Source organism: Lethenteron reissneri, chromosome 66 (genome assembly GCF_015708825.2).
Source record: "Lethenteron reissneri isolate LAM-NWPU_2019-01 chromosome 66, ASM1570882v1, whole genome shotgun sequence".
NCBI lineage: Eukaryota > Metazoa > Chordata > Hyperoartia > Petromyzontiformes > Petromyzontidae > Lethenteron > Lethenteron reissneri.
This window is the reverse complement of record NC_083844.1, coordinates 1,795,564-1,862,973: the sequence shown is the minus strand read 5'-3', so window position 1 is coordinate 1,862,973 and position 67,410 is coordinate 1,795,564. Positions and strand designations below refer to the sequence as shown.

The 67,410-nt window shown below is 50.4% G+C and overlaps 2 protein-coding genes across 2 annotated transcripts in view; one reads left to right on the top strand and one right to left on the bottom strand.

The window, feature by feature from the left end:
- Positions 1 to 15,885: 15,885 nt before the first annotated feature.
- On the top strand, positions 15,886 to 49,770 carry LOC133359911 (glutamate--cysteine ligase catalytic subunit-like). Its single transcript, XM_061578470.1, has 14 exons — positions 15,886 to 16,552; positions 22,404 to 22,516; positions 30,786 to 30,968; positions 34,223 to 34,333; positions 34,996 to 35,054; positions 35,186 to 35,322; positions 42,716 to 42,854; positions 43,951 to 44,066; positions 44,666 to 44,758; positions 45,237 to 45,341; positions 47,099 to 47,180; positions 47,766 to 47,851; positions 48,964 to 49,084; positions 49,574 to 49,770. Exons 1-14 carry the CDS (start codon positions 16,406 to 16,408, stop codon positions 49,768 to 49,770), a joined length of 1,689 nt encoding a protein of 562 aa, XP_061434454.1. The 5' UTR covers positions 15,886 to 16,405.
- Positions 49,771 to 63,718: 13,948 nt separating this feature from the next.
- Positions 63,719 to 67,410, bottom strand: part of LOC133360008 (NACHT, LRR and PYD domains-containing protein 12-like) — a 23,503-nt gene continuing 19,811 nt past the window's right edge. Inside the window, exons 6-7 of the mRNA XM_061578574.1 lie at positions 64,631 to 64,714; positions 63,719 to 63,815 (exon numbers count right to left, since the gene is read on the bottom strand). Coding sequence (XP_061434558.1) covers positions 63,719 to 63,815; positions 64,631 to 64,714 — 181 coding nt within the window. The remainder of the gene's footprint in view (positions 63,816 to 64,630; positions 64,715 to 67,410) is intronic.

Below are 67,410 nucleotides of genomic sequence, written 5' to 3'. Positions count from 1 at the left end.
AAACACAGACATATAGATTCCAAGAACACAGGATGAGATGTTACCATCCTTTGTGCAAGCACTTCCAAGAGTTCATGAACAGTGAGCCTGGTGAAATTTGGGGAGCGCATCGTCAGTAGTGTACCTTTGGTTCCTAGAGTGTTTCGGCCTTTCACACTATACACCCTCCCCAAAGGCGGCCAGCGACAGGGTGATCAATCCTACGCTTGCTTCCCATTTTCAATTAGTCATAGGAGTTGTCTTGTTGTTGATAGCCAACATCCCATGGGACTATGCATGGCAGGGGCGTCCTCATTGAGTCAAGCATTGTTGACCGCATACCTCCTGGCCCTCTCACTTCGGGGCCCAGCTGGGGTCTTTCCTCTTCATCCAGAGCCACTGACTGCTGCCTTCTGCCGCCTCCGATACAGCTCTGATTGCCAAACACTGGCTCTGGCCCTTAATTCCCAGCTCTCTAAGTAGTCTGGTTGTAGATGTTGCCACAAAACCTCTGCAGCCCACCTCCACTGGTCGGACTTCTGTGTTCCAGCCATGATGCCGTGCTTCGGCAGCTAGATCGGCATAGCGCAGATGTTTTCGCTCATAAGCCTCATCTACTGAGTCCTACCAGGGTACTGTGAGCTCAATGATGAAGATCTTCTTGAGCGAACAGGACCAGAGCACCATGTCAGGTCTTAGGGTGGTGGTTGCGATCTCCGGAGGAAACAAGTTGCCGGCCAATGTCAGCTAGCATTTTCCAGTCGTAGGCCAAGCGCAGCTGGTCTCGCTCTGATGGTGAGAAGATGGGTACAAATTTAGCGATCATTGGAAGGACTTTATTAACCAGGTAAAGCCTTAACTGGTTGTTGATGTTTCCATCCTACCTGCCATTGTCAGTAGTTATTTTCGACTCTGAGTTACATTACCAAGTTAAATGTCTTTACATTAACGGGCAAAATGTCTCACTAACAATGCCAACGGTGCCCCCTTTCCCTCGATGTGGCAGTGGCTCTCGTATTTTAGCAGACGACAACTGGCTGTGATGTTGTTGTGTGTGTGTCTCTCTCTGTCTATTTTGTGTGTCCCTCGATTTGTGTGTGTCTCTCTCTTTCTGTCTCCGTCTCCGTGTATGTCTCTCTCTGTGTGTGGGTGTGTCTTTCCGTGTGTCTCTCTCTCTCGGTGTGTCCCTCTGTGTGTGTCTCTGCGTCTGTCTCTGTGTGTCTCTCTAGGTGTCTCTCTCTCTGTGTCTCTTTGTGTGTGTGTCTCTCTGTCTTTGTGTTTTTTATCTATATGTATCTCTGTGGTTGTCTCTCTGTGTGTGTATCTTTCTGTGTGTGGGTGTGCCTCTCGGCTTGTGTCTCTCTTCTTCCCTCGAGGTGGGGCTGTCCCTCGTTTATTTCCCTCGTTTTCTAACGAGCTGGATGTCGCACTAAAACAGCCCCCGTTGCGTTGGTTCGTTTACATTGACATGCTAATCTCTCACAATACAATGGCCACCTCCTCACCTCTGCGTCGTCGTCGTGCTTTAACCCCCCCCTCCCATCTCGGTTCCCATCTTTGGATTTCCCACTCGCTTAGGCACAGTCTCTAGCACCCGCCCTCTTGCCCGATGCTGCACCCCCACCCCCCTCGGCTCTGCAGTGAGGGAAACAAGTAAACCCGTAAAAACAAAGTTTTTCACTATAAATCCTTTATATGCGTGGCGGCTAGAGTCTTCTCGTCCTCTGGCTTGAGATGGCTGCCACCTATGGGTCAGATGATTGTCTGCCACCATTAAGCAATTGGTAATTAAATATTTAATTTGTTTTCCCTAAACAGTGCAGTCTATTCTTAGTCTTAAGCCTCACCTTACCATATTAATAAAAGTATGCGGCCCTTGGCCCACCACCTTCTCCAACCATTATATAAACGGAGTGGTAGCTTCTGCAATCTCTCATTTACTTGATACAGCTGTCGTGGCTGTGACGGTACCACCTGAAGACGGAAGCTTGTGTTGCCTCCGAAACGTCGTGATTTTTATTTTATTTTACTTTTTAAAGTTTTTTACCTACGTGACTTTACCGAAAAAACCTAAGAATATATAAGGACTTGTTTCTGCTGCCAGTTTCTCTCTCCCACCTGAAGACAATTTCTTGTGGCGATCGAAACGTCGTGATCTATTATTGTTTTCTACCTACGTGACTTTACCGAAAGAACCAAAGAAGTATGAATTCCTTTAGTGACAAAAGCTTCAAATCAAGATTATTAATAATTATTAGCGGACGACGTCACTCCACATGGAACTCTCCCCTCATCAATAATCATGAGCTGATGACGTCACTCATGTGGACCCCGCCCCCCACCCCCGCATTAATAATCATGAGCAGTAATACAAATTAAGTTAATAAAACATAATTAAAATAAAATAAACTGCCAGTACGTTCACCGAGGTTAAGAACCATTCTACAGTCTACATTAGACTGCCAGCACAGTCACCACACTTAATAACCAGGCTACAGTCTACATTATAGACTGCCAGTTCACTCACTCAGATTAAGAACCAGGAGGCTACAGTCTACATTAGTGGTGCGGGTGGGGTGTGTGTATGACTCCTCGAGGCGCCTCACCTGGCTAACGCTGCCAATAAAAGCAAGAGAGAGAGAGCGATAGACGCAGGGAGGGGGTTATGAGGAGGCAGCGGCGGTGGTGACGGCTCTGGATGTTGGCCAGGTGAGAGACGGGCGAGGCGGCATCCGGGGTAAGATACTTTCACCGCGGGTGCGTGGCACCACAGGGTGACCACCCCCGTGAGAGCGCAAGAGACCTCTCTGGCTCTCGCGCAACGTGTAAACAACGCACGCATATGCACTGCACATCAACATTTGCGCATCAACACGTACACATGATCATGCACATGTGTTTTCGCGTGTAAACAACGCACGCGAACACAATGCACATCAACACCAGTGCATTAACACCTCCATATGCGTGTTGCATATGCACGTGAACGCATGCGCGCGAAAATAAACACAAACGTATACACATAAATACATTAACACGCTCACACACACGTGCACATGAACACATCAACACGATCACATATCACACCAATGCACACATGTGAACACACACAGATGTGTATGTTAACACACACAATAGAAGGCGACGCGTGAACACTGTGGCGAACTTGTGGGTCATACGTTTAGTTTTGCCCACTTGGCAACCAGCTAATTATTTGGTTAGGCTCTATGTCTTCGAGTTCATTCCTGCCTTTTTATCTTCCAGAGTTTTTGAGAAGTAGTGTGGTGCCATAGCCTCGGAGCAACTCCGCAAGTGCCGCGACTCCCCCCTGGCCCCCACCCTGAGCACACACACACACGCAGCGCACACACGTAGTGTCCCAGCGCGGGATTGCCTGGCACAACGGGTTTTAATCTAAAGGGTCCTTAGAGGGAAAGTCCCACGGTTTCCTGATGCCAGGAGATTTGCCGACCCTCACAGGTCACATTGCGGTGCCCCTGAATTGGCTTAAAATAGTTTTGGCGCACAAAGGTACACCGGGCCAGCAGCAATGAGTCATACACGACATCGGTGAGGGGGCTGGGGTGTAATATTAATACTCTTAGTTAATTATTTCGGTAAAGTCACGTAGGTAAAAAAAATGAAATTAAAATTAATAAAAATAAAATAAAAAATAAAAATCACGACGTTTCGGAGGCAACACAAGTCTCCGTCATCAGGTGGGACCGTCACAGCCAGATTTGCTGCATCAAGTGAATCTGGCTGTGTTGCCTCCGAAACGTCGTGATTTTTTTTATTTTACCTAAGTGACTTTACTGAAAGAACTAAGAGTATGAATCCTTGCAGTCACGAAAGCTTCAAATTTAGAAGTGTAATATAAAGTTAACAGAGCAGACAAAGAGGTCAGGGGATCCCAGCTGCACAGACCGAATGTACACTGTCAGGGTGTTTATTCACCAGCCGGACGTGCTTCCAGATTAAACAGGTATAGCCCTGTGAGCCATGCGGCTCTTAAGTCGCGTGCAACCGCAACAAACAAAATATGAACACAGAACATCCCAAAGCGACGACGCGCCACAGGAACATCCTGGAATGAACCAGCAAATAAACAAAAAAAAACGTATTAAAACGCTGTGTGCAAAAATCACAATGTGGTGCAAGCCAACAAGAACAACCATAAGACAATTTAGATTAACAATATGTTTTCGAATCATCAAAATAAAGCTATAAAAACAATGTAACAACAGTAATCATAGGAACTGTGATTTAAATTTAACAATAAACGATATACATAACACGTACGACCAAACCTGCAGCCATAGCTGGCAGCACGACACTCCCAGTGTATGATGTGTGAGTGAGTCAACGGCAGCGTGAGTGAGTGTATGATGTGCGAGTCCCGCGGTCCCACCGGCCCCCTCACAAACGGCCCCACGAGCCGCTGCTGTGAGCGCAGCCCGGGAGCGCGCGCCTCAAGTGGTCATCTTGCTCCAATAGGTAGCAAAAGAAACTGTCGCAACGCTGCATGTAAGGGAAGGAAAATGAGCGAAAATCACGGGAGATCTCATCTTCAGCAGCATGGTCGCCAAGACCCCCCCTGTTGCCCTGACTCCTCGAGCCGCTCGCAGCATCCGTGTGATGCCAGCGAGTGCTGCTACGAGGCAGTGATAGCCAAGGTTTGTATCGTCATCCTCATTCCGATTCTCACAGCGTCTGTACGACGCCGTGAGTACAGCTGCGAGGTACGTGATAGGGCGTGTGAGTGTTTGGGGACTTGGATAGCAGTAGGCTAGGTACTGGTCACAGAATAATCCCTCCATGCAGTGCAGGGTTTGCGCCATGAAAAAACGTTCGCACAGAGCATCGGTGCAGTGTCTGTGATTTGTTTTGTGCAGCGGCTGCGCGTGCACACACGCGACGAGAGTGAGGGCAGAGCCGCAGCACGAGTGCTGGTTTATATAATCGCCTGCAGGTGCGCGCGCGCGTTCACGCCAACGCTCGAGATTTAGCGGTGTGGTGTACGCGTGTTAGGATATAATCGCCTGCAGGGTCGCGTGCGTTCGCGCCGCGGCTGTAGCATTAGTGGTGGTATACGCGGGCGTGTGTGGAATAACCCGGTGCAGCGGTGAGCCAGCAATTTAGCTAAGTCCTTCAGAGAGGGCGCTCGTGTGGGGGGGCGGGCCGGCGGGGGCCCGGCGGGAGCCGATCTACGCAGTGAAGGAGGGAGTGGAGGGGGCGGACGTCGCTCCCCAACTGCATGGCGAGGGTGGTGGAGTGGACGCCGGCCCCCACAGTAGCTTCTAATGTCGCTGTGATTAACCTCAGTTCCTCTTGTTCGAATGTGTTCACGTGTATGTTCTGATACTTGTTTTATATGTAACTCTCGCGTAGTTTATCCAAAATCACCTCGTTACCTCAAAACATTATCTGCTTTCACCTCGTCACCTATTCACACTTCCTTACCCTCACCTCATTACACTCCATTAACATCACCTCACCACACTCCCTTATCCTCACCTTGTCACACTCCCTCACGTCGTATCAATTCCGCAAGTCGTCTTTAACCTCATCAATGTCTCTCTGAACCTCATCGCCTCCCCTCACCTGCACTCTCACCTGCTCGTCATTTACCTCATCTCGCCATCGCCCCCCTCATTCCCTCCACCAAACCTTGTTGCTCACCTCATCGTCTCTCCATAGCTCCGTAGTCTGCCTGATGATGGTGCTGGTTAAATGTATGTTGAACTTCTGTCACGCCCGGGGGAAGGTGCGGGGAGAAGGCCAATTGAACATGAAATTAGAATCAACAAAACACAATCACGCAACAAAAAAACTTGTCGCTTTACTTCTAGCGCCACAGTATTACTGACGAATGTGTTTGTTGATATTTTCAGTCTGAAAGGGGCATCGGCTTGGCCGTGATGACCCGGCAGTGCCGCTGTTACCTCCCTCCACCTCTCCATCTCCCCATCCTCTCTCCGTCCTCCCCTCCTCTCTGCATCTGTCCCCGTGTGAGCGCGCACGTCCAGTACATGCTCGTCTCCTTCGATCACACGGCGCGCAGGGCCCGCGTCTTGTTCAACGCAGAGGAGCTGATCAACTACTTGAGAGCCATGGACGAGGAGGCCAACCCGGGGTGAGACCTCATCATCCTCCTCCTGCCACGTGCTCACAGGAGAGCGGCCGTGGCCCAACGGCTCCAAGCCGTTTTTCGAATCCAACACTTTGCGTAAATTATGCGAATTCCCACTGCTTCCCCCATTCGGGAAGGAGCAGGAGGAATGCACGCAGACTGGAGACAGGAATAATGACACGCAGAGGTGGTGAGGGCGGTTGGGGATGGGGAGCCGATCCTAGAGGAAGAGATTTTCCGATTACATTTTCGCAATGTTTCGGAATTGACTAGATTTTTTAGTACAAAATGTCCAGCCTCAGCCATGCATTCACTAATATAATGAGCCAAGAATGTCTGTGTGTAACGCGCGTGACGTCACTCCACGTCGACCAGCCCCCCTCATTAATAATCATTAACAGGTGGGGTCCTCCACGTAGACCCCCTCCCCGTCATAAATAATCATGAGCGGGTAACGTCACTCCACATGGAGCTCCCCCCCTCATCAATAATCATGAGCTGATGACTTCACTCATGTGGACCCCACCCCCTAATTAATAATCACGAGCGGAAATAAAAAAAAGTAAAGAAAAATGTCAAATAAATAAAAACTGCCAGTACGCTCACCGAGGTAAAGAACCAGGCTTCAGTCTACATTATAGACTGCCAGTACACTCACTAAGATTAATAAACAGGCTACAGTCTACATTGTGTTTTTTGTTTTATATTATTTTATTTTTATTAACTTTATTTTTATTTTTCTATCTACGTGACTTTACCGAAAGCACCAAAGAATATTCATTCCTGCAGTCATGAAAGTTTTAAGTCAAAATGAAATCATGGGTGCGTCATTATTTTCTATTGAATATTTAAGATGAACTACAATCCACCGGTCTTTGGACGGGCTATAGGCCATTGTAATAATGATGGTTGTGGTTAAAATCCTTTTCCTGCACACAACCAACTAGAAAAGAAACTCAGCACGGTTGATGTTTCGTACGCCTGCAGATGATCAGGGCACGTCTTCGTGATTGTTTTCTGTTGGCATGCCTGTGGGGTGTGTTTGTGACTCCCCGAGGCGCCTCACCTGGCTAACGCTGGCAATAAAAGCTAGAGAGAGAGGAGATCGACGCAGAATAGGGGTTAGGAAGAGGAGGAGGCGGCGGCGGTCGTGACAGCTCTTGATGTTGGCCAGGTGAGAGACGGGCGAGGCAGCTGTGGGGGTCGCTAGCCCCCGAAATCCCTCCCTCGATAATGCTAACGGCCGGGCTAGCATCATCAATCGCCCCCCTGCTGCTAAGCGAACCGCTGCTGAGTTCCTCACCCATGGTGTGGGAGCCGTCGCCCGAGGATTCCCCTCCACCGCGGGTCCGCGTAGCAGGCATGGTTAATTACGTACGCGCACACCCACACACACAGCTCTGCACGGCACTCACTCAACACTGACCACTCGCGTTACGATCGCGCACCTGTATCATACACGTAGTGAACGTGCGCGCACACACGCATACAGCTCCACACGCGATACCCCTCTTGCGCCGCTCTGCGCAGCGCTCGCCGTCTGCTGGCCGCTTACGTTATGATCGCGCACCTGGGGTACGCCTATTACGCACGCCGCGAGCTTACGCACACACAGTACCACACGCGTTCCCACACGCTCACACTGCACGACAAGATCACGCGAGACCACGCTTCGCTATTAATGATTTATTACCTGGTAACTAATGTTCAATCAGTGAGTCGACGAGGCTGGCCTATTCCACTAAACCGGCACCTATTCCCTATTTATCGGCTATGATTCTAATTCACCTTCTTACTCACTGTTAAGTGTCCACGGCGGTCCGCTGATCCCGGTGTTAACCGCGTGCCTCGGTGCGTCGCACGGACGTCCGGGTCGCTGGCTCGAGCTGCGTCTGGTCGCCTGGCGCTGGAGTAAGAGAGCGATTTCCCCTCTGCGCTCCTCTATTTATCCTCCCTACCTCCAAAGGGGATGCTGCGCTGAACAATGGGCTCGTGCACCCCAAGCCCGCGCACGGCAGTCCCCAGGCGCTGTTGATATGCTAATCAGTGAGCGACGTTGGCGGCGTACATCCTAATTACTCCCTTACCCTTCCTAACAATGGGGCCTGCGCGCTCAAGCGCAATTATCCCAACCCCCCATGACTATGCGCAACAGCCCCTGTGACCCCGCTATTCATGCTGTCTCGTGCCTCCCCTGCTTGCCCCGTCGACTCGTGGGGGTGTGTGTGGGGGGAAATGCGCCTCAACCGCGGTGGCCGAATGCCCCACGCCGCGACCACACCAAATTAAGGCCGGCAGCAGCGCCGCGGTACCACGTAGCACGGGGGAGGTCATCCAATTCCCTGATCGCCGGAAACCGTGAGAATTAATCCCGATAAGGGTCTCTCGGATAAAAACCGGTCGATCAGGTAACCTTCCCTTCCAGCTCTATGGGGGGGGGGGGGGGGGATGCGTGCGGGTGTGTGCTTATGTGGGGCGGGTGATGGGGGGCAGTGCGGTGGGGGAAGCCAGGGCGGCTCCCTGGCTCGGCAGAGCGGCCCCGTCGCTGTGGCACCACATAGCCCCCCGGGGTGCCAGTCCCCGTCCCGGGTTGACTTGAGCACCTCGCCTGGGTTGCCCCCACGAGGTATCGCCGCGGGGTCCGCGGGATTCGCCCGGCCCTTGTGGCTGGCCTCGGGGGTGGCGGCTCCGTCTCCTGGGGCTCCGGCGGTGGTCTCCTCCTCCATTCCAACGGCTCCCCTCGGCCTCTGGCACCTGCGGGCTGGGGAACAAACTCAGAAGCGGTGGGGTTTAAGGGTCGCCGTCCTCGTCGCCCCCGGCCCCGCCCGGGGCCCCTCGGAGCCCTGGGCTCCGTGGGGCCCATATACTGCGCGAGGCCCCCGGGCACGGGGGATGCGGGTACTCCGGGATTTTGGGGCCTTCGGGTGACGGGGTTCTCTCTCGCCGGGGCCGCTTTCCACGGTTTTAAGCGGCGGACATTGACCACCGTCTCTCGACCCCTCTCCCCGCCATCAATTAGTACCGTCCAGGGGGAGATCTGTCGCACCACGGTCCAGGGTCCCCGCCAGTAGGTCGTCAGTTTCCCCACCTGCCCGGCCCCGACGCGAGGGGTGTGTAGCCACACCTTAGCACCTGTCAGGAACAAGGGGGGTTCCATGCGGGGTCGGGTGCCCTGTTCCTGCCGCCGATGCGCGGCTTCCCCTTGCGGGTATGCTCGGCCTCGGGCTTCTCGTAGGGTCTCCAACAGGTGTTCCACGGGGCGGCTTCCCTCCTCCGGCTGGGGGGAAGGGACGCCGAATAGCAGATCTGCGGGTAAACGAGACTCACGGCCGAACATCATTAAAAACGGGGTTTGTCCCGTCGACGTGTGTACGGTGGTGGCGTAGGCGAAAAGGGCGTAGGGGAGGTGTTCATCCCAATCCCGTTGATTTGCGGCCGCCATACGTTTGAGTTTCCCCGATAAAGTCTGATTCATGCGCTCCACCATCCCGTTCGCCTGGGGGTGGTACGCTGTGGTTCGGTCCTTCTGGATTCCGAACTCTCGGCACAGTGCCTGGAACAACTCGGCCTCGAACTCGCTACCCTGGTCGGTGAGGACTCGTTCTGGGATCCCGTGCTTAAGTACGTAGTGTTCCACAAATGCCCGGGCCACCACCAAGGCCGTTTTATCAGGGATGGCCACTGCCACGGGGTAGCGGGTGAAATACTCTACTGCGACTAGGATATATCGGTTGCCTCGATGGGATCGCGGGAATGGCCCCTGTAGGTCGATCCCGACCAGCTGATTCGTGCGGCTGACGCGGAACGGCCTTAGGGGTACCTGGTATCGTGCCGGTTTCGGCCCGCACTGCTGACAGGCGCGGCAGCCCTGTACCCAGGCCGCCACGTCTTGTGCCAATTTGGGCCAGAGATACTGGCGACGCAGGGTCTCTCGAGTACGTCGTTCCCCATCGTGGCCCCCGAGTGGGTGGTCATGCACCAGCCGTAGCAGCTGGGGTCGCACCTGGGCAGGAACACAGATGCACCCCGGCTGGCCGGCCTCGGTTAACTCCCGTACCACTCCGTTCCGCACACACAACCGGGCATACAAACCGCTCCAGGGTCCTGGTAGGGCGCTCTTTTCCTCCCGCAGTGCCGCCTCCACTGCCGCCAGATCCGGATCTCGCTGCTGGGTCTGTCTCAGCTGCTCGTCGTTTAGGCCCGGGAAGGCGCAGCCGACGTCCTCCTGGATCCGTCCAATCGGGTCCCGAGCCGCGGGTCCCGCGCTTGCCGGGCGGTCGACGGGATCCTCAGTGTCACCTGTGAGGGTTTCCGTGGCGCACACTGCACTCTCTCTCGCTGGGGGGGGGGGTCAGTGGCCGCGGCCTCTCGGGGGTCCGTTGCCTGCCGGCAGCGTCCCCCCGTGAAACACGGGCAGGCCTCCTCCGCCCTCGTCTCGGCGTACACCGTGGGTCGCCTCGACAAGGCGTCCGCGTTTGCATGCGTCCGGCCAGCCCGATACTCGATTTGCAGGTTGTACTCCTGCAACTGCGCCAACCACCGGGCCATCTGCCCCCGCGGCTCCTTGAATGTAAGAAGAAACTGCAGAGCATAATGGTCAGTGCGTACGCGACATCTCCTGCCGTACAAATACGGCCGGAACTGTTTGCATGCGAAAATCACGGCGTACAACTCTTGGCGGGTCACGCAATAGTTCAGCTCGGCCCCACTCAAGGTCCGGCTGGCGTACGCGATGACTCGTTCCGTCCCATCCTGTACCTGTGACAACACCGCGCCCAGCCCGCTGCTGCAGGCGTCGGTGTCCAAAATAAAATCGGTGGTAAAATCGGGGAAAGCGAGGGTGGGGGCGTGGGTGAGGTGGTCTTTGAGAGTGGTGAAGGCCGTCTGGCAGGCCCCCGTCCACTGATAGGGGTGCTTAGGGGAGGTGAGTTGGGTGAGGGGGCGTGCAATCTCGCTGAATCCCTTTACAAATCGACGATAATAGGTGGCGAGCCCCAAAAATGATCTGATCTCCGTCAGATTCCTTGGCCGTGGCCACTCCACTACGGCGCGTACCTTCTCCGGATCGGTGCGCACGCCTGCCTCGCTGACGCGATGCCCGAGGTACCCCACCTCGCGTTGTGCGATGTAACACTTACGTGGCTTGAGCTTGAGATGAGCCGCTCGCAGTCGCTGGAACACCTCTCGAAGCCTGGACCAATGCTCAGACAAAGATCTACTGAACACTATCACATCGTCCAAGTAAATCAGGCACTGTTCCCATTGCAAACCCCGCATCACCAACTCCATCAACCGCTGGAACGTCGCGGGCGCGTTAGTGAGTCCGAACGGCAACACTCGAAACTCAAACAGGCCCATCGGGGTGGTAAATGCTGTTTTTGGCCGATCCTCCTCCGTCATCTCCACCTGCCAGTAACCGGACGCCAGATCGAGGGTGGAAAAATACCGCGCTCCTGCGAGACTGTCGAAGGTGTCGTCGATGCGGGGTATGGGGAAGGCATCGCCGAGCGTGACTGCATTTAGTTTACGGTAATCGACGCAGAACCGGGTTGACCCATCCTTTTTCGTTACTAGTACCACTGGGGCTGACCAGGGGCTCGCCGAGGGCTGAATTATGTTATCGCGAAGCATGTCCCCAACCGCCTCCTTGATCTGGGTGCGTTCGGGTGCGCCCACTCGGTACGCAGGGAGTTTGATGGGTCGGGCTGCACCGGTGTCAATTTGGTGCTTAACAAGGTCGGTCCGACCCACGTCCGAGTCGTGTTCGCTGAACACGTCGGCATACTCCCGCAGTAACTCGCGCAGCCGATCGGCCTCTCCCTTAGGTAAGTCCGCCCATGGTACATGTAACGCGTCGAGCAGGGGAACGACCTCGGCTCGGGGAGTCGGGCCGACTCGCCAGGCCAGGTCCTGCTCACCCTCAGGACGACCGGGGTCCTCAGCCCAGAGTGCGAACACCGAGTCGTTAGAGTGGCGTGCGTGCAGGGGGTGTACTGTGGCTATCGGGGTGCGCCGTCGCAGTATCGCTGGGGTATTGTGGGGGTTAAACATCCGCATAAACAATCGGTCCCCATCTGCGTTTACCAACGTGGCGGATCCCACAACCCCATACCGTTTTGCCAACTCCGGGTGAGGAGTTAGCATTACCTCCCCTGATGGTCGGAGCGCGGGGTCGGTGGGGGATGTTGCCACCGGCACCAGCATCTCGGTGAGCGGGCCGATGGTGACTGCCGTCGCCAGGATAGCGGCCACAGGTGCAAAGCGGCGGCGAGTTGGTTCTCGTCCCAGGAACGGTATCCGCTCGCCGTTGCTCTCCATGGTGGCGCATCGCTGGCGGGGTTGCACGTTGAGTCCCAACCGTTCTAGGAGGTCGGTGCCTGCGATACACTCGTGACACAACGCACTCGACACGTAGAACTCCTGCGTGCACACCTGGCTGCCTATGTGGACCTCTAGGGTGGCTCTCCCCAGCAGCCCCATTCCGGCTCCGCTCGCAGTGTGCAGCGCGCGGTCCGGGGCCTGCAGGTGACGCACGTCGACCCCGATCGCGCTGCAGTGCGCTGCGCTCACGAGCGAGGCCACCGCCCCCGTGTCCAGCAGGATTCGGGTACGCACTCCGTTAACCTCCCCTTCCACCAGCGACGTGGCCCCCGTGATCCCTGCCACCAGCTCCCGTAGCCAGTCGCCGGGAGTCACCGTTTCCGTGGGCGTTGTTGCTGGAACCTGTGTGGAGATCACTCGCTCGCCATTATTCTCATTATCGTCTATTTGTATCGGGACCGCGTCGATTGCACCCCTAGTTGGTCCGCTTTCTAGGGGGCGTTGGAGTTTAACCCCCGCATCTGCCTAGCTCGGGTGATTTCAGGACAGTCTCTCACTAAATGCCCTCGGCGATCGCACATATAACATGCCCGAGGAGGGGGTCGGCTCCGTAGTGGGCCCCCTGCCCACTCCCTCTCCCTCCCCCAGTACGCAGTTGTCCCAAATCGGACTCTAATTGGGACACCCTCCCGGCTAGCCCCCCTACCGTGGAACGTAGTTCACCCATCTCAGACTGGAGGGTCTTCATATTTTTATTTGCTTCCTCGCGTACCTGGGTTACCCTCTCACCTACTTGGTTTATCATATCTCCCATACCGGCCTGTAACCCAGCTACCCACCCCGGGGTTTTCTCGCTGGGTCTCTGGGGCTCCCTTGCCCGTCCCCTTCCTGCGATGGCGAGCTCCTCCTCCTCGTCCGAGAGTAGGCTCGCTACGGCGCACTCTCGTCCCCTCCCTCGAGGCTGCGCGCGCTCACCCGAGAGCTTCTCGCATTTGCGCGCGCGCTCGACAAGTGTGTTAAAGGAGAGGCGTGCACCGTCTATATTTGGCTGCCACCACGGGGTGCGTGCCAAATATCGCTGGACCTTCCCGGCAGCGAGGCTCTCAATTACTTTCGCCTCGTGCTCCGGGTACGCGAGCTGGGTCAACATGCGTACGTCCTCGGCGTAATCTCGCAGATCCTCGCCGGGCTGACGGCGGCGTGCCTCTAAGGCCGCCTGCGCCTCCTCCTCGTCATAGGTGCCGAAGCGCCGTTCGAGTTCGCACATTAATTTTTCCCACTGAGTTTGTGTGCTTGCGGGCAAAGCTTCCACAAAGTCAGCTGCTCGCCCATCTAAATGTATCTCTAACTGCTGCAACGCCTCCTCATCCGACCACCCATTAACCTTTTTAGCCCCCCTGATGCTGCGGGCAAACGATTTCCATGATGGAATTCCTTTGCCCGTAAATGTGCATTTGATTTTAACCTGGGTTGGGGGGCCTCTTTCCCTTGGGGCCGCGGGGGATCGTCCCGTTTCTGACACCAATATGTGGGGGTCGCTAGCCCCCGAAATCCCTCCCTCGATAATGCTAACGGCCGGGCTAGCATCATCAATCGCCCCCCTGCTGCTAAGCGAACCGCTGCTGAGTTCCTCACCCATGGTGTGGGAGCCGTCGCCCGAGGATTCCCCTCCACCGCGGGTCCGCGTAGCAGGCATGGTTAATTACGTACGCGCACACCCACACACACAGCTCTGCACGGCACTCACTCAACACTGACCACTCGCGTTACGATCGCGCACCTGTATCATACACGTAGTGAACGTGCGCGCACACACGCATACAGCTCCACACGCGATACCCCTCTTGCGCCGCTCTGCGCAGCGCTCGCCGTCTGCTGGCCGCTTACGTTATGATCGCGCACCTGGGGTACGCCTATTACGCACGCCGCGAGCTTACGCACACACAGTACCACACGCGTTCCCACACGCTCACACTGCACGACAAGATCACGCGAGACCACGCTTCGCTATTAATGATTTATTACCTGGTAACTAATGTTCAATCAGTGAGTCGACGAGGCTGGCCTATTCCACTAAACCGGCACCTATTCCCTATTTATCGGCTATGATTCTAATTCACCTTCTTACTCACTGTTAAGTGTCCACGGCGGTCCGCTGATCCCGGTGTTAACCGCGTGCCTCGGTGCGTCGCACGGACGTCCGGGTCGCTGGCTCGAGCTGCGTCTGGTCGCCTGGCGCTGGAGTAAGAGAGCGATTTCCCCTCTGCGCTCCTCTATTTATCCTCCCTACCTCCAAAGGGGATGCTGCGCTGAACAATGGGCTCGTGCACCCCAAGCCCGCGCACGGCAGTCCCCAGGCGCTGTTGATATGCTAATCAGTGAGCGACGTTGGCGGCGTACATCCTAATTACTCCCTTACCCTTCCTAACAATGGGGCCTGCGCGCTCAAGCGCAATTATCCCAACCCCCCATGACTATGCGCAACAGCCCCTGTGACCCCGCTATTCATGCTGTCTCGTGCCTCCCCTGCTTGCCCCGTCGACTCGTGGGGGTGTGTGTGGGGGGAAATGCGCCTCAACCGCGGTGGCCGAATGCCCCACGCCGCGACCACACCATATTAAGGCCGGCAGCAGCGCCGCGGTACCACGTAGCACGGGGGAGGTCATCCAATTCCCTGATCGCCGGAAACCGTGAGAATTAATCCCGATAAGGGTCTCTCGGATAAAAACCGGTCGATCAGGTAACCTTCCCTTCCAGCTCTATGGGGGGGGGGGGGATGCGTGCGGGTGTGTGCTTATGTGGGGCGGGTGATGGGGGGCAGTGCGGTGGGGGAAGCCGGGCGGCTCCCTGGCTCGGCAGAGCGGCCCCGTCGCTGTGGCACCACACAGCACGCGGGGTAAGACACGATCACCGAGGGTGCGTGGCACCACAGGGTGACCCCTCTAGTGAGAGCGCAAGGGACCTCTCTGGCGCTCGCGCAACGTGTAAACAACGCACGCGAACGCACTGCACATCAACACTTGGGCATCAACACGTACACATGACCATGGACATGCGTGTTCACGTGTAAACAACAAACGTGAACGCCCTGCATATCAAGACCTCCATATACGTGTTCCATATGCACGTGAACGCATACGCGCGAAAATACACACATACACACAAACGTATGCACGTAAACACATTAACACACACACGTGCACACGAACACATCAACACGACCACATATCACACCAACGCACACACAGACGTGTATGCTAACACGCACAATAGAGGGTGACGCGTGATCACTGTGGTGAACTTGTGGTTCATACGTTTAGTTTTGCTCACTTGGCAACCAGCTTCTTCAAAGGTTCTGTTTTCGAGCTCAATCACGCTTTTTTATCTTCCAATACGAGTGTCTGAGAAGTAGCTTCTAATGACGCTGTGATTAACCTCAGTGTGTGGCTGTTCCACACTCACCTCGTGACCTCAAACACTCTCAACCCTCACCTAGTCACCTCATCACACGTCCTTACCCTCACCTCATCACACTCCCTCACGTCGTCTCAATTCCGCAAGTCGTCTTTAACCTCATCAACATCTCTCTGAACCTCATCGCCTCCCATCACCTGCCATCACACCCGCTCATCACGCACCTCATCTCGCCATCGCCCCCCTCACTTCCTCCAACAAACCTCGTCGCTCACCTCATCGTCTCTATCTAGCTCCCGTCATCTCCCTCATTTCGTCACTCTCCTCATCCCCCCTCCACCTCATCAACTCGTCACTCACCTCGTCATTCACCTCATCGTCTCTCTGTAGCCCCGTCATCTTTCTCATCTCGCCGCCTCGTCACTCCCCTCACTCCGTCCACCTCGTCTCTCCCTCGCCCCCGTCATCTCCCTCATCTCCTCCCCTCGTCAGCCGCCCCCCCTCACTCCCTCAACCTCGTCCACACCCCAACCTCGTCGCTTCACCTCGTCACCGAGGATGGCGCCGCAACTGAGAGGAACGACGCTGCGCTGGAGCGACACGAAGCTGCGCGCGGGGTTCGTGCGCGCACGCGGCCTCCAGCAGCTCGTGCGGGGCCTCACGCAGCGGGGCTACGGGGACCACCCGCTCCTCTGGGGTGATGAGGTGAGATCGACGAGGTGATAAGTGAGGCGACGAGGTGATGAGTGAGGGGACGAGTGATGAGTGAGGCGACAAGGTGAGAGAGACAACGCGAGAACGACGAGGTGAAGAGTGAGGGAACGAGGTGATGAGTGAGGCAACGAGGTGATGAGTGAGTGGACGAGTTGAGAAACCAGGTGATGAGTGAGGCGACGAGGTGATGAGTGAGGCGACGAGGTGATGAGGCGACAAGGTAATGAGTGAGGGAACGAGGTGATGAGTGAGGCGACCAGGTGTTGTATATATTCGGTCTTGAAAAATCAATAAAAACAATAAAAATTAAATGAAAATAAAAAAGGTGTAATTATCCAAAATTATGCTAATTTGTGTAATTTTGCAAATAAATGTATGCTAATATAGAATTGTGTAATTGTTTAAAGTTATGCAAGTGTGATGTAAGTATGCTGATTAAGCTTGGCTTCGTTGTTTAGGGTTGTATTATCAATCGGGATAATACAGTTAAGAAGGTGTCATTGTATGAAGTTATGCAAGTGTGATGTAAGTATGCTGATTACGCTTGGCTTCGTTGCCTAGGGTTGTATTATCAATCGTGATAATACAGTGAAGAAAGTGTCATTGTATGAAGTTATGCAAGTGTATGTACTTGTGCTCATTAGGCTCGGCTACGTTGTCTAGGGTTGTCTTATCAATAAGGATAATACAATGATTCTCGCTTTAACTTTTACTGGTTATGTTTTAGTGTTTATGTCAAGTCTCATAATTCAGATCTCACTGCAGGATACAGGTATTATAATTAAGATTATTAATACGCATTAACTTAGGAAGGCACCACTCAGACTCTTCTGTGTTGAGCAACTTTATTCTCGAAACAAAAATATAACACTCTAATATGTGAACTCTTATACTAGGAATGTCAACACAGTACTCCTGGAGATGTCCTCCTCATTGATACGTAAATTTAACCCTCAATTATTACGTTTGTTAAACTGGGTAACAGAACAATCAGTTAATTCCTCAGAGTAAAGCAAGCATTCACGGCGATGAGAAAAAGTCCTTTAAAATTAGCATTATTATGCAATTAACGAAATGTATTGGAACCATGGTGTACGGCAGTGTGCCTGCTTGTCTAGTAAATGCTTATCAATTGGCTAAGGCTTAAATAAATTCGTGGGCAAGATTCCTGTGATCAAAAGAAAGATTTTTTAACACAATAGACTCCCTGCGAGTGTGTAGATTCGTAACATAGATGTTTCTAAATAGTTAGTTTCGTCAATGAATTCATTGGTACAGTTATGCTATTAACAACAAGAATGACAAAAATACTTCTAAACGACCGTATCTACGTAACTCGATGGGCAGCAATGCTTTTCATGATCAGTTAACGCACCACCTTAGGATGGCCACGCTTTTTCAAACACAAAGAGATCTTTGGAGTAATCTTATTAGTCCTGTTATGTGCGTGTGTGTGTGGGAATGTCATACACATGGCGATTTCGCTCTCTCTCCTGGCGGCAGCAGCAGGCCTGTCTGCTGCTGGATGAGTCAGCACGACGCTTGTCTTTGATGGTGCCTGATTGCGCTCGCAGCTCGTCCGCAGGTCGCCGGGGCCTGCACTCTTGCTCGGCTGTGCTGGTTGCGTGCTCTCTTTCCCTCTCCGTGCTCTCTGGCGATGCACAATTGCGCTCACAGCTCGTCCGCTGGTCACCGGTGCCGACACTCCTGCTCGGTTGCGCTGGTTACGCGCTCTCTCTCTCCTGCTCCGTGCACGGTTGGTCCTTGTAGACTTGACCTTTGCAGGAGTATGCTCGGCTTCCGAGTCCACACGCTCGTAGGTAGTCGTTAGCCGCTGGTGCTGGTCCTGTGCGATGCTCGCTTGGTTGATGCTTGGTGCTTTTCCACCCTTTCTCCAGGTTGATTGCTTGTCGTTGCTCATCACTCTCTCTTTCTCTCTTGCTGCAGCTGCTAGTGGCAGCTGGCACTCAATGTAGAATAAAACTTTTAGCGATACTTCGTCTGTCAGCGCCGAACTCGTACTCGGTGACACATCGCTACTCTTCAAGCCTTGCCATCCTTGGTCGATTACAGGGCCCACCCCCGGAGCTTGCCGCAGCAAGACTCAATTTCCGTATTCTCTTGTATAGCTATTCAGTACTAAAATACAGTGAGGGAAAAACGTATTTGATCCCCTGCTGATTTTGTACGTTTGCCCACTGATAAAAAAATGATCAGTCTATAATTTTAATGGTAGGTTTACTTGAACAGTGAGAGACAGAATAACAACAACAAAATCCAGAAAAACGCATGTCAAAAATGTTATAAATTGATTTGCATGTTTACGAGGGAAATAAGTATTTGACCCCTCTGCAAAACATGACTTAGTACTTCGTGGCAAAACCCTTGATGGCAATCACAGAGGTCAGACGTTTATTGTAGTTGGCCACCATGTTTGCACACATCTCAGGAGGGATTTTGTCCCACTCCTCTTTGCAGATCTTCTCCAAGTCATTAAGGTTTCGAGGCTGAAGTTTGGCAACTCGAACCTTCAGCTCCCTCCACAGATTTTCTATGGGATTAAGGTCTGGAGACTGGCTAGGCCACTACAGGACCTTAATGTGCTGCTTCTTGAGCCACTCCTTTGTTGCCTTGGCCGTGTGTTTTGGGTCATTGTCATGCTGGAATACCCACCCACGACCCATTTTCAATGCCCTGGCTGAGGGAAGGAGGTTCTCACCCAAGATTTGACGATACATGGCCCCGTCCATCGTCCCTTTGATGTGGTGAAGTTGTCCTGTCCCCTGAGCAGAAAAACACCCCCAAAGCATAATGTTTCCACCTCCATGTTTGGCGGTGGGGATGGTGTTCTTGGGGTCATAGGCAGCATTCCTCCTCCTCCAAACACGGCGAGTTGAGTTGATGCCAGAGAGCTCCATTTTGGTCTCATCTGACTACAACACTTTCACCCAGTTGTCCTCTGAATCATTCAGATGTTCATTGGCAAACTTCAGACGGGCATGTATATGTGCTTTGTTGAGCAGGGGGACCTTGCGGGCACTGCAGGATTTTAGTCCTTCACGGCGTAGTGTGTTACCAACTGTTTTCTTGGTGACTATGGTCCCAGCTGCCTTGAGATCATTGACAAGATCCTCCCGCGTAGTTCTGGCCTGATTCCTCACTGTTCTCATGATCATTGCAACTCCACGAGGTGAGATCTTGCATAGAGCCCCAGGCCGAGGGAGATTGACAGTTCTTTTGTGTTTCTTCCATTTGCGAATAATCGCACCAACTGTTGTCACCTTCTCACCAAGCTGCTTGGCGATGGTCTTGTAGCCCATTCCAGCCTTGTGTAGATCTACAATCTTGTCCCTGACATCCTTGGAGTGCTCTTTGGTCTTGGCCATGGCGGAGAGTTTGGAATCTGATTGATTGATTCCTTCTGTGAACAGGTGTCTTTTATACAGGTAACACGCTGAGATTAGGAGCACTCTCTTTAAGAGTGTGCTCCTAATCTCAGCTCGTTACCTGTATAAATAACACCTGGGAGCCAGAACTCTTTCTGATTGAGAGGGGGTCAAATACTTATTTTCCTCATTAAAATGCAAATACATTTATAACATTTTTGACATGCGTTTTTCTGGATTTTTGTTGTTGTTATTCTGTCTCTCATTGTTCAAATAAACCTACCATTAAAATTACAGACTGATAATTTCTTTGTCAGTGGGCAAACGTACAAAATCAGCAGGGGATCAAATACTTTTTTCCATCACTATATGTATCCCTTTTTTGCGGTTTTGACTCTTTAAGTGGCTCAAGGGCATGTTTTGAGCAGTGTTTACAGTAGGCGTGGTTTGGAATTTCTTCATGGTGTTTGATATCTTAAGGGGTGGCGCCCTCCCTGCATGTGTGATTTATTGCTACCACGTGCTTCTGGAAGACAAAGGCGGTTTGGAGGTTCTGATTCTATGGAATACATATTATCTTGGTCGTGTGTGATTTACATATTTCGCATTTTATTTCTTCTGGATGACCCTCGGTATAATATTTCATAATTATTATTTGGTTTATGTTTAACCAAGATTTGTGATCTACCATAGTTGTTACCACAGATATTCCTAGGGTTTTATTAACCTTTGTTCCCCGTCTGTATCCAGGGATCCGTGCTTTTTATTCTCGAGTTGTATTTTGATATCCTGAAGTTTGGAGATCTGGGTAAGTAAATTCACGTAGATAGAAATATACAATAACAAACAATATATATGGTGAATAAGAGTAAAATAAGGTAAGTAATAATAAAAGTCACTAATGTAGACTACAGTCTGGTACTTAATCTGAGTGAGTGTGTTGGCAGTCTTTGATGTCGACTTATTCTTGTCGCTAAGTTTCGAACTTTACCGTTAACTAAAAAAAACTGTAAAATAAACTTGCCGCCCGGGAAGAATTGTGGCGCATGTTGCTTGTACGTGCTATGTGGCAGCCTTTGAAGCCGTGTAGAGATTTCCCCAGAATCTCATTAGCAACCCCCCACCCCTCTCCCCTTTTTGCACCAGGGTTTTTTTATTACCTTTTATGTCTACTTCCTAGCCTGGTGTGGCTTGTGGGAGGCAGCTGCTGTTTTAGGGGAGGGTGTTTGTGTCGCCCCCTTTTTGCCCCAAGCGACACCCCGATCGATTATTATAAAAACTATATATTGTCAGACTTATTCTTAATATCAATTTTGGAAAAGGGCCTATATATGCAATAGAGGTCATGAGTGATGGAACGAGGTGAGAGAGACAATGCGAGAACGACGAGGTGAAAAGTGAGGGAACGAGGTGATGAGTGAGGGGACGAGGTGATGAATGAGGCGACGAGGTGATGAGTGAGGGGACGAGGTGATGAGTGAGGGGACAAGGTGAGAGAGACGAGGTGATAAGTGAGGGGATGAGGTGAGAGAGACAAGGTGACGAGAAAGCGAGTAAGCGCGGTGATGATGTGACTAAGAAAAAATGTGAGAGGACGCGGTGATGATATTATTTAGGGGGTGAGGTAAATGAGACGAGGTGATAAGACAAGGTGATAGGATGAGGTCAGTGTGAAGTGACGATGTGTGTATCTAACGTGATGAGGTGCGTTCCCTTTTGCCTCTATGCCCAGTCAGAAGCAGCAATTACAATTACACACCTGTGCCTCGAGCCCATTGCAGTGTGACTGTGTGAGTGACAGCCGGTCGATGGTGGTTGCTCACTCACAACTTGCTCCTGCACTCGGTGGAGCCTGTACGGGGCATCTTTGGCGGTAGTTAGATGCCCGCTCACGGACACCAGTGACGATTGTCTGAACCGGTACCTGGGATTCCACTAGGTCGACTCGGTCTCAAATGAGTACCTAGTGCGATGTGTAAACATTAGCACGGGGGAGACAAAGGCGGCCGGCGTGATGCTGGCCAACCACCCCCTCATGTGTCGTGCCGGCCTTCGTAGGTGCTCGCTAACAGCACTTGCCCCTACAGCCTGTTAAGACTTTTCGGGGGGATTTGCCTTTGGTGAAGGTGATGATGATGTTGCTGGTCGTCTGAATGTTGAACTTCCGTCACACCTCAGGAAAGGTGCGGGGGGGAAGGCCAATTCAACATGAAATAATAATCAACAAAACACAATCACGCAACAAAAAACGTGTCGTTTAACTTCTAGCGCCACAGTGTTACTGACGAATGCGTTTGTTGATATTTTCACTCTGAAAGGGGCATCGGCTTGGCCGTGATGATATGGCAGTGCCACTATTACATACTTCCACTTCTCCGTGTCCCTCTCTTCTCTCCGTCTCCCCCTCCTCTCTCCATCTCTCCCTCCTCTGCGTCTGCCCCCGTGTGAGCACGCAGGTCGAGTACATGCTCGTCTCCTTCGATCACACGGCGCGCAGGGCCCGTGTCTTGTTCAACGCAGAGGAGCTGATCAACGACTTGAGAGCCATGGACGAGGAGGCCAACCCGGGGTGAGACCTCCTCCTCCCCCTCCTCCTCCCCCCCCCTCCTCCTCCCCCCCCCTCCTCCCCCCCCCCCTCCTCCTCCCCCCCCCTCCTCCTCCCCCCCCTCCTCCTCCCCCCCCCTCCTCCCCCCCCCTCCTCCTCCCCCCCCCTCCTCCTCCCCCCCCTCCTCCCCCCCCCTCCTCCTCCCCCCCCCTCCTCCTCCCCCCCCTCCTCCCCCCCCCTCCTCCTCCCCCCCCTCCTCCCCCCCCTCCTCCTCCCCCCCCTCCTCCCCCTCCTCCTCCCCCCCCTCCTCCCCCTCCTCCCCCTCCTCCCCCTCCTCCCCCTCCTCCTCCCCCCCTCCTCCCCCCCCTCCTCCCCCCTCCTCCCCCCCTCCTCCCCCCCCTCCTCCCCTCCTCCCCCTCCTCCCCCTCCTCCTCCCCCCCCTCCTCCCCCTCCTCCTCCCCCCCCTCCTCCTCCCCCCCCCTCCTCCTCCCCCCCCTCCTCCTCCCCCCCCTCCTCCTCCCCCCCCCTCCTCCTCCCCCTCCTCCTCCCCCCCCCTCCTCCTCCCCCTCCTCCTCCCCCTCCTCCTCCTGCCACGTGCTCACAGGAGAGCGGCCGTGCCCCAACGGCCCCAAACCGTTTTTAAACCCAACACAGATTTTCCGATTCTATTTTCGTAAAGTTTCGGAATCGATTAGATTTTTGGTACAAAATATCCAGACCCAGCCGTGCATTTACTAATATAATGAGCCAATAATGTCTGTGTGTAACGTGCGTAACGTCACATAATCATGAACAGGTGGTGTCCTCCACATGGACCGCCCCCCCCCCCCTCATTAATAATCATGAACGGGTAACTTCACTCCGCATTAATAAGGTGCAGCAGAAAAGAAAATTTGTTTACGCAAATTGGCTTTAATTTTAACCTTTCTTCATGGTAAATAAACCTAATAAATAAATCAACGCATCAACTAATATAACGAACCAAAAAAGTTTGTGTCTGTGTCCCGCGCGTGACATTACTCCACATGCGCCCCTCCCCTCATTATTATTCACGTGTGCCTGGATTTTCAGACGACCGCAGAAGAAGGTCGAGCGGCTATGACATTTTTTAAATGCAAATTCGCTTTCGATTTTACGTATCTTCATACAAAGTGAAGGAAATAAATCATTATATGCCGCATCACTGTGCATTTGGTGTCTTTAGCTTCCTAATTATGCTATAATAAACATTTCTCTGCTACTTTGCAGACATTATATTGAATTCGAATTGTTTTCAACCCAGCGAGCGAAAGCGGAAGGTAAGTGTCAGAGCAGTAAATATCAAATAATTGATAGGTCCGTTAATTACAGTGCTACTATGATGTTACGTCAGGTGTTTTATGAAATAGTTGCGTGCAACAAACACTGCGATTAATGCAGTGCTGCTGTCAAATGCTGTCAGGTGTTTTATGACTTCGTTTTGTGCAACATTCACTGCCATTATTACAGTGCTACAGCGAAATGCAGTGAAGTGTTTAATGACATTCTTTTTAAAATATTCATATTTTTTGGGTCTTACGGTAAAGTCCCATAGATAGGTTCAAAGAAACGTAGTTTTTGTTATTGTTTGTGATTTTATTTGAACCTATCCATGTGACTCTACCGAAAGACCCAAATAATATGAATTACTGCAGTCATGAATGCTTTAAGTCAAGATTTTTCAATATTCTTTGCCATTACATTTAGAAAAGATACAATTATACTCTGATCAATTTATTCATAACTCTAATGCTTCTCTTTGGTCTTCGTTATTTGCTAAGTTACTTCAGACAGTATCACCACTCTACTTTCTTCACTCTTCCCTATTAAGCGCCCTTTGGAGAAGATTCATTTGCTAGTTAACAGCTTCAGGTGATTTTAAAAAAGTGCTAAAGTGAAGTTACAGTTTTTTTTCAAATTAGACAGCCACATAGATTGCTCACCTTTGACTATTGTGTAAGATACCGAAGAATTCCTGGTCAAAAAATTACCAATTGTAATGCTTCTTTTGACTCTGCCAGCTAAATTTGGCCCCTCTGTAGATCACATTATCCCTCTACAGTATCTAAAAAGCGCGAGGCAACCTTATTCGCAGTTTCACAGCTGCTGGAGCACGTTAAGTGTCATAAGATCTAAATACGTGAGCCCAGGATTGATAAACATCATGGAGGACGAAGATACTGCAGCTAAGAAACGCCGTTTGCAAAGAGAAAGACAGCAGAGATGGAGAGCTCGCCAGAGCCAAGACACTTTGATGTTGGAGCTCAAGTCAACGCAACGCGAGTGAATATCTCCAAATTACAGTATGTTGCAGCGCAAACGGTGATCAGAGGTACATTCAACCCACAAATCAGTGCTGGAAAGCTTACAAAACCGTGTATTGTCGATTCGTACCTGCAGGTTGAACCTAATAATTTGAATTACATTCGTCAACATTAGCAGAAATTACGAGTTGAGCTTTATCAAAAACTTGCCGATCACATAGAGAATGCCTATCAAATGGCTGCAAGACGAGCCGGAATTCCTGTTATTCTGCCTTCGCCTTTCGAAGGTTCACCGCGGAACATGAAAGAGCAAAGCATGGACGCAATTACAATTTTCACAAAGCAATACGCTCCCGATCTCTTCATAAAATTCACTGGAAATCCAAGGTGGCGAGAAATCACCAACAATTTGCAGCAAGGTGAACAAGCATCTGATCGACTTGACTTAGTAGCACGTGTTTTGAAGTTGAAACTGAAATCGTTGATGCAGGATCTCACTGTCCATGGCGTTCTGGGAATCTCAACGGCTTTTGTCTACACCATCGAGTTCCAGAATCGTGGTCTGCCTCACGCACACATCCTGGGAACATTGCAAGTTGATGATAGATTCACAAGCTCTGAGCACATTCATCAGGTTGTGCCTGCTGAAATTCCCGTTGCGGCTAAAAATCCGCGGTTACACGAAATTGTCACAAGATGCATGGCCCATGCGCAGCTGCGAATTCTCGCGCAGCCTGCATGCAAAATGGAAGGTACTAAAAGGCGTTCCCGAAGGAATTTGCTACCATGACAGTGCACAATGTTAACGGATATCCTTTGTATTATCGGCGACAAGGAATTTCAGCTGAAGTTCGTGGATCGTCAATGGATAACAGATATGTGGTGCCGTACAATCCATATCTGTTGCTGATGTACAATGCTCACATCAATGTTGAGGTCTGCACGTCACTACGAGCTGTTAAATATATTTATAAATATATTTACAAAGGATTCTATTGCGCCAATATGACGATCACTACCAGCGAGATTGCTCTTACACACGACGAGCTGTGAAATTTCATCAACGCAAGATACGTCAGTGCACCAGAGCTATGTGGCGTTTGCTCGAGTCGCCAATGCATGATAGCTCGCATGCCGTGATGAGATTGCCCATGCATTTGCCACCTCAGCAATGACTTGTGTTCCAAGAGGGTTGAGAAGATGAGGCGTTGGAAGCCGCACGAACAGGTCACACGAAGCTCGAAGCTAGGTTTCAGCAGGGGCGGTTTCTTCATTAGGGCGATTGGGCGACGCACCACCAATGTCATTCAACCACAGAGTCACGCTAGCCGTCACTGCAGCCTCTGGATATAGTCCAATCAGCGTCATGTCACGTTCTGTGGAGTACCGCCTCTTTTTGGGCGATTTCACTCCGGCTGAGAATCGCCCCGAGTGGCCCCATAGACTTACATTGAAAGATGTTTTTTTTCGAACGGGGGCGCTCCAATGCATTCTCTATGGCTTCCGGGAGGGCAAGCCCTAACGTGCTTACGTCATCATAAGTGCTAACGTCATCATACGTGCTTACGTCATCATACGTGCTTACGTCATCATACGTAAGCACGTTTCATCCAACAATATAATTTATCGCCACCTAGTGGAATCTTCTTCTTGGTTCTTTCGGTAAAGTCACGTAGAAGGGAAGTAATAAAATAATAAAAATAAAACATAATAAAATTATTCTCACGACGTTTCGGCCACAACGCAAGTTATTCTCACGACGTTTCGGCCACAACGTTCCACTCACTGACATGGTGCAGTGTGCAGAGTAATGTATGGTGTCGTAATTGTATAGTAAATATATAGCAGTGTGATACACATTAGGGTGGGTAGAATAATACATAGTGTTATATTAAAATGGATAAGGCAGCAACTGCAGCAGCAGCAGCAACTGCAGCAGCAGCAGAAACTGCAGCAGCAGCAGAAACTGCAGCAGCAGCAGAAACTGCAGCAGCAGCAGAAACTGCAGCAGCAGCAGAAACTGCAGCAGCAGCAACTGCAGCAGCAGCAACTGCAGCTCCCTTTGATGATATTAATCCTGCATAATGCACATGCATATGCAGTACTAATCACATTCCTGCATTTCCCATAAATATGCTAAATTCCTCTTGATATGCAAATTCCTTTGTCAAGGCGCCCAGCTTATATATATGCTCCAAGCTCGTGTGCTGTTTCATTCAGACTCTGTCGCCTCGACGGACCTGGTTTTCACCTGAGGACGGCTGCTTGCGTTGTGGCCGAAACGTCGTGAGAATAATCTTATTATGTTTTATTTTTATTATTTTATTACTTCCCTTCTACGTGACTTTACCGAAAGAACCAAGAAGATGAATCCCTGCAGTCACGAAAGTTTTAAATCAAAATCTAGTGGAATCTTTAATAAAATAAACTTGAGTGGTTTGTTTTAATAGTGAGTATAGAAACAAACAAGATGTATTGTAAGAGTCACTTTATTTTTCATTAATATTAAAGAAGTGAAGTTGCCTTTGCATGCTTAAGCTGTTAATTTATCCATTGCATGGGTGGACCTTATCCTTATCAATCATCCAGACATTTGCCCCCCCAGAGAGTTTTGCAGGAGCCGCCACTGGGTTTCAGCTATGCTTCATAGATCCACACGCACAATAATCTATCTACAACGACATTCCCTACAATTGTGTATGTCAACAACAACTGGAAGCAGCGACAAAGAGGAGGCACTAAGATCGTTGCGAGATTATACAGTGTTCGAATAATAGATGAGGAGCGCTTCTATCTGAGGATGCTGTTGCATCACGTCAATGGCGCTACCAGTTTTGAATTGCTCTGAACCGTCGATGGTGTCGTTTACAACGCATTCAAGGAAGCTGCCTTTCATCGTCATTTGCTGGATTCAGACGAAGAATGGGCTCGATGCGTGCAGGAGTCCACGAAATGTCCAATTATATGCGACAGACGTTTGCTCACGAGTTGTGGAACAACCATTAACTTGACATGTTGCTGGATTATCTACGGTGTCATGACGAAAATGTTGCAACATGCCTCTGCACGACATCAACGCTATTCTCAAGCAACATGGATTGTCTTGTGCATCAATTGGTATTCCCGAACCGATATGCCATCCAATCAAAGCTCAGCTATACGATGCAGTGCATGAAGAACGAGAAGTGGAAACGGGAATTTCCTCCCTTAATGGCCAACAGTTTGAAGCTTTAACAGCAATAATGAGAGCTGTCGATGATGAGCATGCTCAGAACAGACTTTCTTACTTAGATTATCCTGCCGGATCTGGTAAGACTTTCCTGTACTCCACACTGCTCTCATTTGTTTGTGAAAAAGGTCACATCGCTCTTCCTTTTACCACCACTGGAATCGCAGCTACTTTACTGCAAGACAGACGAACTGTGCACAGCGGATTCAAGCTTCCAGTTCCCCTCCTTGACACCTCTTCTTTGTCGATGAGATTTAATTCGCCAGAAGGCGAAACGATGAGCTTCATTCATAATAATTGATGAAAATTACGATGCTGACAAAGCATGGCCTTCGATGCATCGATCAGCTGCTGCGTGACATCGCGCAGATTCAATGCCCATTTGGTGCAAAAGTCATCGTTATCGATGGCGACTTCAGACAGACTTTGCCAGTTGTACCAAAAGGCACGAATGTTGATGTCGTCGAGTGCTGTATCAAATCCAGCGTATTATGGCAGCATTTTTGCAAGTTGACTTTCACGACAAATCTTCGGAGTGATGGTAAAAATGAGCATAACAATTGGCTGCTGAAAGTTGGATTGGGAAGTTTGCAGGAGTTATCTCGATTGTGGTTAGGTTCCATTGAAATTCCACCTCAAATGATCACGGTTGATGATCTGGTCACCGCAATGTACGGTCAAAGCTTGCAACACATGCCTGCCGAAGAACTTGTGAAAAAAGCGATTCTGGCACCTACCAACAAGGATACTCTCGATATGAACAGAAACATCATCACACAGCTGTCCGGAGATATCCAAAATCATTACAGCTCTGACTTGATCGTGTCGGAAGATTCTGCGGACGCATTTATTTACCTTCCAGAATTTCTTCACGCTTAAACACCTTCAGGAATGTCTTCACACACATTGGCACTGAAGACAGGCGTTATCATCATGCTGCTGCCAAATCTTAACCCGAAGAATGGCCTTTGCAATGGAACGCGTTTGATGGTCAAATCATTACAAAATAACTTAATCACCGCAGATATTGTATTGGAATGCAACCGAGGCGAAATCGTCTTCATCCCGAGAATCGACCTAACTCAAAGTGATGTTACTGTTCCTTTCGTACTGAAACGACGACAAATTTAAATAATTCCTGCATATGCGATGACGATCATCAAGTTGCAGGATCAGACTTTAGAAAATTTGGGTATTTATCTCAATTAACCCGTATTTTTCCATGGCCAGCTGTACGTGGCTCTGTCTAGATCTACATATCCTCAGCGGATCAAAATGTTCATCAAGGAAAGCCAACTGAGCCAACTGCAAGGACAACTTTTGAAAAGTGATAAGAGATTCACACAAAATATTGTATACCGAGAAATCTTCCAAAGTCCTTAATTTAATTTAATAAGTTAAGAATGTTTTCTTTATGTGCTACATTTCCTAATAAAATTTACAATGCCACAATAAAAAGTTAATTTACATTTTTAATATTACAGCTTCCATCCTAGGACAAGCTAACAATTGAGTTCCATAAAATGGAATCGAAATTACACTGCTATATATTTTTTTTCAAACTATGGATTCAAATACAATTACCCCCACCTTTAAGACAATTATGGCTCTCGCCTGATGATGCTGGGTGTAGTTACCTGCAAAACGTCGTACTCGAATTGTAAATGTTGTGGGTTTACTCTCCAACACACAATTGTGCTGAACTACTGAGTAATTGGCAAGTTTTGTTTATGCGACAACCCTTCATAGTTGGGTTTGTCGGGTGGTGGCAGGTTTTACGACACATTTATATTAACGCGATCTAACCCAAAACACCTATGTTATGGATACTTTTCGTTTGTTGACGAAATGCATAAGAAGGTAAAATGTGGCATCGCAGGACATCTTTCAGTTCAACGGTTATTTCTTACACGGAGTATGCTGTTAAGCCAGTTACCCAGCAGTTTTTCGACAAAGGTCCGTGGTGCATCAGCAAGGAGCGAGCACAACAACGACAGAGTGATCCGTGGTACAGAGGAACGGACGACATCGGATCACTAAAACGTGAAAATATTAACCAAACGAAAAGGCACATTGCACCAAAAAGACGGATGAGAGGAGAAGTGCGCTATGGTGGAATCAAACGCGGTCGAACGAATGCAACTAACCATCATGGGAACGGCTAGTTCATGAGTGAGTCACATGGTTCGCGCCTGCCGTCTCCTTCAAAGTGGACGCTAAAAGTCTCGTGACTTCATTTGCCGGAGTAGGCCCGTTGTACAACCAGCATCCAAGGGTACGCCATGGTGGCGAGATGTTAATTACCTCGCCTGGTGTGCAGGAGGTCATGGGTTAGATCCTGACCTTGACGCCCGTTGTATATTTTGAATTTGTGATGGTCTCCCCGTGGTGGCGTGAATATTTCTTCAGCTGCTCCGTTTTTTCCCTCCACATTTACCATCATGGTTATAGTGTACTGTATTTGGCTAGTATACATGTCCACACGATAACCTATTTCGTTGAGCTATCATTTGTGGCCAGGTCGCTTCTGAAAAGAGCTACAAAGCTCAATGGGCTTTACCTGGTAAAATAAAAAATAGTTTGCCTATTATGAAGAAAAAAATACCCGCAAAATTGCCTGAATTAGAATATACATATCAATCATCTCCACGCTGCTATGAAAATATAGCAGGACTCCACTTAATGAGAGTGATTTTGGCTCAGTGAGACTTCCTTGCGTGCACGAACAAGCAGGATGAAGCAACGCAATAATAATAATGGTAATATCTCTCCCATGTGGCAGGTACCCATCGCGGTGGCACCTGGAGTATGGCAGCTACATGCTGGAGGGTATCCCAATGCAGCCGTACGGAAGCTCCATGGCCGAGCTGGCCAGCGTGGAGCCGAGCATGAGGCTGCGGCGGAGAGACGTGCTGGCTCGGCTACGCTCGAACGAGACAATATGCTCCCTCACCACCTTCCCCAGGTGAGAGGGAGTGTCGTCGGCGTCGCTCTCCTCTCATGAGAAGAAGTAGGCACCTGCGTGTAAGCTGAGCCCCTTTGTATGTATGTGTAGTGTCGTAGATCTCTTCTCCCTTATTGAGGCTTGTGTGTGTGCGGGTGGCGTGCGGCGCACACACTCAGCTGGAGACGAGGTAGTCGCAGAAGGCACCGTCCTTCCTTCATTACATTCACTCCCCCAACTCCGGCCCCCTCTTTCTCTCACGACCACACTTCTGTATGACCCAGCCTAGACACGACCCTGTCCACGTTGCACCGATGGCGTCGACCGAGAAAGTAAACTACTGTCCGGCCGCGCAATGATCGGGCAAAGGCGGCAGCGACTAAGGCGGTGATGACGACATCTACGACGAGACGAGTGCACTCCCAGAACCAGCAGCCCAGAGCTCTCGCTCTCCACTGCGAGCTCTACATGATGCTCTAATCAAAGTTTCAAACTTTTGTTTCTTCTGCGCGTCGTCCTCACTGTGCTTGTGTAGTGACTGTGATTGTCATTGTGGGGTGCCGGGCTTATGAAGCCACGGCGGATAATGTGTTGGCATTATGTGTAGCCCGCTTACTGGGTGTAGTAGCAGCCCTAGCAGGGCTTGGGTGAGCGCTGGTCAGCGCGGAGGCACCAGGTACAGTGTGCGGTGTGGGCTCCCGGTGAGGGAGCGAGAGGGAGCGTCAGCCAGCCAGGGTTACGTTGGGGCATGATACGCTGGTTGACCTGCCGATACGTGACCGGATGATATTGGAGGGGGGCCACCGGTGGACGGGGGACGCTGGGCGGTTACGTGGTCTAAAAGAGCTCTCGGGGAGCCTTCAGGAAAGAACTCGAGAGGTGGGCGGGGCGAGGGATGGAGCTAGGCCGAGCCCAGGACAATATAACGGGGGCCCCGTGAGGGGCTCGGGGTTCTTCGTGTTGCTGGTGATGAAGATCCACGGTCGGGTTAAAGAAGCCTCTAGCTACGCGGTCTGGGACCCAGCTTGTGGTCCGGGCAGGGATAGTGAATCGTGTCTAGTTCTGCCATTCAACACCCAAGTGTAGGTTGTGTCGCAGACGTTGTCCTGGGAGCAGGACAACGTCTGCGACTCAGTTGGACTCACTACACTTGGACGACATGACAACAGAGGTGGGTCGCGGTGTCTATGTGCGCCATGGAACGGAGTCGCGAAAATCGTTTTTAATTTATTCCGATTTTGACTTCCGTTTATTCTGGACCCCGGAGTCCTGCCATACGGTTCAGGTGCAGCTGCTGTGCAGCAGTCAGTGCTGTGTCGCTACATATGTATGTTTAACTTCTTTCGTACTGAACGTAGCCAACCGGGCTAATCGCAGTGTGCAGGGGGAGGGTGGGGGTGGGGAGGACAACAAACTAAACACAACAAGCAGTTGTGGGGGCCGTCGGCCCCCGGGGTCCCTCCCGCCTGCATCCCCTATTCGTTTACGTTACCCCACCTCCCTATTACCCGCTACGGTTTCGCCGGCATTCGAACGCGACGCCCCTACGGTTACAGCCTCGCGCCGCGCTCCCACGCTGCGAGCATACGTGCGCACATCATCGTCGATCAAACGCCGTGCTCGCAGTATAGCCCTGTGCGGCACGTTCCCAATGCGCATCCGTATTATACACGTAGTGAACGTGCGCGCACACACGCATACAGCTCCACACGCGATACCCACTCTTGCGCCGCTCTGCGCAGCGCTCGCCGCCTGCTGGCCGCTCACGTTATGAGCGCGCACCTGGGGGACGCCGATTACGCACGCACGCCCACACACACGCCGCTCCGCGCACTCCAACTCAACTCACGTTATACTCGCGCACCTGTATCACACACGGAGTGAACACACGCGACACCCACTCTCGCACCGCTCTGCGCAGCGCTCCCCCGAGGCGAGCCGCAGCACCACAGAATCACTGCGTACCTACGCGCAACCCGCGCGCTCAGCTCCGCGCAGCGCTCACTCACGTGGCGAACCACTGTGCACACAGCGCACCCACACGCTCACACTGCACGACAAGATCACGCGAGACCACGCTTCGCTATTAATGATTTATTATATGCCACCTGCGAATTGATGTGGAATCAGTGAGTCGACGAGGCTGGCCTATTCCACTAAACCTGTACCTAGTCCCTATTTATCGGCTTACGATACCCTACTTCACCTCCCCACTCACTGTTTGGTGCCCGCGGAGGTTCGCTGCTCTCTGCACTAACAGCGTACCTCGATGCGTCGCACGGACGTCCGGGTCGCTGGCTGGAACTCCTGCTGGTCCGCTGGCCTGGAGAGAAGGGGCGATTTCCCCTCTCCGCTCCTCTATTTATCCTCCCTACCTCAAAGGGGATGCTGCGCTGAACAATGGGCTCGTGCACCCCAAGCCCGCGCACGGCGGTTCCCGGGCGCTGTTGATATGCTAATCAGTGCGCGACGTTGGCGGCGTACATCCTAATTACTCCCTTACCCTTCCTAACAATGGGGCCTGCGCGCTCAAGCGCAATTATCCCAACCCTCCATGACTATGCGCAACAGCCCCTGTGACCCCGCTATTCATGCTGTCCCGTGCTTCCCCTGCTTGCCCCGTCGACTCGTGGGGGTGTGTGTGGGGGGGAAATGCGCCTCAACCGCGGTGGCCGAATGCCCCACGCCGCGACCACACCATATTAAGGCCGGCCGCAGCGCCGCTGTGCCACGTAGCACGGGGGAGGTCATCCAATTCCCTGATCGCCGGAAACCGTGAGAATTAATCCCGATAAGGGTCTCTCGGATAAAAACCGGTCGATCAGGTAACCTTCCCTTCCAGCTCTATGGGGGGGGGGGGGGAATGCGTGCGGGTGTGTGCTTATGTGGGGCGGGTGATGGGGGGCAGTGCGGTGGGGGAAGCCGGGCGGCTCCCTGGCTCGGCAGAGCGGCCCCGTCGTTGTGGCACCACACAGTTTTAAAGTAATTACTTTTCGATCTGAATTAAAAAGCGCAAGGCCCGCCCAGATGTTCCCAGAAGCCCGGCACAGAATGCTACGTGTGGGGGGCGAGTGGGGGGCCCGAATTCACCGCCTGGAATATTTGCCCTCATTTCTCTCACGACCACGCTGCTGTACGACCCGGTCGCTGTGAAGATTTCGGTTCAAACAGGGAGGGCCAGCCTGCATGTCACGTATAGCTGGCTCGCCCGCATTCATGTATGGGCGCCCTCGCTCACCCGCTGACTCGCCTGTGCGTGGCTCCTGTTGATGCAGACTCGGCTGCCCAGGTTTCTCTCAGCCTGAGTGTGTGCCCCAGCACCGAGATGGACTATCTGCGTCTGTGTTCTTGCCGGACGAGGCTATCACCTGCCACCCGCGCTTCAGGTGAGAGTGTGTGGTGAGTGTTTGAGTGTGTGGAGTGAGTACATGAGTGAGTGCGTGAGATCTGGACAGTGTGGGGAGGGATAGTGTAGTAGCGGTCAGTGCGCTGCCCTACTAAACCCGGTAGCCCGAGTTAGATTCCCACTCATAGTCAACACGAATAACGATGATCTGAACCAGTCCTCGGCCTCCCCTAGGTCGACTCAGCCTCAAACGAGTACTTTGGAGTAAACTAAAATAAACTAAACAATTTTTTTTTCACCAGGTAAGGCCAACAGAGCTATGCAGCTCTTTTCCAGAAGCGACCTGGCCAAAAATGATAGCTCAACAAAGTTTCTTATCGTGTGGAAATGTATAGCAGTCAAATACTCTAAACGCATGTTTCTAAATGTGGAGGGAAAAACCAGAGGACCCGGAAAAATTCCACGCAACCAAAGGGACAACATGCAATTCCAAATATACAGGTGGCAGCATAGGGATCGAACTCACGACCTCCTGTATACCAGGAAATGTAGTTAACATCTCGCCACCGTAGTGCCCCGGGATTGACGTCAGGGGGCAGATAATGTTGATGTTGCGGGGTACCATTACGGAGGGCCGTTGCATTCATTTGAATTTCACAGAAACGTCGTCGGGTTTCGTTTTTTGTCATCTCTTGCCCGCAGTACGATTACGAGGAACATCCGCGAGAGGCGAGGAGAGAAGGTCGTGGTGAACGTACCAAGTGGGTATCATTAAAACCAGCCGCCCCCCTCCCCCATTCTTTTCCCTTTCACCTGCAACGTACAACAACAGGAGTATGTGCTGCGCTTCAAACCTCGCTTCCCCCCTCGTCTACCTCCCCCACCCCCCTAGTCTTCAGGGACAGAAACACTCCATCCCCATTCATCGACCAAATCCCGCACGGTGACGAGGAGGCGGCCATCGCGATGAAGGCTGACCACATTTACATGGACGCGACGGGATTCGGCACGGGAAACTGCTGCCTGCAGGTAGAGCTAAGAAAAAAACTATTAAACTATTGTCAGGCATTTCACAACGGTGTAGCAAGTTGAAACTAGACTATTTTAATAAGCAATGCAACTGTGAACCCAAATGATGGACCATATAATAGACCAGTGTGGTCTCCGTCTCTTCATTGGAGGAATAACAGGACTGCATGTGCTCTCTCCTGAAGCCCTTTCGTTGCCAGCAGACCTCAACATTTATATCTAGCTCCCCAAAAGTGCCATACACGAGACAAACATAATTTTTTAAAATTGTAGGAAGGGCAGGTAATGGCTGAGGCGGTGCCGCAAACAACCGCTGGCAGCCAGATCGCCGACAGGACACTTGGCAGGCACGGAAGCAGGCAGGAGACTTGTGGATGGTGTTGTATATGTCGGGTCTTGAAAAATTTATAAAATTAATTAAATTAATACAAATTACATAAAAATGGAAAATGCGTAATTATCAGAAACCATGCTGATTTATGTAAGTATGTGCATAAATTACGCTAATTGTTAATGTTTAATTGTGATTAGTTATGCAAATGCATAGAATCATGCTAATGCATGTCGTTATGATAATTAGGCTCTGCCTCGTTGTCTAGGGTCGTATTATCAATCAGGATAATACAATGAATTGTATGAAGTTAAACAATTGTGATGTAATTATGCTAAATTAAGGTCGGCTTCGTTGTCTAGGGTTGTATTATCAATCAGGATAATACAATTATTCTTGGTTTAACATTTACTGATTGTGTCTTAGTGTTTTTATATCAGGTCTCCAAATTCAAATCTCACCGCAGGATACAGTTCTCATAATTAAGATTATTAAGTATGAACTTTGGAAGGCACCATTCAGACACTTCTGTGTTAAGCAATTTACATTTCTAACCAAAAACATAACACTCTAATATGCTTGGAATTGTCCACACAGTACACCTGGAGGTGTTCTCCTCATTAATCCGTACATTTAACCCTCAATGGTTACGTTTGTAAAATTGGGTAACAGAACAATATATTCATTCCTGAGAGTAACACGAGCATATACGGCAGTTGGAAAAAGTCCTTTAAAATGAATGTGACGATATTCAAACGAACGGCAATAAAGAAACATGTTCCGAAGGCAAAAGTAGGCCTCAATGAATTCATTGGTAAGATTATGTAATTAACGAAATATCTTGGAATAATGGTGTGTGGCAGTGTGCCTGCTTCAGCAAATGCTTATCAATTGGCTAAGGCTTCAATTAATTCGCAGGCAAGATTCTGTGATCAAAAGAAAGATTTCAACACAATAGTCTCTCTGCGAGTGTGTGGATTCATAACATAGGTTTCTAGACGTTTAGTTTCATCAATGAATTCATTGGTAAGTTATGCAATTAACAAAAATAACGACTAACATACTTCTAAACGACCGTATCCACATAACTCAATGGTCATCAATGTTCTTCATCATCAGCTAATAGTTGACGCACTATTATTATTAGTCTTCTTCTTATTCCAGATATGTGCGTGTTGGTGGTTTGTCTTCTTGTTCAACACTGTTGTGTTAAGCAGACGCCGGGCGATGCGTTGTGAGTGTGTGAGTGTGGGGTAGGGTCATACACACAGGGTTTGAATCATTTGGGCGACATACCCATCACTACCTGTGAACAGTGCAAACAGGCTCTATCCCCAGGTGCCCACTCATGTGCACAAGCACGGGAACCCCTCAGCCGCTCATTTGCTAATTTACGCGAATTGGAATTTTCCCTGGAAGCCTCCCGCGCTTCGGAAAGCTTTTGAAGGCTTAGCGCACGGAATCAGAAATTTGAGATTTAGTCTTGTTGGGCAGGGCTTGTAACTGGACATCAATCGGGGGGTTGTGTTGTCTCCCGTACATTAAAAAAACGGCGAGTTCCCGGTGGATGCATGAGGAGCCATCCTATATGCAGCTAGGACTCCGGAAATTTGCAAATCCCTGTCGAGTTGTGACTCGCTGACCTGATGGCTCAACGTAGAGGTCAGAATCCTGTGCAGACGCTCAACCATGCCCTCCGTCTGCGGGTGGTATGGTGATGTGCGTACTTTCTTTGTTCCCAACAAATCGCACACTTCGCGCAACAATTTTGAAGAATTTATTTTTGCCCTGATCAGTCAGAAGACGTTCAGGAGCACCCTTGTCCATTACATAGTCATTGAGGAATGCCTCAGTGATCGTCGCCACCGACTGGTTGGGGAGCTGCCAGGTCATAGGCCATCGTGAAAAATGCTCGACTCCCACTAGGAAATACTTAGTCCCACGAGGGGTAGTGGGAAATGGACCAGGGATGTCCAGAGCAACTATTTCATTTACGCGGGAGACCTGAATCGATTACAATATTGGACAACAAGGTTTCACCAGCGGTTTCTGCCCCATGCACTGCACACACCCTTTCAACAAATTAGTAACATCCTCAGCCATGCTAGGGTAGAAGAAGTCCAGCTTAAGTTGGCCAATGTCTTATGCACACCCAGGTGCAACAGGTGCTCGTGTACCACCCAAATGACCTTGCCCCGCAGGGCAGTGGGCACAACAATGTTATAACGGCACAACCCTCTGTCCCAATGCATGAGCAATCCGCCTCTAAGAATGGGAAAGGCGACACCCGTCGATCCCCACCCACATCATCCTCCCTGACACAGCGTCACAATTTAAGCAGGGAAGCTACCTCAACCTGGAGGCGCCCCATTCGTCTTGGTCCAACCCAATGACGGCATCACGCACCACTGGACCCGCGGCCACTTCAGATGTTACAACCTCGGCTGCTGCCGCAAGGGAAGGGGGCGAGTACTCGTTGGGTGAATTACAGCGCCCGGAGCCCGAAAAACATGCGCACCCGGCAATCACAACAGGATATCAGTGTTCGTGTGTCAGGAGCCTTTGCAATAGGTAACATTTAAGGAATAGTCCTGGAGGACCTCCAACCAACGTGAAAGTTGGCCAGATGGCTGTTTAACACGCAGCGCATATTGTAGCGCTGCGTGGTCAGAGTGCACCTCAAAGCGTCTACCATACAAATAGGTGTGATACTGTTGCACGTAAACCACAATAGCTAACAGTTTCCAGCGTGTGACACAGTACCGTTGTTCGGCCGGAGACAGCTCTCTGCTTCCGTATGCGACAACCCTATCGAAGGCCATCGATATCTGGAGACAGAACAGCTCCAATTCTGGTGTTACTAGCGTCTGTATCAAGGAAGAACAGCAAGGAAAAGTCAGGAAAGCAGAGGGTAGGGGCGTTCACCAAGCCACCCCAAAGCGCAACAAATGCGGCCTCCTCCTCCCCCCAATGGAATTTATGACCCTTTTCCATGAAGTATTGGAGAGGTTTAGTGATGGTAGTGACCCTGACTAAAAAGCAGTGGTAATTTGGATGCAAATCCTATTAAACTGCACACCTCCCCCACCGACGTGGGGGTCGGGCAAATACGAACACGCGCGGTTTTGTCTGGGTCAATCACAATACCCGATTCACTTACTATGTGGCCAAGATACCGAACCAATTTCTGAAGGTGGCCGCACGCATTTTGAGAAAGACAGTGCGTAGCCGTTCCAGGTGTTCGTCAAACGTACGGCTGAAAACTATAACATCATCGAGATATATCACACACGAGTCCCGCTGGAGACCAGCCACAACCAGTTCCATTAATTGCTGGAACATAGCCGGCGTGGAATGAAGACCCATCGGAAGCTGATTAAATTTGAACAAGTCTTGTGGTGTATGAATGGCTGTTTTGGGCTTAGAGGCTTTGTCTAACGGCAACTGCCAAAACCCGGATAGGAGATCAAGAGTGGAAAAGAACCGCGTTCCTGCTAGAGCATAATGTGAATCGTCCATTCGAGGTAGAAGATACGCATCAGCAACAGGGACCTTATTAACCTTACGGAAGTCAACACAAAAGCGCAAGCTACCATCCTGCTTTTTAACAACTACAATTGGGGCTCCCCATGGGCTGGTGGATGATTAAATAATATTTGTGGCTAACATTTTGTCAACCACCAGCCAAACGTGTTCTTCTTCCTTAGGGCTCAACCGGTAGGGATTCTGCCGGATGGGAGTAGCGTCACGCGTATCAATGTGATGACTCAAAAGAATAGTGCGGCCGATGTCAAAGTTCCCTTTAGCTAAAAACATCTGAAAATTCGCGCAAAAGCGCCCTCAATTTCCCCCTCTGGACCTTGGACAAATCCGTATTCTCCGAACAAAGCGTATCCATCCACCCCTCATCAGGACTTTGGTGGGGCCGCGTATTCGATGTGGCACCCACACTGCCAACAATGCTTTCCTCATAAAGCACTGGTGACGCATGAGCTAGCATGGTATCTTCTTCGACAAACGTGTCTAAACCCTGCGTTATGAACCTGAATGAAGGGTTCCTGATCGTTGGATACCAACATCTGAGCCCCTACTAACGTCAATCCACGACTGGCTTCATTAGGTCCCAAGAGAATTCCTCCCGCCGTCACTTCCTGGTCTAGTGGCTTTCACAATCGTAGGGGGACCAACATTCGTGCGTCGGGGGGAATTTTAACCATCCTTCATGCAAATGCTTGCACGGTAGCGTTAGCTGTGCACAAGCAAGTGGGAGAAGGCAAGAATGCTATTCAACGGCGGGATGGTAATTCCAGGCACCTCTGGTCAATCTAAATTTCCAGGGGCATCCTTCCCAGAAAATCAGTCCCGAGCAAGCAAGGAATAGCAAAGGACGTTGAAACAAGAACTGGTCCCCATAAATTTGACATCCAAAATACACACCTCTGTTGTTATTATCCCAATGAGCCGCCGTTTGTGGTGAAGCACAGAGCTTCGACAGAGCATAAGGAACAACAATTAGGGGTCAAGATATTATAAATCAACTCTGAAATGATGGTCGCTGACACACTGGTGTCAACGAGCATCCTAATTTCAACCCCTTCTATCAATCAAATGACAGCGGATGAACCTTTAGTCACGGCCACCACTCAATTGGCCAGCTTTGACCACTGACCCAGTAGGAGCGGCCGGCCGGCCCGATTGAAGTCAGAATCCTCTTGCACCGACGCACGACCGGAACAGAAACTGAATGAAAGAGATGGGTGTGGGATGTGTCGTGACTCGCCTTCGGGTGCAGTGGAGCAAAGGACGGTCGGGCAGATGATGGTGGTGGTCCGGGGAGGCATCGTCGTGGCACGCGTCAGCCCTACGAGACATGCCCTAGCAGGCCACAGCTGTAGTACATGACGAGCCCGCTCCCAGGACGAGATGTCTTCCGCCATCGCTGGTCTTCCGCCCATCCCACCATGCCGTCCCCTCACCCGCCTCCGCTCTGGGTTGATGCGCAGGCTGGGATGGGCTCTACGTCTTCAGGTGTATTCGTCCCCTCACAGGACGTGGTACACCCCGCCAACCCCTTGTGCCATTGCAAGAGCTGTTGAGCCTGGATGCATCTTTCAACATTGATAGGCGAAAGATGGTCGTCTACAGGCGGCAGGACGATATTGAGGTCCTTAGCCAAAGCCAGCAATCTCTCGAGGACCAACGAGTCGACTCCGTTGTGGCCCATCCTCGGAAAGGCAGCCTTCACTAGCATCAAAAGTGCGCTATGGAAGTCGAGGGGAACTTGTGGTGCATGTTCGACGGTGACTTGTAAATTGCTGCCATTTGGTCAAAGGCTTGAGTCAGCATGGTCCTCTTTGACGGTGGGATGGTGAGAAACACTGCCAGGGCGTCGTCATCAATGACTCCACCTCGGTCCACTCCGCTAAGTCGGTGTTCATCAGGAACCGACGCTTGACGGCCACCCAGTCCCCTCCGGCGGCTGTAAATTATTTCACGAAGGGCAGTCATCACCGGAGAGATGGAATTTCCACAGGCGATTTGGATGTAGCTTCGGATTTGGCGGGCTCTGCACTCTTCTCTTCTGACAAGATGGCAGCCACAAGCGCGGACTGCGCCACAGAGGTTCCCACTTGGGGGGAAATGGCGGCGGAGGCTTTGTTTCCACGCGGTTCCGCTGCACCTCCGTCAACCGCTGGCTCCTTGCGGTGGAGCTCCATGACGATTGACGCTGTGGCTTGCAGGAGCTCTGAAAGGCTGGAGTATGCCATCCGGCGCTCCTTCCCCGATGGTAGTGAGCCGTTGCGCGCCGGGTCGGTGCACTACTCCGCCGACAGCACCTCAGGGGTTGCCATCCCCCATGCTGTTTGAGGGATGAGGTCTTCATCTTCATTGTCCGATGTCCTGGTACGTAGTCTGCATCACGTAGTCATGCCCTAAGACTTCTACACTCTTTGGATCTTTCGGTGAAGTAACATAGGTATAAAATAAAATAAATCACTACATTTCGGGAGCAACACAAGTGTCCGTCATCAGGTGGGAAAGCATGATCTGCTGCTGAGGCAGACTGTTTTAAAAGGTTTGAAATGGGTGTAGCCCAAGGGTCATAAAGAAGTGGACAGGGCTAGTGATATTAATGTGAGAAATTAGCATGTAACTGTAAGAATGGAGAGCGGTGCAATCCAAAGGCATGAGAGCGCAATCCAAAGGACATGTGAGCATGAGAGTGCAATGCAAAGGACATGGAAGCATGAGAGATGTAAGAGAGAGGCACGTGTGCCTTTTGGCGTCATCTGGTCGAACACCCTGAGACCGTCTCTGGTGTGGACCAATCAATTTCAAGGACAATGCATACATTATCAGAGTGCTGTGTTTGTTTGCATTTTGACCACAGGTATTGTGATCAAAATGCAAACATTATCCCTTGTAAAAAGGTGTCAGTTTTGTGCCAAATAAAAGGGTAAAAAAACTATTATATTTTGCTACTGGCAAAGGAGGTCTTATGATGTACCATATGTTTTCGGCATTTGGAGGCCGAGAAGACCAGAATCAGTGATTTAGCTGATAATGTGTTCAAAGAGGTAGTTATATATCTGGACAGCAGAGTGAAGCAGAGCTTCTGTCCAGGGAGCAATGTTCTGGGAACCTGGGGGAGGCAAGGGCATGCCGGGATCAGAAACATCTTCTGGATCGCCAACCCAGACAAGCCCCTGGCTGAATTCAAGCCCTGATTTGGCTGTGCTTCCTTGTTCGCGCCTGTTAACTGATCACTGGACAGCGCTTGAGATATCGTGACTCGTCGGTGATAAACACCGCGTTGCAATTAACTCTGCAGGGGGAGTATGTACGTGCTCGCGAAAATACGTGACTATGGATCGGAACATTTAGCTCTGGACATTTTAAATAATAATAAACATCATAACGCGTTGTTCCCTAGGCACCGGGTTGATTGCCATTTGTTTTTGCAGCCTTCGGTTGTCGTTGCCATGAGGCGACAGCGTTGAGCTGGCACCACTGAGAATCTTCACAATCAAAATATCAATCTGCGCATCTCCCTTTTTGCAGCCCCTGACAACGTGCAAGTGGCGAATCGCCAAATCGCGGTTTGACTCCATCGACAGCTTCCTGTCGCCCGGCGGAGCGCAGTTCAATGACCTGGAGCTGCCCAAGGACGAGGACGTCCACCTGCAGCTCCTGGATGCAGGCACGGAATTTCTGCCTGCTATGCTCACCTCCACTGCCAGGCTCACCTCCCCCAACATTCTCACCTCCCCTGCTTTACTCACCTCCCCTGTCGTACTCGCCGCTCACCTCCTCTGCCATGCTCACCTCCCCCGTCGCGCTCACCTCTCTGCAACAATTACCTCCCCCGCCATGCTCACCTCTCCCCTCCTTCAATTTCACCGACCGTTTATTGGGGTTATGGATTAATCGCGCATGCTGTGAAACACCAAAGGATTTTTGACTTGCCGTGCCGGTGCAACTATCTACTGCTCTCACTGGTCGAGGGCACGTGACTCGGTGCTGCGTGACCACAGGCATGCCGGCGAGGAAATCATGATACGCCACGTCGATTGTGATTGGGCTGAGTACGTCTACTGGCTGGTGTCCCTTGCAGGCCCCCAGTTCCCAACCTCCATCTGCTCCAGCTCTCCCCTCTTCGCTTTTTAAACTGGTTAGATCGAGGATATCAAGGCAATCGGTAAGGTTTTTCACTTAAACAAAACATACCCAATTAGTTACTTGTTCAGCACACCAGTTGGGTGTTGGAGAGTAAACCCTACAACATTTACAATTCGAGTACTGCGATATTTCTGCTGGTAATTCCAGGAGCAATTAAGACCAAAACAGGAGTAATTTTCCCCATTTCTGGCTATCGCCTAATGAAGCTGGTTTTAATTATTTTATTTTTAGATTTGTCAATGCAATGTGTTTTTCTTCTTAATCTAGTGACATGCAATGTGTGTTTGCATGAGCTGTGTGTGCATGTGGAGAAGAGGTAGTGTAGCAGTAAGCACGTGCTGCTCTACGAAACTGGTGACCAGTGATGATTAACTGAACTGTTCGTGGGCCTCCCCTAGGTCGACTCAACCTCAAATGAGTACCTGGTGTGGTGTGTAAGCATCGCTACTGGGGAGACAAAGACGGTTGGACGTGGTGCTGGCCATGTACTCCCCTCGTATACCGTTCCAGCCGTCATCGGTGCTCTCTAACAGCGCTTGCTCGCAGCAGCCTCTGTTCAAGGGCACACGGGGGGGAACTTTGTATCTTTTTGCATGAGCCGTGCCTCTGGCTCACAGGCATCGATCCGCTGCTCGCTCAGCACTTTGCTCACCTCTTCATCCGCGACCCCCTCGTGCTGTTCTGCGAGAAGATCCATGCCGACGACGATGAGAACGAGGCCTACCACTTTGAAGTGAGTCATCCGCCAGTGTACTTTATGAATATTATTCCGCTTGTTTACCCATAAAGGTCTCGCCAGGTCCCAAAAATATTTTGCAGGAGGGTGCCGCCAATTTTTGCATAAGCGGGGGGGGGGGGGGGGGTTGGGATATTGCTGCAGCTGCCTCTGTGTGCTGCTAATTTGAGTAATTTGCAGGTAAATTTCAGCATTTTATGTTGTTTGGCAAACGTCAGTTGCATCGCATGGTGTATTTTTTTAAAGCTGTGGGTTGAAACCGGGGAACCCGTAGGAGACCCATAAAGAACAGGAGGAAAAACAGACACAAAAATTTCCACGCTGAAAGGTCCCCAAGTCGGGAATCTAACCCAGGCATCTTCCTGCTTTGAGATGTGTTAATACCGATCCGCCCTGCCAACCCTCGAATTCCCCACTTGCGGTGCTACCAGTCGTGTGCCTACCTAACCGGTAACCCCATAAAATATTCCGTGAGAAGTGATAGCCTGACTGGAGAACACCCGCAAGGGATCGGCACGTGTCTTCCGTGATCGTGGGCGCTGGCCGGAGCGCCCACCCCGTGTGCGTGCGTGTATCCGTGTGCATGTGCATTGCAGTGCATCCAGTCCACAAACTGGCAGACATTACGCTTCAAACCTCCACCGCCGAACACCAACATCGGGTGGCGCGTCGAGTTCCGGCCGATGGACGTAAGCCTCTCCGAGAGGGCGACGCGGATTATACGTTGAGGTGGAGTCATACTGAGATGCCTCTGAGGCTTGGGAAAAAGAGGTGATGATGGGAGGAGGGAATTTCAAAATGGAGCAGTACATGCGAAGAAGCAGAACCAGAAGCGTTCTGACCCCGCAGTGTAGTGAGTTAGTGGGTGAATAAGTGAGTGGATGAGTGAGTGAGCGATTGAGTCGGTGGGCGAGTGTTGTTGTTGTTGTTACATGCAGTGTGGTTATTGAGTGAATGAGTGAGCGGGTGAGTGAGTGGGCGATTGAGTGGTTGAATGAGTGTGTGGGCGAGTGTGTGGGCGAGTGTGTTATTGTTGTTGTCACATGCAGTGTGGTGAGTGAGTGGATGAGCGTGTGAGTGAGCGGAGGACTGAGTGAGTGTGCTGTGACATGCAATCGTGGTGGTTGAGCAGTGTGGGTCAGATGAAGCAGGCAGCGTGTGATGCAGGTGCAGCTCACGGACTTTGAGAACGCGGCGTACGTGGTGTTTGTGGTGTTGCTCACGCGCGTCATCATCTCCTATGGTCTCAACTTCCTCGTGCCACTGTCAAAGGTAAGGAGTCGCGTCCCTCCCACCGACCATGCGAGCGCTGCCGGGAGGCTCATCCTGGTCGCATTGCAACCCATCCACTTGTATATAGGCTGGCGCAAGTGGTAGCGCTTGTGCCTCAGAGTAAGAATGGCCTGGGTTCGATTCCCGACTCGGGCACGTGTGAGCATTACGGCAAGGCTCGACCAGGTCGCATTACAATTCAGCGGAAACAGGAATTGCGGGAATGTTTGAAACAGCACGACGCTGCAGCCCGACTTCCTAACCTAGTTCCACCCACTCACTGATTCTAGACACGTGCCTGAGCTGCGCAGAATCTGTCAATCCCAGATCCATTTCTTCAGCCATCTTCGGGCCCACAGATAATCCGACTTTTATATGGAAGACAAGTATCCTCGATTGTGACGGATAGCCTATGACAATGGTAGAGCTTGTGCCTCAGAGTTAGAATGCCCTGGGTTCTCTTGCCGATTCGGGTACCTTTATGAGTGGATTTTGTTCTGCATGGGTTTCCTCCAGGTTCTCTGGTTTCCTCCCATAGCTTAAACAACAAAAACACCTCCACACAAAATGTAACTTGTACGTTAGTCCCTCGGTTAACAGTGACATCAGGATGACGGTTTTTGCAGTCAACGTTTCACCTCCCATAATGACCCCATAATTTCGACTCACGTTAGCATTGTGACTAACGGTACGTTTTCGTTACGTACACCGCTCCCCACACAGTGCCGCTAGCGCTGCAAGGTTGCCATCTCCTGGCTCAGGCTAGGGTATGGCAGTGCAGCAAGTGGATTCATTGCCATCTGTATTCCATCTGCAACCCCCCCCCTTCCGTTCACACACAGTGGGTTTTCTTTGAGTGCTCTGCTTTCCTCCCACGTGTACAAACACACGTTCATAGAGTTGGCCTAAGCGTCCAAATACAGTGACTCCTCTTACGAACGAGTTAGGTTCCAAAGGTCTGTTCATAAATCGATTTGTTCATAAGTCCAACTTTACTCCCGTCGATTCCAAACCCATTGTACGGCATGTACACTAAACTCGGGGAATGGGTTCAAAAGTTGAAGTATCTCATGTAGTTGTTGATGCCACTGTTTTCTTTATGTTCTGCAGATGTAGATGCCACTGGTTCTTTAAGTTCTGCAGATGTAGATGCCACTGATTATTCATGTTCTGCAGATTAACCTATAGGCGCGACTCCGGGGTCCCATAAGCCCCTGGCTCTCGCATAAACTGCTTTGCAAAGTATTTTTATCAAAGTTTCAAAGTTTTGCTTCTTCTGCGCATTCGTCCTCGCTGCGCTTAGACGACATGACAACAGAATGATCCATGCCAGGTGGTTTGCGGCGTTTCTGTGTGTGGTGGGACGGAGTCGGCAAAAACAAATTAGTTACGGTTGAATATCCGTTTATTCGGGACCCCGGGGTCCCACCATAAGGTTCAGATGTAGATGCCACCACTGACATCAATTGCGCTTCAGTTGAATTTATGACTGTTCGGTCTGTTCGTATCTCCAAAAATTCGTAAGTCGAATGTTCATACGTAGAGGAGTCCCTGTATTGGGCCTCAGAGCTTGGAAATTTTTTAGCACCAGGCTCTGGTTCCGGCGCCCCTCAATATTACAAAAACTGCAGCGCATTACAAATGTTATTTTTTTAAATTTGCGACTTTTTTATTGCTTCTCTCAAGCACCTTTGGTGCATAAGGTTGCCGCCTGAATGTTTGGCACGTCCCTGACCATCAATTCTCTTCTGTCGCAGGTAGATCAGAACATCAGGAAGGCGCAGAAGAGGAACGCTGTGCTGGAGGAGATGTTTTATTTCAGGAAGGACATTCAAGCAGGCAAGTCGAGCCATTACAAATCAGACGTTGTCTTTTTCACAACTTTACTCTGATTGTGCTCTCGGTGTCGAGTCACGAGATGAAGAATACATTCAGAAATCTCACATGGCAGTGACCCACCCCCATCCCCGTGTTAGACAATAGCCCACAGAAGTGAATATCCCGGAACTATTTTTGAGATCCCTTCTGCAAATGACCTCCATGTCACATGGTAGGGGGCAGCACTCTCCTACTTGCCCCGCTGCCAACAGCAATGTTTGTTGCATGGCAATCAACGCGATATTTGAAGTCTCACAGCTGGAATTTGGCGAAGTTAAGTGCAGAACCAAATTTTACGTCATGGATTTTGTAATTTTTGAGCAATCATTGTTGACCGGGCTGAGACCATCTACTCATCGCAGCGGTGTGGGCTCAGCCACTCTGATCTCCAAGCCAACGATCTGGACCTCCTCGCAACCCAAGCCTTCACCCCAGCCTGCCCTGCATGTTTGTGCACATCACACGCGCGCTTAACCTCGCTCACGGTCGCTCGCCAACTCGCGTGAACGTCAAATTGCCATGCGGTTTCTATTTTTTTGTGGCCAGAGGTGGACGCTCCCCCAGCAGACGGCACCGAGTCCGAGGGCGAGGTGGGGATCCTCATGAGCATTGACACCATCATCAACGGCAAGGTGGGCAACCCGGCGGGGCAGGGCGCACAGTCATCCTCATAGTGTCAGGCCCTGTGGGCTCTTGCAGCATCAGGCTCACCCTTTGCCATCCACCGCCATGGCTGTCCAGAGCACCGCAACAATCTCTGCTGTATAACGTCTCACTCACCGTTTTGCGCGGTGGCATAGTGGTCGGCATGCTGTGGCTAACATCAGTTGTGGAGCGAAATCTGAACCAGTTCTGGAGACTCCGCCACGCACCCCCCCCCCCGTGCCCATGAAAACCCCATGCTGACGCATGTGATGAATGGTCAAAACCCCATGACTGCTTGGGGAGGCCATCATCGAAGCGGTGGATTGACAGTTGTACATTATGATTAGAGCTCGTCTCCCAGTGATCATGTGAGCTGCCTTCAAGCATGCAGCTCCACTCAAACCAGTCACTGGCACTTCCCGTGCTGCAGACTGGCTCACCACTTCAGTCATGGATCCATCCCACATATAATCATCAGCCATGATCAATACACTGCTGGATTCAGGCCTCCACCAAGTCATTGCCATTTGTCGCCATCCTTTGATGCAACAAATCGATGTGACAAGCCTGGTGAGAGTAACACTGATAAACTGAAGGCTGCAGCTGACACTGCCTGCCATGGCGTGGTGTGCTGCGGTGCAGTGTGATCAATTGTAATGTGGTGTGCTGTGGTGTGGGGTGTGGTGTGTACGGTGTGCTAGGGTGTGTGCGGTATGTGATGTGTGGGCTGTGCTCTGATGTGTTGTGTGTGCTGTGATATGTGCGGTGTGTGCTGTGACGTTTGCGGTGTGTGCTATGGTGTTTGCGGTGTGCTGTGATGTGTGGTACGTGCTGTGATGTGTGTGGTGTGTGCTGTAGTGTTTGCGGTGTGTGCTGTAGTGTTTACGGTGTGCTGTGCTGTGTGTAGTGTGCTGTGGTGTGTGCAGAGTGCTGTGGTGTGTGCGGAGTGCTGTGGTATTTACGGTGTGCTGTAATGTGTGCAGTGTGCTATGATGTGTGCGGTGTGCTGTAGTGTTTACGGTGTGCTGTGGTGTGTGCGGAGTGCTGTGGTATTTACGGTGAGCTGTGATGTGTGCTGTCGTGTGCTGTGCAAGCACAGGTGGGGTTATTCCAGGGCCTCGTCCCCATAGTCAACAGCTTCCTGGAAGACATGGAGGTGGACGTGGAGACTCGGTGCACGATCTCCCACTACATGGAGCTCATCAGCAAGCGTGCGTCCGGTGAGTGCACTCCAGCGGATCATCACCCCTTCTCCAAGTGCGAGCGATGAGGAGTCCTGATCTCGTGCAAGCCTCATCGTCGCTGTGCAGGGGATGATGGCTGACAGACGAGACCGGTGTTGGAATGGCAGCCATAAGAGGGGAAGCAACCGAGGAGGTGATGACTGCAGATTGTTGATGGCCAGGAGCATAGAAGCGGGAGCGTTGTACAGTACAATTGATTTTGGGGACACTGCCTTCCGCTGCCGACGACGTAGCACCGCAGCAGCATGTAACGCCTCGGCGTGCACGGTGGTCGCCCATCCAAGCGCTCTCCGGGCTCAGGAATCCTGATCGGGTTGCGTGGTGCGACAAGCTTGGGCGCCTAACGTGCGCGAGAGACTCCGCACACCGCTACGTGCATGGGAGCGGTGGTCGTCGTTGTCTCCTCCTCCGCTGCCGCTGACGACGCTGCGGCGACCGCGTGCGCGTCTCGTTGGTTTCCCCCAGGGGAGCTAGGAACGACGGCCCAGCGGCTTCGCGCCTTCGTGAGCGGCCACCCCGACTACGCACACGACAGCGTCATCTCGGAGCGCGTCAACTATGACCTAATGCTGCGTTGTGACGCCCTGTTGCGTTCGCGGCCCCACCGCCATGGCGCGGACCCCTTGCACGAGCTCAGCCACGGCGCTTGCCAGACTGGCTAGCTTACGTCACTCGTCACGCTCAGCGCACTTACCACGCCCACCATGCTCGCGATCCTCACCACACTCACCTCACCACACTCACCTCATTCGCCATGCTTACCTCGCTCACCGCACTGACCTCGGTCACCACGCTCACCACACTCACCATGCTCACCATGCTTATCACACTCTCCTCACTCACCTTGCTCCCCGCGCTCACCACACTTGCAACAATCACCGCGCTCACCACACTTGCAACAATCACCGCGCTCACCACACTTGCAACAATCACCGCGCTCACCACACTTGCAACAATCACCGCGCTCACCACACTTGCAACAATCACCGCGCTCACCACACTTGCAACAATCACCGCGCTCACCACACTTGCAACAATCACCGCGCTCACCACACTTGCAACAATCACCGCGCTCACCACACTTGCAACAATCACCGCGCTCGCCACACTTGCAACAATCACCGCGCTCGCCACACTTGCAACAATCACCGCGCTCGCCACACTTGCAACAATCACCGCGCTCGCCACACTTGCAACAATCACCGCGCTCGCCACACTTGCAACAATCACCGCGCTCGCCACACTTGCAACAATCACCGCGCTCGCCACACTTGCAACAATCACCGCGCTCGCCACACTTGCAACAATCACCGCGCTCGCCACACTTGCAACAATCACCGCGCTCGCCACACTTGCAACAATCACCGCGCTCACCACACTTGCAACAATCACCGCGCTCACCACACTTGCAACAATCACCGCGCTCACCACACTTGCAACAATCACCGCGCTCACCACACTTGCAACAATCACCGCGCTCACCACACTTGCAACAATCACCGCGCTCACCACACTTGCAACAATCACCGCGCTCACCACACTTGCAACAATCACCGCGCTCACCACACTTGCAACAATCACCGCGCTCACCACACTTGCAACAATCACCGCGCTCACCACACTTGCAACAATCACCGCGCTCACCACACTTGCAACAATCACCGCGCTCACCACACTTGCAACAATCACCGCGCTCACCACACTTGCAACAATCACCGCGCTCACCACACTTGCAACAATCACCGCGCTCACCACACTTGCAACAATCACCGCGCTCACCACACTTGCAACAATCACCGCGCTCACCACACTTGCAACAATCACCGCGCTCACCACACTTGCAACAATCACCGCGCTCACCACACTTGCAACAATCACCTCGCTCACCACACTTGCAACAATCACCTCGCTCGCCACACTTGCAACAATCACCTCGCTCGCCACACTTGCAACAATCACCGCGCTCGCCACACTTGCAACAATCACCGCGCTCGCCACACTTGCAACAATCACCTCGCTCACCACACTTGCAACAATCACTTCGCTCACCACACTTGCAACAATCACCTCGCTCACCACACTTGCAACAATCACCTTGCTCACCACACTTGCAACAATCACCTCGCTCACCACACTTGCAACAATCACCTCGCTCACCACACTTGCAACAATCACCTCGCTCACCACACTTGCAACAATCACCTCGCTCACCACACTTGCAACAATCACCTCGCTCACCACACTTGCAACAATCACCTCCCTCACCACACTTGCAACAATCACCTCGCTCCCCACACTTGCAACAATCACCTCGCTCACCAAACTTGCAACAATCACCTCGCTCACCACACTTGCAACAATCACCTCCCTCACCACACTTGCAACAATCACCTCGCTCACCACACTTGCAACAATCACCTCGCTCACCACACTTGCAACAATCACCGCGCTCACCACACTTGCAACAATCACTTCGCTCACCACACTTGCAACAATCACTTCGCTCACCACACTTGCAACAATCACCTCGCTCACGACACTTGCAACAATCACCTCGCTCCCCACACTTGCAACAATCACCTCGCTCACCACACTTGCAACAATCACCGCGCTCACCACACTTGCAACAATCACCGCGCTCACCACACTTGCAACAATCACTTCGCTCACCACACTTGCAACAATCACCTCGCTCACGACACTTGCAACAATCACCTCGCTCACCACACTTGCAACAATCACCTCGCTCCCCACACTTGCAACAATCACCTCGCTCACCACACTTGCAACAATCACCTCGCTCACCACACTTGCAACAATCACCTCGCTCACCACACTTGCAACAATCACCTCGCTCACCACACTTGCAACAATCACCTCGCTCACCACACTTGCAACAATCACCTCCCTCACCACACTTGCAACAATCACCTCGCTCCCCACACTTGCAACAATCACCTCGCTCACCAAACTTGCAACAATCACCTCGCTCACCACACTTGCAACAATCACCTCCCTCACCACACTTGCAACAATCACCTCGCTCACCACACTTGCAACAATCACCTCGCTCACCACACTTGCAACAATCACCGCGCTCACCACACTTGCAACAATCACTTCGCTCACCACACTTGCAACAATCACTTCGCTCACCACACTTGCAACAATCACCTCGCTCACGACACTTGCAACAATCACCTCGCTCCCCACACTTGCAACAATCACCTCGCTCACCACACTTGCAACAATCACCGCGCTCACCACACTTGCAACAATCACCGCGCTCACCACACTTGCAACAATCACTTCGCTCACCACACTTGCAACAATCACCTCGCTCACGACACTTGCAACAATCACCTCGCTCACCACACTTGCAACAATCACCTCGCTCCCCACACTTGCAACAATCACCTCGCTCACCACACTTGCAACAATCACCTCGCTCACCACACTTGCAACAATCACCTCGCTCACCACACTTGCAACAATCACCTCCCTCACCACACTTGCAACAATCACCTCGCTCCCCACACTTGCAACAATCACCTCGCTCACCAAACTTGCAACAATCACCTCGCTCACCACACTTGCAACAATCACCTCCCTCACCACACTTGCAACAATCACCTCGCTCACCACACTTGCAACAATCACCTCGCTCACCACACTTGCAACAATCACCGCGCTCACCACACTTGCAACAATCACTTCGCTCACCACACTTGCAACAATCACTTCGCTCACCACACTTGCAACAATCACCTCGCTCACGACACTTGCAACAATCACCTCGCTCCCCACACTTGCAACAATCACCTCGCTCACCACACTTGCAACAATCACCGCGCTCACCACACTTGCAACAATCACCGCGCTCACCACACTTGCAACAATCACTTCGCTCACCACACTTGCAACAATCACCTCGCTCACGACACTTGCAACAATCACCTCGCTCACCACACTTGCAACAATCACCTCGCTCCCCACACTTGCAACAATCACCTCGCTCACCACACTTGCAACAATCACCTCGCTCACCACACTTGCAACAATCACCGCGCTCACCACACTTGCAACAATCACCGCGCTCACCACACTTGCAACAATCACTTCGCTCACCACACTTGCAACAATCACCTCGCTCACCACACTTGCAACAATCACCTCGCTCACGACACTTGCAACAATCACCTCGCTCACCACACTTGCAACAATCACCTCGCTCACCGCACTCACCACGCTCACAATGCTCACCACAACCACAATGTTTACCATGCTCACCTTGCTCCCTGCACTCACCTCGCTCTTTGCGGTCACCACACTCTGATAAAACCAAAGGCGAGCGCCAGGTCACCCCAGGACAGCAGGGACCCTGTCCTGTGGTATGTGGGCAAAATGCGGGCCATGCTTTGTTTTCACCTGGCCCGTCACTTCACTTGTTATAAATGTATTGTTTCACGTGGCGCTTCACATCATATTCATATAATTGGATATGAAAAAAAACAAGACAAGGTTTTGTAGAAGTTCTGGTGGTCTGTGGGTTTCAGGTGAGGTCAGCAGGAAACCGTGTGTGAATTGTCAAACGCAGACTAACAAATACAAAGGTGGACGGAAGTGACCGCGTGTGCATATTTAACGCGTGCAGGCTTTCACGACCCGATGCAATTAAAAATTGTTTTTTGGTCAGATGGCTGCGAGTAAAAAGTGTGTCGTTACACCCTCCTCTACCCATCACAGACAATTCATGAAATAAAATGCTCTGAAAATATTTCCGTCCATTCCTGTTGACGCTAAGTGTGTGTGTGCTGTAGGAATCGGTGAGTGGTCACCGTTCCTGTAAACTTCACTCATTGATTCCTCCACCCATGTCCACACAGCGTTCAACCAGGTTATAACGAAAAAGACAAAGACCTCCCGTATAGCCTTAACAGACCGTTGGGGCAAATAGTGTTAGTGACAAGGCTGGATTATGGACCGGGCCAGTGGGGCTAGTGCCCTGGGACCTCGGACTGCCAGCGGGCCTCCAAGCCTCAGGCCACGCAGTGCGTGGCCCAAGACTTGCAAAGGAAGTTGAACGCCAGGGCCCTCAGTGCACACAGCGCAAGCTGATCGCTAGGCCCCTGGGTGCTTATAGCATGAGCTCACCACTAGGGCCATCGGACCCCTCAGCGCTTACAATGTGAGGGCCCCCAGACCCATTGGTGTTTAAAACGTGAGCTGACAACTAGGGCCCTCGGGCCCCGCAGCGCTTACAATATGAGGCCCCTCGGTTCTTAAAGCGTGAGCTGACCACAAGGGCCATCAGGCCCCTGGGTGCTTACAGGGTGAGTTGACCACAAGGGCCCCAAGACCCCTCAGTGCATACATCGAGTGAAACACCTGGGCCCTTTGGTACATACAGTGCATGCTTAAAACGAGGGCCTCTCGGATAGTACAGTGCTTCTGCAAAACTGAGCCACTGGTTGGCACGCTACAATATGCAGTGACATGATACAATATTCACCAGCAAGTGAGTTCATTATGAAAACAGGACAGTTTGGAGGGCGTCATATTATGGCAAGCCATTCATTATTTGACTTACCTTAACTCGCTATCCCTTTATTTTAGCTAGCTGTCCATTTTCCTTAGCTAGCTGCCCATATGATTCAGCTTGTTAATAGAAATTAGTTAGCTAGCTGCCATTTTTTCCAGCTCACTGCCCTTACAACCAAATTAGCTGCATTAAAAAGCCAGCTAGTGAGACCGAGTGCTCGTCGTTTGTTGAGAGCTTAATTAGACGTTGGCTAATCAAGTATTAAAAATACACCGCGGTTTTGTGAAACATAAAAAAAGATGCAAAAAGCGATATTTTTCCATACACTGACACATATATAAGAGACCCAATCTATTCTTAAAGATTAAGGAAAACTCCAATCATTTTCCCCATAGACCGTCTGTTCTTAGATCCACCGAAGTCGATAATGCTAACGTTGATATGCAAATTGTCGACAGCTCTTACGAGGTATTTTTTCCCCTCGCCATCGATAGGGTGTGGCCGATGTACATAGTTTCCACCAAGTCATTTCACTGACTTATCAGAAACCTTCGTTGGTTGTTCAGCCAATGAAAAAAAGTTATCTTTGGAATTTTAAGCAACATAATTATCTCTGTGTCAAACAGGTATATAAGACATTTATTGGCAGGAAAAGCCACAGACAGATGCCTGTTTTCTTGCTTGGTATGCCACAGTAATATATTCAGAGACTTTTTTCATGTTTTTCTAAAACAGCGTTTTAAAGGCTATTTCAACAATCCTTCCAAAGGGCTATTTTCTAACAGCCTTTTTAAAGGGTAAGGATTATTTTATTTTATGTTCATTTATCTACTGAAAGCTGTATTTAAGTACAAGTAGGCTATAAACTACTACCACTTGATTGTATTTTCCAACAACAGTATTTGAAGTGTGTTGTCATTATTAATATATATTCATTAAATGTTTATTTAATAAGTATGAAGATATGCTATAAATATATTCATATAAATAGCATACTAGTTATGAAATATGGACAACAAACGTTGGAATAGTGGTGCTTCCAAAAGGAAAGCCAAAAAAGAAAAGGAGGCAAGAGAGGCAGTTTTGCTTCAAAGTGTTCCACTCATTGACAACTTATTTCAAAAACTCTCTAATAGTAACAATGATGACAGCAGCACTATTGTCAGCTGTGAGGAAGGAACTAGCACTAGTTCATTTTCCAGTAATGTTGTCACTCCCCAAGAGCCATCCTTTGAAGGTGAACCCTCAACAGCTCAGGTATACAAGAACCATCATTTCCACCTCAGGAGCAGTTGGGCAGTTCACGAGAATAAAATCAGCAACAAAGCCATTCCTGATGCTTTGAGGTCACTGACCCTGAATTATGGCAAAGCACTTCCATTGACATTGTTAAGTCAGTGATATTGAAGGAGGAGCAGTCTCCTTCCAAAACCGTAGTGAAAAATACCCAGCTTCAGTCCGAGATAGAGCGCTTGGTGGAAAGACTAGAAGTTTCAACAATGAACTTGTGAACTGTATATTGCCAAATGGGCAGAATGTTTATAGAGAGTGGCGACTGTACTCACCCTCAACAGGTTGTGTGTACTGTTTTGAATTGCAAACTGTTCTCCAGAAAGCTCGATGGCTTTAGTCAGGTGTTGAGTGACTGGAAGCACTCTAAAAGAGGAAAACACGAAAAGAGTGCAGAACACAGATAATGCATGCTTTCCTTGCACCAGCAGACAAAGGGCAGTGCTATAGATGTATATCTCATGCAGAAACTTGATGGGGAACGTAAATGCTGGAGGCAGATTTTAAAAAGAGTTGTAGCAGTGATCAAGTTCTTTGGTGAAAGAAAACTTGTGCTTAGGGGAGATGATCAACGGTTTGGGTCAATCAATAACGGTAATTTCCTTGGCATCCTAGAATTGCTATCATAATTTGATCCATTCATAGCCAAACGTATTAAAAAGAGGCACAGTGTCCTATTTTTCGACAATATGTGAACAATTCATGAAGCTAATGGGTCAGAAAACTCACCAAATAATAGCAGATGAGATTCGGAATGACAAATATTTTTAAATAATTGTTGACTCCACCCCAGACCTCTCACATGTGGACCAATTGACGATCGTATTCCGGTTTGTTATCAGCAGCGGGAAGGGAATGTGGAGCGATTCCTGGGTTTTGAGCCAATTGAAAGCCATACCGGTAAAAGTTTAGCTGACTGTGTGACTTTGATCGTTGATGGCCTTGGGTTGGAAATCTCAAACTGTAGAGGGCAGTTATATGACAATGCAAGCAACATGTCAGGAAAATACAATGTGCTACACCTGAAACAAAAAAGCCTTGCGCAGCGCATTTACTTAACTTAGTTGGTGTTAACACCTTAGATGGCAGTAGCCCAGAGGCTCACGAGTTTTTTAACATGTCACTTTACACATTTGGCTCTTCATCCACACACAGAAGGGGGAAAGTCTTTCGGAAGACAGATGTCAGACTGACATTAAAATCGCTGTCCAGTACTCGGTGGAGTGCTCGGGCAGAGTCAACCAAGGCACTGTGGAGAAATTACACCCACATTAGAGAGGCTTTCGGTGGTATGTGCAATGATGATGAGAAAAGAGATACTCGAATTGAGGCCACTGGACTATGTGCTAAATTGGACACCTTAGAGATGGTGTTCATGGCACATTTCTGGGACGTCATACTTGACCGGTTCCATGCTACAAGCATGCACCTACAAAAAAGTGACATTTACATCTCTGTAGCAGCACAGCTTTTGTCTTCGTTGAGGAATTTTGTGGCAGGACAGCGAGACCAGTTTGAGTCTTTTGAAAGGGAAGCCTTAAATGTGACGTGTGTCTCTCAGTCATATAAGCACGATCTTCAGTGAAAGAGGGAACGCAAAACATTTGCAGATGAGAGCTCAGAGCCAGGTGTGACACTTGAGGGGAGGGAGAAGTTCAAAATAGAAACATTTTATGTGGTCATTGATAAGCTAGTGGCATGCTTTGAACATCGCTTGGACGCTTACAAACGTTTGACCAGTCTCTTTGGAGTTCTGTTCATGTCAGATCAGGTGTCAAACAGTGATGTCATAGTGGAAAAGATAAATGCACTCTCCGCTGCATATCCATCAGACCTGGACATGAACTTTGCCAAATAACTCAAGTCTTTCATGTCTGACTCTGAGGGTGAGAAGTGCACAACTAAATTGCTTGAGACGTTGCAGGAACTTAATCTGCAGTCAGTATTCCCAAATGTTTTCATGGCACTTCGGATTTTTCTAACTTTACCAGTGACAAACTGCCAGGATAAGTGGACATTTCTTTTAGGCAGAATAAAAAATGAGCCGTGGAGTAGCATGTTCCAAACACGTCTCAGCTCATTGTCACTTATGTCAATCGAGTCAGACCTTGAGGATGATTTTGCGAGGAGGAAGGCAAGAAAGACACCAATATAGGAAAGCGGGGGGGGGCTCCAAAAGACATGTGCCCAGGGGCCTCACGGGACCATGATTCAGCCCTGGACAAACCTCTCCCCCACAATAGTGATTTTCTCTAACACTTAAGCGAGTGGTTCCATTGCTAAGGGAAAAAGTATTGGGGGAAGTGGGAAGCCCAGTCTCCTAGTTCCCGTCCCCAAGGGGAAGACATTAGCAGTCAACCCATTCGTCATACCTGAGGCCATGTGGTCTGTATAGAGTAGTTTTCACATGTCTATAAATTGTTGAGGAAATCCAAATTTATCCACTGCTCTGAAGAGAAAAGGCCCATTTGACTGTTGAACGCATTTTCCCCATCCAATGTCAGGGCATATGCAGGGAGGTTATATCTGTTGATAATCTATATTGCGTTAACTAAGGTCCTAACGTTTTCAGTGGAGTGCCTATTTTTGACAAAACCAGTCTGAACTTTCCCGATGCTTGTTGGGAGAAACTTTTCCAGTCTCCTGACTAGGACTTTGGCTAATACTTTATAGTCTGCGTCTAAAAGGGAGCTTAGCCAAAAGCCACCCATGGCAACTTCTCGCGAACCTGCCTTATGGAGAACTGTAATCCTGGCATCATTCACAGAGCAGGGGAGAAGTTGTAATTCGAATGCTGCATCTAGGGTATATTTTAACCAAGTTGACAGAGGGGATACAACCCTCCTGTTGAGTTCTACTGGTATTCCATCGGGACTGGTCATATTCCCCGAAGGAGACACAGCCAAGGCCACCTGAAATTCCTTAAGGGTGATGGGTTCACAAGGCTCTTGGGCTAATTTGGGAAGAGATATTTTCCCCAGGAAGGAATAAAGTCTTGCTGAAAGGAGAGTCGGATTTATAATATTCCATGAAACATTAATTGATCTCTTTGGTTCTCCTAAGAGGTAGATCTTTTCCTTTACGTATGAATGAGATGTATGCGCGGTGCCTCCTGGTTTTGATAATTATTGACAATATCATTAGAGTGGCTGGAGAACGATCATTGTAGGGGTGCCTAGCTCTTTGGTATAATCTGCTTCTCTGGTCGTTTATTCGTTTGCTCGTTATAATCTTGTCCCATCTATTTCTTCAATAATTTCTGTTAAGCACGTGGTTTTAAATATTTTGTGTAGCTTAACCAAAGCGTCTTCCAACTGTAGTTGCTTTTCCCAGGTTTCTTTTAAGCCTCCATACTCTCTATTACAGAGCCCCTAATATATGTTTAGAGTGGACCAGGATGTCGGTTACCCGCACATCGTGCACAAATCGAGCACGCCGCCCTGCACCAGTCAGATGGGGAGGGGAGCTTGGGGTCCAGATCGTCTCATGAGGATGAAGTGGCCGATGGAGCCCGGGGCACTGGGGCTTGCAGTCAGGCAACCCGGGCGCCCCCGGTCGGGTCTGACATGGAGCTCCACACATGTTGCACGGCATGTACACTAAACACTAGGAATGGCTTTAAAAGTTGTATAATTTCCTGTAGATGTCACTGTTTTTTCACGTTCTGCAAATGTAGTTGCCACCACCATAATCTATTGCTTGGAGGTTAAACTTACGACTCTCGGTCCGAACATACTACTGGACATACGGACAGGTTTGTTCGTATCTCTGAGAGTTTGTAAGTCGAATGTTCGTAAGTAGGTGAGTCCCTGTACATCATTTCCGTCTCGTTGTTTCGTTGATCCGATTTTTTCTGTTGATTTTATGATTACAGTGTTACCTGGTACTGGTCATTCTGAGTTTATCAGGAGTTCTGTGAAGCAACTCTGCGCTTTATGTAAAGGGAACACTACCGCGTTGCATTAAGCGACTGTTGTCTAGCAGGAGGAACCGGTTGGGTAGGTCGCAGAGTTCAGTCAAGAACACAATCATAATCCTTATTTAGACTGCAGGAGGAGGTATCTGATGAGCTATGAAGCTCCTTTCTTGGAAGTCCAGTAGGGGGCACGGGGTCGGCGAGTTATATTACACAATACAAATACAAACCGAGTATATACCGTTAGTATACCACAGTGTACACAGTACACCACACAGTATACTCAGTACACAAGACACCACAAAGTATACTCAGTAAACACTACACCACAGTATACAGTCAGTACACACGTGTGTGTACTGACTACACACTACACACACATTGTACACACAAAACCACACAGTATACACAGTAAACAGATTCAGAATCTTTATTTAGACCAGAGGAATCCGATAAGCCTCCAATAGAAGGCATGGGGTGTCTTGGAGTTACATCAACAACAACAATACAAACAAACCGATGTCACGAGAGTAAGACAAATGAAGAATAAGCAAGTTGCTTAAAACACAATATATAAAAAGGACCAATAGTCCGAAACTTGCGAACACCCGCACTTACAAAACCAGCTTCCATGACATGTTGAAGGAGCTAACAGCAGGAGACCCCAGCAGTGCACGCAGTCGCGGCAAAGGTGATTCCCGGCTCAGCACCAAGGCGGGGGAGTCCACCAGGGCAACCCCAAAAGCAACCCGATAGGTCAGGCGAAGATCCACGGAGGAGCCCGGAGCCAGACAGGAAGGCAGACGGTGGCAAAGCAGACGAGTGTGCGCCACGAAGTGGGGTGGGGGGGGAGCAGCCCAAAGTTTGTGGTGGCTCAACGCTACGACAGCGAGTCGGGAAGCCGGCTAGGGTGCCGTAGCAAAAATAATGGGCCATAAAGAATAAATACAAAAGGGAAAAATAGGGAACTGAAATACGAAGGGTGTGGGAGGAAGGAAGAAGGGGTGACAGGGGGGACTGGGAGCAAAAGCTGGAGCAGAGAATCGCTGCCTGCAGATGCAGAGCCATCTGATGCGTTGGTCGTGTGCAAGAGACTGCTGTTGGTAGGCAAGTAGCTAACTCTATGAGATGGCTCGGGACCGAAGGGGAGGCCCCCTCCATTTAGAAAACCTTCCCTGCCACCTGCGAGGCGTGCACAGGGGGTCTTCACCCCGATTAATCATCTCCCTGAGCTGTTGGAAGGCCGCGTGACCTTGGGTGGCAGGGGTATTTTTTATTGGGTGCAATTGTGAACAATAGCCATATCAGACATGAGTACATCTAATCGGAATAATAATTGGTTCACTGCAGCTCAACGACTCAGTCCCTACAATGCATGTGGTGAAGTGAGTAGATGTACCATGTGTTCTGCATTTAAAGGCCTGAAGACCAGAATCGGTGATTTCATCGACAATTAGTTCAGATATTAGGCCGCGCTCACGCCGCAAGCAGAGGAACCACCGCCGGGTAATTTGAATTGTAAATGAAGCGGTTCCCCCTCTATCAGGCGAGATCAGGCACGGCCCGATATTACTCCGCCATGCACCACCAGAGGTCGAGAAAAATCAAGGAAAGCGCCGATTCGCAGTATGTGTGTGGCGCGAAGGGCCTCCTTTAGGTTTTGCTCGCACCACTCCTAAGCTGTCTCTGCACCGAAAATCCTGGAGCAAAGTTTTCGCGGGGCGGGGTGGGGGCTATAGAGCTGTAGAAATACACACATATATTACATGCCCACAATCCGATAATGGTATAGATATACCCCAACCACAGCTGCCGTTCACTACTAAGTGGCAGTGACGGTACCTTGACGCTTGTGCCAGGCTAGGTGCCACGTGAAGTGTGAAAGGCTCACCAGCAGGAAACTAAGCACGTTGCTGGTTATATACATATACAAAGATCCCCCATTTCGCCTTGACAGACTGTTGGGGCAAGTGCTGTTAGCGAACACCTATGAAGGCCGGCATGGCACACGAGGGAGTGAGTGGCCAGCAACATGCCCGCACAGACGCACAGATACGTTTAGAGCAGGGGTCCTTAAACTTTTTAAACAGGGGGCCAGTTCACTGTCCCTCAGACCGTTGGAGGGCCGGACTATAGTTAAAAAAAACTATGAACAAATTCCTATGCACACTGCATATATCTTATTTTGAAGTGAAGAAACAAAACGGGAACAAATACAATACAATATTTAAAATGAAGAACAAGTAAAGTTAAATCAACAAACTTGCCAGTATTTCAATGGGAACTATGGGCCTGCTTTTGGCTAATGAGATGGTCAATGTCCGGTTCCATATTTGTCACTGCTAGTCGTAACAAGTGATGCAAGTGTGCATCCGTTAGTCTAGATCTGGTTGGAGATTTCAAATGTTTCATTCTGGAAAAAGTCTGTTCACAGACATAAGTGCTGCCAAAGATGGTTGCCATTTTGAGTGCATGGTTCCTGAGATGAGGATATGTCTCAGAGGGGAGAGATGCATAGAAATTATGAAGGCTGGTTGACTTGAATGCGTCTTTCAGAGAGTCACAATTCTGCAGTTCAGCCAGTTCCATTTGGTAAATTGTATCCACATTTTCAATGTCAATAGAAAATGGGTTACGGAAAAGCTTTATGTCCTGTTCATGGAGATGAAGCTCTTTAAATCTAAATTGGAACTCCTTTTGCAATTTTTCCAGTGAATCCACACATGTTTTGTTTGGGAATGCAACCAATGGTTTTTCCGCTAACAGATTTTGAGTTGTGGGGAGATGGTAGAAGTTTTCCTCCTTCACTTGTTTGATGAGCACACAGGAATATCACTGGGAGTGGAGCCGAGGGGCAAGTGAGGGAGCTGAGGGAGGGAGAGCCAGTCAAGCGCAGCCAGGGGAGGGCTGGCAGCATTAGGCCTGGGGGGCAAGTCCAGTCAATTGGCCCATTGAACCATTCACAAGCGCAGCCCAATGAGTGCCCACCGCCGCAGCTCAATCAGTGCTCACCAGCGCAGCCAAATCAGTGCTCGCCACCACAGCCCAATCAGTGCCCACCACCGCAGCCCAATGAGTGCTCACCAGCGCAGCCCAATTAGTGCTCACCAGCGCAGCCCAATAAGTGCTCACAAGCACAGCCCAATTAGTGACCATGGGCCAGATAAATGTCCTCGGTGGGCCGCATGTGGCCTGCGGGCCGTAGTTTGAGGACCCCTGGTTTAGAGCAATCCACCTACATAGAGACACACTCACCATGAACCGATGACCGCACGGGCACTTCCTACTCTACGAAGCGGGGTGGAATATTAACCCGTGTGAGGTCGCGAGGTGTAAAGTGGTTTCTCAACCGAGGTGGGCGACGATGGGGGGAAGAGGAGGAGGACCCAGGAGGGATGCACTCTGGGCGAGTACACCTCGGGGTCGCCCCTCCGCCCCCAGACGCCCCCCCTCCCCCACGCGTCGCTCTATGATTTTTGGTTCAGAGAGGCAGCTCAATGGAGGCCAGAGGTGGGGGAGGGGGTACCACCCCCTTCCGTGCGTGTGTGGGGCGAACCGCTGCCAGTTGGCTTCCAGGGATAGCAGTCCCTGCGCGCTCAAGTGAAAGGACTGTCCTCCCATACAGGGGATGAGGACACCGAGGAGGAGATGGAGACCTGCCGGGGCGGCCTCATCGAGTCCGCGCGCCAGGCCCGGCGACGTAGCAGAGGGGCCACGCGACGCACACCGTCAGGACTTGCTCGCAGAAACTGAATGATGATGGTGGCCCGAGGTCCTGGCAGAAGTGGGCAAGGCCTCGGGGTGGCGCAGCCTCACCAATTATGCTGATGTAGACTTTGCATCGCATAACACATCGTCTCTCTCAGAGGTAATTAAAGGAAATCGTCAAGTCTCCTCTGTGAGCCCATTTGCCCTTCAGTTCCATCTTCCCCTCTTCACTGAAGCCATTGCCCCGCACCCTGCAGCACACAGAGAGGTTCACGGCAATCGGGGTTCATAGGAGCCCGAGGCAGCTCCTCGCAGCTCGAAACCCAAGCAGTCCCCACAGCAACAACAACAACCACCCTGTGGGAGTTAGTTTACCATACTTCACCAAACTGGTCAGTGAAGATAGGTGATGGCTGGGACTGCAGATGTGGCATATAGGTTTCCATTATTTAATGCGGGTTTAGTTTGTGCGATTCTGTATACGAGGCTAACACATTTCTATCCAAACTTCACTATATATGTGGTTTGAATTCACTCATATGCCAACACTGTCTATGTACTGTATGTGCTATTCGGCAGGCAAGCAGCTGTCTCGTGCGGTTTCACTTTGTCCATATTTTTTTTGGAATGCATCGACCGCATACAACGAGCAAAACCTCTCTTAGTACGGTACTATGGTGGGATTGTGCGATGCTGCATCCTGCTGACAGCAACACCCTGCAGCCCATAACACTAGTTTTTATTCCTGGTTGTCACCCACCTAATAATTATCCACGCTCAAACCTGCTTCTCTTCCAGATCTGATAGGAACAGGCACATTCCCAGTGATTTGGCCGTGTGCCTGGGACTCAGAATGAAAATCAAATGCACTACAATACACAACACTATTACTAATCTAACCACTGGCAAATAGCGCTTCTTCATAGAGCAAACATGTGCTCCAAAGAAAGGTCATTACCCGAAATGTCACCAATTACATATTTTCTTTCACGGCAGTGTTTTTTTGTAATGATAATACGCAGTTTTCACACAAAGAGCGTGTTAGAAATGCGTAGAACATCTTTACCCGAGCCACCACAATGCTCTGTTGGTGCTGATGATGTCATGAAGACCCACGATTGATTTGTCCGTCAGTGAGCAGCGATCCAGGCTACAGGGAGAAAAGAGACGAGTCGGGGTTGAGCAGAGATTGAGAGATGGTGGAGCAGCGCAGAGTGACGGATGCTGAGCGGTGGAGAGGGGTGAATACGTGACTGTGGAGACAGTGGAAGACGAGAGCACCAGCTGTAATAGGAGCTCGCAAATAGCAATTGCTCTCAAGCTGAGTAACATCAGCCGCAGCAGTAACAGCGCTCACTGCCTTTATCATCTTCTTCATCATCTTCTTCATCATCATTATCACAGCGACTCGAGGCGTCAGTGGCATTCCAATTAATTCCCAAGGGTGTACCAATACTTGTCCGTTGGAAGACCCGACCTTCATCGTTCTCCCCGCTAATTACCACAGAAAATCGTGGCCAGGGCGGACACCTGAATGTGGTACTATCCCACGTCTTTTGCGGAGCGACGTGCCAGGCAACCCCACCAGCCCATCCTCCCCTCCCCCTCTGTCCTACCCGAGGCCCCCACCTTTTGGGTGCCTCGCTCCTTCCCTCACTAATACCCCCAGGACCGCTAAATGTTTCGTGATAACCAGGTCTTGTCGAGGCCCAGTCCAACCTATACTGGCTGCCAGTAGGGTCGTGATAGCGCGTGGACTGCCAACGGTCTCCAAGGCGAGGCTGCGTTCTCCTCCAGGGCTGGCACGGACGTCTGATTACATCTGGCTCCACTGCTCCATTTGTCTCGCCAACCCATCTTTTATATTCTCTATCCTACCCGAGCCCCCCCCCCCCCGCCACCTTTTTCGGACGCACCTCTACTTCCCTCACCGTCTCCACTGGGGCATGGAGTGGTTGAAGGTGTTAGCGGCTCGAGTGCGGGCGTAGCTTGCAAAGGGGCCGTCCATAAATGACCATATTTACGTTTTGAAATAAAACATGCTTCAAATCGCTTTAAACTATTGTCATTGTGGTGAGTATTTAATGTGGTGCTGCACTCTGATGTTATAGGAGTGTTATTATAACAATTAGTGTTGTTATACCAATTATATATTTATTTAAAGTTGCGCATTTTGATGTGACATCACATTTCTCAACCCCCCCCACCTCGTCACACATCGTCACAAATGTCTGACCCCCCTAGGTGCGTGATGTCATTTATGGACGGCCCCAAAGGACGCTGCATGAAAAATCAGCGTAGAGGAGTGGCGTGAGTGGCACAGGATTATGTGGTGGGCGGTGGAAGCAATGTGCAGCAGAGCAAAGTCGTGCAGCAGCATGCATGTATGTTGAACTTCTTTCGCACCGTACGTAGCCAACCATTCTAATAGGTGGTACGGGGGGAATGACAGAAAACTGAACACAAAAAGTAGCTATATAGAAAAAAAACGAGTTTAGATCTATATTTAAAAGCGCACAGCTCCAGTGGCTTCCTAATATTAGAAGGAAAAGCGTTCCAGACAGCCGCAGAAGCACATCTGAAAGCGTTTTATGCAGTGAACATCTTTTTTCGATGGCCAGCGGCATGTGGAGCGAGTGTGGGAGTGTATTGCCGGGGAGTTTGTTGTATGATGTGAACAGCATAAATCCTGCTCCTGTTTTCACTTGCAAAAGCTTGCTTGCCTCCAGTGAATTTTTCTTTTTGGCTCCTCTTTCTCGTTCACTTATTTAATTCTCCTTTTCTCTCACTCCTCCTAGTGGATCGACCCCACCTATCTCTCTGCTCCTTGTCCTCCAACTATTCCACCATTGCCTCCTCTATCTTGCTGCCGTGCATGCTTCTCTCGCACCACTTATCCACATTCACCTCTCGAATCGTCCCATCCTCTCCTCCTGCCATACCATTCCCCTACCTTATGCCCCTCCACTCTACCTCCCTCTCCGCCCCTCCTCAATCCTTTCCCCCTCTCTACCTCATTCCCTTCACTTTCCAATGATTCCCTCTGTCGTCCATTCTCACCTATAATACTAAACTATTTTCATTTTACCAGATAAGGCCCACTGAGCTATTTAGCTCTTTTTTTAGAAGCGACCTGGCCACAAATTATAGCTCAAGCAAGTGGTTTGTCACGTGGAAATTGACATCAGCCACATACTCTAAAAGCATAATTCTAAACGTGGAAAGAAAACCCGGAGGACTCCGTTGAAAATCCACGTGCCCGAAGGTAGAACATGTAAACTCCAAATATACAGGTGTCAGGATCGAACACAGGACCTCCTGTATACCAAGCAGGATAGTCAACATCTCTGAGCCACCATGGTGCCCTACATTTCACTCCCACGATAATTAACACGTTCCTTCGGAGTGGGCAGGTAGGAACTTGGTTGGACAGCGCATTCGTGCGACCCGTGTCACGTGGTGCAAGCTGCGTGGGGTGGCGCATCACGTGGTGCTGAGCCCGCCTGAAGCGCTCTATGAAATACAAATAGAGGGCGTGGCTATGCACGACAGACAGACAAATAATCCCTGGTGGGCAGTGTGGAATTGTTGTTCCTACCTGTATAATTTCCTTCCACTAGCTCTCTCACTAATTCCCTAAAATTGCTGTTCTAATATATCCTCAATGTTCTTCTACTAAACTCCTGGGACGTAGGCCCATTTGTTGATAACCAAATATCCGTTAGTAAGCTGTTAGTCTTGCTCCTACTCATGAGCCGGATTGAACGTAACTCTGGGCCTACATCGTTCCTCCCTCTTCTTTATTTAGCGCAACCAACTTTGCTAATCGTTCCGGCTTGGGCATCC

What these genes read in the sequence shown, in the direction of transcription:
- LOC133359911 (XM_061578470.1), top strand. Translation starts at nt 16,406, where the DNA reads ATGGCGCCGCAACTGAGAGGAACGACGCTGCGCTGGAGCGACACGAAG. An exon ending in GGTCGTGGTGAACGTACCAA is followed by an intron (nt 35,055 to 35,185) that starts GTGGGTATCATT and finishes CCACCCCCCTAG; the next exon opens with TCTTCAGGGACAGAAACACT. An exon ending in ACACCATCATCAACGGCAAG is followed by an intron (nt 47,852 to 48,963) that starts GTGGGCAACCCG and finishes GTGCAAGCACAG; the next exon opens with GTGGGGTTATTCCAGGGCCT.